General features: G+C 34.5%; 5 protein-coding genes across 5 annotated transcripts; 4 read left to right on the top strand and 1 right to left on the bottom strand.

The window, feature by feature from the left end:
• Window positions 1-6,618: 6,618 nt before the first annotated feature.
• Window positions 6,619-11,786, bottom strand: LOC145556640 (uncharacterized). Its single transcript, XM_081618292.1, has 5 exons — window positions 11,508-11,786; window positions 11,330-11,396; window positions 8,597-8,645; window positions 7,333-7,377; window positions 6,619-6,980 (listed from the first exon to the last, which is right to left on the bottom strand). Exons 1-5 carry the CDS (start codon window positions 11,706-11,708, stop codon window positions 6,914-6,916), a joined length of 429 nt encoding a protein of 142 aa, XP_081474418.1. The 5' UTR covers window positions 11,709-11,786; the 3' UTR covers window positions 6,619-6,913.
• Window positions 11,787-22,671: 10,885 nt separating this feature from the next.
• Window positions 22,672-29,208, top strand: LOC145556639 (protein N-terminal asparagine amidohydrolase-like). The gene is made up of 11 exons (XM_081618290.1): window positions 22,672-22,975; window positions 23,391-23,518; window positions 24,303-24,485; window positions 24,938-25,002; window positions 25,091-25,190; window positions 25,267-25,305; window positions 25,391-25,573; window positions 26,448-26,626; window positions 26,825-26,944; window positions 27,496-27,605; window positions 28,875-29,208. The coding sequence occupies exons 2-11, from the start codon at window positions 23,471-23,473 to the stop codon at window positions 28,892-28,894; spliced, it is 1,047 nt and encodes a 348-aa protein (XP_081474416.1). The 5' UTR covers window positions 22,672-22,975; window positions 23,391-23,470; the 3' UTR covers window positions 28,895-29,208.
• Window positions 29,209-30,336: 1,128 nt separating this feature from the next.
• Window positions 30,337-31,809, top strand: LOC145556638 (ras-related protein Rab2BV-like). Its single transcript, XM_081618289.1, has 2 exons — window positions 30,337-30,619; window positions 30,994-31,809. The coding sequence occupies exons 1-2, from the start codon at window positions 30,455-30,457 to the stop codon at window positions 31,468-31,470; spliced, it is 642 nt and encodes a 213-aa protein (XP_081474415.1). The 5' UTR covers window positions 30,337-30,454; the 3' UTR covers window positions 31,471-31,809.
• Window positions 31,810-35,336: 3,527 nt separating this feature from the next.
• On the top strand, window positions 35,337-35,999 carry LOC145555497 (uncharacterized). The gene has a single exon (XM_081617234.1). It carries the CDS (start codon window positions 35,337-35,339, stop codon window positions 35,997-35,999), a length of 663 nt encoding a protein of 220 aa, XP_081473360.1.
• A 4,539-nt stretch (window positions 36,000-40,538) lies between these two features.
• Window positions 40,539-45,324, top strand: LOC145556637 (protein NRT1/ PTR FAMILY 5.6-like). The gene is made up of 4 exons (XM_081618288.1): window positions 40,539-41,266; window positions 41,543-41,760; window positions 43,678-44,228; window positions 44,341-45,324. Exons 1-4 carry the CDS (start codon window positions 41,080-41,082, stop codon window positions 45,212-45,214), a joined length of 1,830 nt encoding a protein of 609 aa, XP_081474414.1. The 5' UTR covers window positions 40,539-41,079; the 3' UTR covers window positions 45,215-45,324.
• The last annotated feature ends 12,002 nt before the right edge of the window (window positions 45,325-57,326 follow it).

Genomic DNA, 57,326 nt, shown 5'->3' with positions numbered 1-57,326 from the left:
TCCAAAATGTCATACTCATGATTTGATTGAGAAAGATATATATTGAAGAAGCCATAGACGAAAAGGAACAAGATCAAAATCGTCTATTTTAAATGATTAATAAATTGTGTTTATTGTATCCATCTATTTTATGTTATTTATTGATAAGAGTATTAAAAAAAAGTAATATAAATCAACAAAGCTATTTTCAATTAGTAGAATTAAGTTTTAGGTCTTGTTCAATTTCCTTCATTATTTGATATAATGTGAAATTATTGATTAAATTTTTTTAATTAATATGTATTTTGTTTAGTAAGGCTAGATTTTGTCGTGCATTTTTAGAGAGAAGTCATTATCATTATATAACACTCATTTTGAATCTATCATTCACTTATTACAATATGCCCTACTTCATATTTGCCTAAATTGGACAAACCTTACTCAAAACTACTTCTTTTTTCTCCTTTGTTCTTCCACTCCCATAATTTGTCCAAAGAAAAAGGAGTCTTAAAGATATGATTCTACTTGTACATTCAACCGGAGATTAAAGCTTGGAATTGCGGCTGAGTAAGAAGATTTATCGAAATGAAATCAAATCAAATCATATCAAATCAAATAATACTTTCGTTATGCTAAAATATTATAATGAGAATCTTTAATTTTTCCTTTATTTTTCAATTCATGACAAGATTATGATTTTTATTCTTTGAATTTAAAGATGTTAGCTAGACTAGATAAGCATTGAGCAAATAATTTATAAGATAAGGTTTTTTAGTTGAATTGTAATGACAAAAAAGGTTAAAATAGGAAGGAAAAAAAAGAAGCTATGAATTGTTTTTATTTGTCTTGCCTATATTTGGGCAATGCCGACTTTAGCTGTTTAAAAGATAAAGTTGGAAGTTTTGATATGATCAAATACAGTTAAGAGAGGTTAAAGGAAGAAATTGGCCGCCGAATCAAATCAGATTTACGTGTTGATTGTTGAATGGATTTTAATCTCAAATATAATTGAGGTATATACATGTACTCTTAGAACCATTGTTTAAGAATTTTCTCGATTGATACATAAATGTTCCAAAGTTCCCTTTTGATAAGGGAAAGATAAGATATGATATGATGATGCCACCAATAATCTGCTTTTTCATTGAGAATGATTTGTCAATTGAAGAATCATGGATGATGACGAGTGATTAAAGTTAAACCATTATTATTGTGTTTTAAAATTAATTACATATGTAGAGTAATAAGAGTGTATTAAATATTGTATATAAATGCACATTATCAGATGTTTAATTTCTACGTATGTAATGTGCATGACACGTGTTGGTATATACATTACACGTGGCTGATATGTACACATTATTATGACGATATATGTAACACATACCACCTAGCTAGTTACACAATTTATGCGATAGCAAGTGTTGTATATGTACATGTAAACGTAATTTATGTTTAATTAAGTCCACAAACCAACTATGTCAAAAAGCTTAATTAGCTAGCTTCTTAGAGTACCTTTCATTTTTATCTATTGACTCAACCTTTTGTACAAGAAATTTTCTGTTGTAAAGGAATGCTAATTAAATTTTATTAATAGCTCTATTATTATTATTTTTTTTCTTGTTCTATTAAGTTTGGTTGGTTTAATTTATTTGCTTGCACATCAGCTTGCCAGTCATCTACAATCCACTTAGCTTGCTGTAATTGTGAAGTTTGCAACTCCAACAGTAAATAAGTTAATTTGTTAGACAACAATATGCAACACACAACTATATTATCTATACATAAATGGATGTGAAATGAGAAGCATTGTAAAATTGAAACAAAAAATCACTTTATTTTTAATATAAAACATAAAAATTATGTGTAATTATAATAATTCCTCTTTATTGTACTTAGGATCTATTATCAGGTTAGTTTCAGTTCAGTTCTTAATTTTCTTCTCTTAGTTTAGTTCAGATTAGTAAATCAGAACAACATGGCCCTTATTAGATATTGAAAAATAAAAGTCGCTAATTCAGACGTTTCAAATAGGGGATATATAGCAATCTTGTAATATATAGTTTGATCATTGAAGGCGATGTGTTAGAATCAGAATAAGTTAGGGAATCTACTATTATATAGGAATGAATAATACTTTGATTAGAGATGAATCAAGAGCTAGTTTATAAGAATCCAATAGATCAAAGTAATTCAATATACGTAGTGACCAAAAATGTGGAAACATGTGAGATTCTTTATTCAATGTACACGATATAGTTTCTGTATGCTCCATAGAATTAAAAACAATAAAGACCAAAAAGACAAGAGCCATGTGCTCCTTACCTAGTCCATTCTAGATCCTCTGTCTACAATTTCACAATTACTTTTTTTTTTTTTTTTTTTTTTTCACACCCTAGTATATCTTCCTTTTCATTTTGTGTAAATTATAATGCTTCATTCTAATCCATTCCTTAATGTTTCTTCCATTTAACACTAGTATGCTTATTATATCTAATAATGATGAGTTGATCAATATTCACCAAAATATTCAAATAATTAAACTAAAATCTTGATTCTAGGTTAGCTGTTAATCCTGGATTTCTACAATAAAATATTGTTGTTTATTTATACATTTATTAAAAGGCGTTAAAACATTATTGTTGATCGATATACTAGTATAACATATGAATCCCATCTTCATCACTCTTTAAATGTTCGAGATGAGTTGTTGGTGATGTTTTTGGTCTACTAAAATAATTCATCAAATACACGCGTCTTAATATAGTTTTGTATTAATGCACTAAACTTAATTTAACCTAAGATATAAATTATTTCCACCATCGATGACATGTAGAACTAAGCTATTATAATCAGTGAATTAGATAGATCAAAGGTTTATAGCCTGTTGTTTCATGCGCGACTAAACTACATACCTAGCTTTAATTAATTTTGTTATATTATTATATTATACTTGGTATTTCATTTGCCGTATGAATGCAATGCAATGCAATATACATGTGCATGACTGAAATAAGTACAGTAGTTATTGTGTGTGAAGAGAAAGGTCGATGACCGTTATGGAGTTGACAGTGCAACTAACTAGTTAGTTAATACTTTATAGTTGAAGTCTTACTTCAATTATGGGCTTCAGCTTCAGGCACATGGTAGTCTTATATACACTACGTGTATTTTTTTTAGAGTTAATTAAAATGATGCAATTGAAAATCTTACATGATTACAATTTACAAGAATGAAATCAATATATTTGTTGAACACAGATTGATAAGATTAAACAGATTCTTATTAACATAGCTAATTAAATCTTGAAAGAAAAAAAAAAAAAACAATTATACATATATTGAGGTTCTGAGTACATTATCATTGTGGGAGATACCATACACTCAATGTACCTTGTAATCTCCGATCCAATTCAACACCGGATTTTAGTTACTCCGTACTAAGAACAATCAAATTTAAATGACATGAAGTTACGCTCAATGTCATTTATGATACACTACTTGTCATGTTTTGTACATAATTATATTTATAAGTTATGTGACTTTGGGCCTGTTTAGATACGTGGCGGACTAGCGAATGAGATTCGAACCCGTGACCTTTGTGTCACGCTGGCTTCAATACCATGTTAAGATAGAAGAAATAGAGAGAATAGAGTGATGTGTTTGTATTAGCGTATGAGCAGTGTATATATACAAGAGATTAGGGCACAAGAACTAGGCCCGTTAGCTATATAATCTACATACTAAATGTAGGCCCTAACAATACGATTATTTTCAGTTCAGTTCAGTTCAGCTCTAATAAGTTCAGTTCAATTCAGCTCTAATAAGTTCAGTTCAGTTCAGCTTTAATCAATTCAGTTCAGTTCAGCTCTAATAAGTTCAGTTCAGTTCAGCTTTAATAAGTTCAGTTCAACTCTAATAAATTCAAGTCGGTTCAGTTCAGCTCAGTTCATTCAATGAGAACAAACCCTTTGTATATGTGCAGTACATATATACCATTGGTGTAGAATCACCAATTCTACTATAAATTGCAGTTGGACTAGATTGAGAATGAATGAGAACCACTGATGTAAACAAATAAATGGAGAGGATCGATCATATGTAAAGGCAAAACGATGGATCTAGCAACATAGAACGTGGAAAGGTGAGGAAAACTGGAATCTGGAATCTGGAATCTCAGGCGCAAATTAATTAAAGTAATGGAATAGACAAGATTGTATTGGGTGCTCTACTTGTTTGTTCATTACCTAGGTCAAGTGTCAGTCAATTAGTCAAACTGATTTTAACTAATGACCAAATGTGGTTTGTCCCTAAAACGGTTATAACGGTTGATGAAGTAAAAATACTTCAATACCTACACTTTCCTATTTCATATTGCTACCCTTTTATAAATTAAGTTACAAATATATTTTTTCATTATTCTTAATATAATTACCTTAATAAATTCTAACGAAAAGAGATATGTAATCATTACTTTAACCGAGAATATCACATATTCTCCACCCCAGACCACTAAATTTTCTTAATGCAACATTATTTTGAAGATTCTTATAAAAGAGTAAAATGAGACAATTTTAGCGGAATAGAATGATGACTAACAGTTGATGTAGATATCTAAGAATTGTTGCTAGGAATAAGTCGTAGGTAATAAAAGCCCTGAAGTAGGCAACATCTAGCTAGGGTTGCATAGCAACGATATTCTACGATAGACAATAAAAGTTAGTTGTTGACTGTTGTTTGGTTTATGACAAACATGTTCATGTGATATGGCCGGGCACGCAAATAACGGAATTTTATGGGATTCACACATCATCTCATCTTCTTGTAAATCGTTAAAACTTTGATTCCAAATGCATGGGAATGGGAAATTTTAACGTACATCCATTTATTTTTTTTCTTTTTTGTTTTGTTATAAAAGCTAAGTTTGATGATGTGATGGATCACATTTATTGATATTATAGGTTGCTAGTGAAAGGGAATTGTATGCGAGGGATGTCCATCTAATTAGCATCGTTTTGAGGTGAAGTTGATTGTTCATTTAAAAGGAGGCTTAGATAAGTTAATGAGGTTCGGTGTTGCCAGCCACCAACATCATGGATGGATGGTTACGATACCGATTTTGGTGGTTGTTTGTGAGTTAATTATGGTGGTATGTATGGTGTGCTTAAAACCATTGTATATGGTGCATTCAATCAAGAACACTAAAGAGATAGATGCTTTCACAAAGTCACACAATAGCATGCATGCACGTGAAGAGACATGTGTATGGTATGGTGGATATATGTTACGTGCAGTGCCAACCTACACAATGTCTTAAACAATTGAACGTAATAATAGTAGTATCATTAACAATTCAACACTTTGACATTTCATCTTGTTCTAGTGGTTTTTACATATGTACTATCATATTATAAATTATCAAAGTTTGATATTAATATAACTACACGATTAAGGGCATGTTCGGATTAACTGACTGAACTGAACTTATTGAAACTGAGCTGAACTGAATGTTATATGAGAAAAAGAAATTAAGAACTGAATTGAACTGAACTGAATGTTATATGAGAAAAAGAAATTAAGAACTGAATTGAACTGAACTGATTTGAGCTGAATTGTACTGAAAATAATTTGAAGAGAACATGCCTAAGTGTTGTGTTTTTGCCTTTTTGGTCACCGATTAGCATACTATAGTGTTTGAATATTGTACACTTACTATAAACTTTAACAAATACTATGTATACTAGTAATACATGTACATTAGAATTTGGAGGAAAAAAAAAAGCCATAATTAATAAAACTGTTGGGTTGACCTAAAAAGTTGTCAATAATCCTTTTTGGATTGGATTCTGCATGGTAATATTTTTTCAATAGTATTAGTTTGCATGGCAAACCATTTTTCAATTGTAGCGCAACTCGTGTAAGCTTGTAGTATATGACTGACTAGCTATTATGGGAAACACAAACATGAAATAGTGTGAATACAAATGATGGGAATCAGTGGGCAGGGTAAAAGACCCGCATTTTTGTCAGAACTCAGAGAGCCCAAAAATAAAGACCAAACTTTATTAAATATTTTAAACTCTTGTAAACATTGGTAGTCGACATTTTGATAGATCAAGCCTTTGTCTCCAATCTTTCAGATTAGTCCCAACTCCCAACTGCTATGCTACTATGAGCATCCATGCAGTGCTGCAGTTGCAATTGTGTTTTTCATCTGTCTAGAGTGTCTACTTTGTATCGTAGGATCCGGCTAGGACCGAGGTTCGAGATTGCCGGTGAGGTAAACTGACCAAGTGACATCCAAATTGCGAAGCACACAAATCACAAAGGAAAAATACAATATTGAGCATGCAATATAATTTAAGTTCAAAATTTTAGCATAGAAACCAATATATAGAAAAACTATGTTAAGCCTAAGCTAACTCCTGTCTTGAGCTAAGTAAGAGTTGCTGCATTACACATGTGTTACCCCTATACAATTTACTTTCGATTGTCCTTTCATGAGTTTCATCCAACATATGATTGTATGCCCCTACCACAGTACCACTGTCCCATCGTTAACATGTACTTGTAAAAATACACATAATACCTACCCAAAATAAAACACATTCGAATACCAAATAGACCAGTTCACAGAGGATAGAGGAACATAAAGCATTTTCAAGTTATCATTGATAGATTCATCTAATTACAGGCAGTTAAAAGTATAGGTTAGATGTACTTAATCAGATACAAAGTCAACAACCCAAGCATAAACAGCAGGACAGTAGATTTGTAATTGCTCGACTTCAAAAGACAGGGTGATGACTGACGATCTCTATACAGCAACACCAAATTACCTAATTCAATGTTTATATGACAGTTTCAGAATAGTCAAGCAAAATGGTCCAGCTTTAGTGACCTGCATGAGTCATCAGAATGATGAAAAAGGCAGATCATGTGATTCGGAGGAGTCGGCTGGCTGCTGAGTCCAAAGCATCTACATTTCTCTTGAGGATTTTTCTGTAGTGTGATTAAGGATGCCAAATGGCCATAATACCATATAAAGAAGTAAAAAGAAGCAAAGAAGAAGGAAAAAGAGGGGGGGGGGGGGGGGATCCCACAAGAAGTAGTTTTCAGAGAATTAGATACTTCAATTGGGTTTTTTTTTTATTTTTTTATTTTTTTTTTTTATAAAAGGTAAAAAAGTTGGGAGCTAACGCGTTTGACTGTGAATACTCCCTGAACAAAAGACATTCCTCCTCATAGCGAAATAAAAATATAATGTGACTTAGATGCACAACCCTTGGTAAACGTTTTCAAGAAATGAGCCAAAACAGATCATATTAGTGAATGTCCCTAACAGCAAGGATACAAATGAGCTGCTAAATCATCAATGCCTTTCATCTCATCATTTAACCTGCAAGACATACATGAGAAAGAGAAAGAACACATCACAAATCGGTGATCAATCTAATTCTTCAGTAGACCAGGTTACAGCAGAACTAAGCAACTGAAAATTTGCCAAAACCTAATCAGAAATGAGAAGGGAAAGCTACCAGACTGAAATCACAGGCTACTATGTCATGAAAAAGTATCATAAAAGTGCTCGCTTGAACTCCTTAATCACATAAGTGAGGTCGGCTACATGAGCCAACACAAGAACTTCCCACAAGGTCACCTATCCTAGCAGTAGTCTCAATCATTGTAGCTCATGTCATGTGATGTGACAAAGTATTAAACTCGCTGTCATTGGCCTACCGTAATATAAAAGTGACATCTAGAATAAAATTGTACAAGTTTTCTATTCATAACCTAATGCAGCAAGGTCAAACAACGCATTGGGATTGTAAAAATGTGTGCTGCAAGGCCAAACATTATAATCAAGTACGAATCTTCAGGAGTGGTGAGGGGAGGAGGGAGGTACAGCAAGGTCAAACGGCACATCAGGAATCAGAAAGAGCAGCATAAAAGAAAAGGTGTGGACAGCAAGGTCAAAGGGCACATCAACCATAAAAGGTCTATTTTATGGCTATTTCAAAATTTCTGTTGTAGCAGTAGGAAAGAGATTCAAGAGATGATTCTAATCACCAACTTGATATTGTGGGGTCCTGTTAAGTGACATGAATCCTTCATTGGATTACCAAAACCAAACCCACCCATTACTTACCATTTTTTATGCAAGCATGGGTTGCTAATATAATTGTTTAGTTGTTCACAATTGTTGATATGGTTAGCGAGAACAATCATTATTGATGAAAAATCATCTCACTTTCCCCTATATATCCCATACCCCCTTAAGTCCCTCCCCCTTTTTTTGTCTACCCATTTCCCTCTGTTTAATAAAATAAGTTGCATAAATAAGTATTAATATTTATGAATAAAAAACATAAAATTGATTAACATAAACCACCCTTCCCACAACCACCTAGACCTATTTTCAACTCATAACATGAACATGCCCAAACTCCGAATAATAGCACACTAGGACCCCAGGAGCTCCCCAAAAAAGGAAATTGACATTGACTAATATTCTAGAACAACTAGACTCATATCTGCAAAAAGGAAATCAGCCATTGCAGTAGATGCACAGACATGGATTTCAAACAGGAGTTTTAGCCTAGACATAAGATACATACCTGATACATGAGTGTATAAAATGATTCCCTCTTGTTGCTGCATCAATTGCTGCAAAGTGCAGAAAATGACAGTTATAATTGGGTTATATGCAGTCACAACTAAAGATTAAAACTTAAAACCTCTTTTGGTGATTTCCTTTCATGTGTTTTGAAAGAACAGAAGTATAACCAAGGAAAGCATCCCAAATAAATGAGATATAAACATATGGTCTAAGTTACCTCATCTAGATCAAAATGTACATCATCAGCTTTGTATTCTTCATGCATCAGTTTTTACCACAAGCTACAATCTCACAGATGACAACAAACTCCTAAACCATACTCCTTTCTACAATTCTACCACATAATACCATAAACTACAGCACCAAGCCACCCAATAAACTCGTGAGCCCTTTTGGAACTTCTGAGAATTGCAAGCTGTAGTACGTAGCTATTGTGACCCTAAAATTCCTGTGTGTGCAAAGGTTTAGATGCAGAATTTAACTGGTTTAATCAGCATCATTAAACATGGTTTGTAATTTGCAGGTTCTAGATTCTACAGAGAGGATGGAAGAGTTGAGAAAATAGACTAGACAGAGGAGAGGAAATGATCTTTCAATATGTGTTACTGTAACTCTGTCAGGAGAAGGAAAAAAGAAAAAAGAAAAAAAATACTAATATAGAAGTAGTCCTCTATACAACACTTAACAGAAATCTGAGTTAAATCTTGTCTAGCATGGCTGCATGGGTAAGGAATATAGTTTTCAAAACCTACAAAAAAAAAAGGCTTAGGAAAGTGAGCCTCTGGCAATTTCTTTGCAGACCGACAACAAGACCCAAATCAGAGCACAATCCTTTCAATCTAAACCATTCCAGAAGCACAGGGTGTGATGCAAAGAGCCCAGGTATTCGAGTTATGCATATTAGTAGACTGTAAGTATCTAACAAACATATACATCAGCAACGACAGACAAACATTGTCTGTTTGGTATAACAAGGAGTAAATACTGAAAAACTGAGACACCGGGTATGCTATAGATAGAATAAGGGAAGCTTGGCATAACATAGGGTGAGGCCTGCTATAGATCATTATGTAAAGACTCTTTTAGCTTGTATACAGTGGATTAATGCAAGGAATCAATATTTGGGGGAAGGATATATTAGTCATAGTCTATTAGTAGTAACTTGGGGGATAAGCTAGAGATTTGTTAAGAGGGATTTACTATAAATAGACCTCATTAGGAGGAATTAAGAGATATGTTGAATATTGTGAGGTTAGTTATTAGGAGAGAGTGAGCGTCTCGAAAGCTCATATTAGGAAAGCATCCACCTCTCGAAAGTGGAATCATCCATGCTAATTCCTAGCAATTAAATGGGGATAGCCGTATAAGGAGGTATTTTTATGTTTACCTCTTCAGAAAGATTTTTGTGCAGAAAGACATTATTAACCTTAAGTTAGAGCAGATCCCAAACAATCGGATAGAAGATTATGATACAATCTATGCCGGCTCTTTAGATATACACTTCGAAAACTATTTATCCCTTATTCTTTCAAGGTTATAAGTCTTTCTAACAAACCAATCACGCCTATCAGCGTTAGCATTGAATCACTTATTCTAGCTGAAAGTACCGACAAATGGAAGAGAAATAAACATTATATTTTCTTAAATCAGAGAAGGCAAAGTAGTAGGTGTACGAAAAAAGACATATAATGACAGAAAGAGACAAATCAAAGGAAGAATTGTACTAAATTGAGTGGTGCAATTTTCAATACTAAACACCTTATGTGCTTTCTTACCAAAAGAATATCCGAGAAACACACCAAAAACGTATCTCTCCGAGATCAATGAGTTGAGATGTAAAAGAGATATTTTAAACATCTTAGCTTTCTAAAGGTTAGTATTCTGCCTCACAGGATTTCGTAGGGTGTAAAACCATTCAAAATTTCTTGCAAATCTGTCTCTATGAGAATCTTACATTACTAAGCTAAGCTCCAAGACATAAAGTTTGTTGTATAATTGCTTCGGTAGATTAATGTTGTCTACACTCTTACTTGAAATGCTTAAGGCATCCAGTTCAATATAAGACCTAGCAGTCTTGACTGTGCCAGTCAAATTGAGTTTCAACCATTAATTTAAAAAACTAGATGAAAGAGAGGCATTGCCCTAATGGCCCGTTTGGTAGCCAGTATCATACGGCAGTAATGGGAATGAACTTTTAGTGAAATTCGGCAAAGGAAAGTAACATATGATGTCCATGGGAATGTCATTGACTCATTTCATTCCAAAACTTGTGTTTCATAAAATTGCATTCAAATCCATACCACTTCACAAATGGCAATGGATATAATTTATTCCCAGATACGAACTAGGCCGTTAGAGCACGATTCTTTGTATATCACTGTTCTTACAATTTTACAGTACAGATTTATTCCTATTACCTCCAATTATTAATTATTACCGGATACCAAATGGGCCATTTGAGCTAACCAAATATATCCCAATATATAAACCATAACATCAATAACAATTGTATATCTGTGAGTTATTTCAACCCCAAATCTCCTTTTACTTTATGTAGAAATATGTTTGAGTTGTTATCTACCTTGCACAATCGTTGCTAACAATTGATTGGAATTTACAAATTACACAAAACCAATTACATCAATATTACTTCACATGATTGGCAATATAAAGAAAATGAACAATTGATCTTAAAATGAAAGTCCCAGAAAATTTACTGTAGAAAATATACCTGACTCTTGAAGCTTGCCGGCAGCATCACTAAAGCATTGGATATGATCAACAGAAGTGTTGGTAATCTAATCATCAAATCCAAAAACCCCAGAAAAATGAAGTTAATTAAACAAAAACCCAGAATAATTAAAACAAATTTCCAATAAATAGGGGATGATTTTGATCAATGGGTGTACCTCTGAGAGTGCTAATCGGAGAGAAGCGAAGAGAGATGTGTAGCTCTCAGCAATGGCGAGGGAATCTCTCTCAACTACTTCAAGGGCTTTGAAGAGGTCTTCTTGGTTTAAGGTTTTTGAAGCTTCCATGGCTTCTTTATCCTCCGTTGATGAATTATCGATTGAACTCATTGAAGCTTCCTTGGCTTCGTTATCTTCCATGTCTTTTAGTCACAAATTGTTTTTGAAATTTTGGAGTTCTGAATTCTAATAACTTTTTGAGGTGTTTAGGAGGTATGAGATTAGCTGGGATAAGAAAGTGAAATTATAAGGGGTAATGATAAAAATAATGTACTACCTTCGTTACAGGTTAGGTGCAACGATTAGACATATTCTCTCTCTGCTTTATGTCAAATCGTTGCACATAACCTGTAACGGAGGTAGTATTTCATTATTTGGATTCAGGTAAACGGGTCGGATTTAGGTTGGTAAGAGTGGGTCGGGTCAATTCGGATTAATTCCATAACCTATGTGGGGCGGGTTTGGGTTGGGTCATGCTTGAGTCGGGTCACGTCGATTCATACTTCTTATCGGGTTTGGATCGGGTTTTGGTCGGGTTAATAACAGGTAAGGTTACATTCAAGTCGGGTGAACAATATGTCGGGTTTAAATTGGGTTTTCACGGGTTAGGGTAATTCTCGGGTTCGAATCGGGTTCGGTTCAAGTCAATAATTTGCGGGTTAGAATCAGGTCGGGTCATTCTCGGGTTCAGTTTAAGTCAATAATTTGCAGGTTATAATCAGGTCCGGTCATTTTCAAGTCGGGTCATTCTTGGGTTCAAGTCGAATTTGATTCAAGTCAATAATTTGCTGGTTATAATCAGGTTGGGTCATTTAATTTCCAAGTCGGGTCATTCTCGGATTCAAGTCGGGTTATGTTCAAGTCAATAATTTGCAGGTTACAATCAGGTCGGGTCATTTCTAAGTCAAGTCATATTCAGGTTCAACTAACTATAAATAAATAATTATCATTTTTATCAAACTAATTATTTCCTTTGACTATAATATATATATGGCAATATACTAGGGAATTATAGTCTATAATTTAGGAAGATTATTATCTCCTTTGACCATACAACAAATATATACTATATTTAACTCTTCAATTTGAGGATGATGCTCCTTTCTTTTGCTGGCCTATACCGACTTGGTCTCCCAAGCTAGACAAAATGCTTTGATCAACAATAATAACGTGGTCTAAATTGCATTTAATGTGATTTGAAATCGGGTCAGGAATAATTTGGGTTGAATTTAGGTCGGGTCAATAACAAGTCGTGTTAATTTCGAGTCGAGTTAGTAACAGATCGGGTTGAATTTTTGGATCGGGTAAGTAATAGGTCTCGTAAAATTCGGATCGGGTCAATAACAAGTTGGGTTTAATTTGGGTCAGGTCAATAACAAGTCGGGTTGATTTCGGGTCGGGTTTGTAACAGGTTGGGTTAATTTCGGGTCGGGTTGAATTCAGGTCAGGTTAATTAGTAACAAGTCGGGTTAAATTCAGGTTTTGACAGATTAAAACAGGTTTGGGTCAATTTCGATTCAATTCGGGTTCGATGCAAGTTAATTAAATTGACCGTTGTAAACCGGTAAATCGGTGCAAGTTGTAAACCGATAAACTGGTCGTTTAAAGGGAAATTGGATGGTTCCACCCACCCAATTGGACTCCCGGAAGGTAATACGGACCATGAAAAACATTTCGGCAATTTTTATTTCGAGCGAAAAAAAGTAAAAAATTTCCTAAATTAAAGGCTAATGTCCACGTTTTTTGAGAAATTTTAGAGGTTTCGGGGCCTAATGTCGCAAAGTCTTGAGATTGTAGGGAATACATCTGAGAGGTCATATAATTCCGTTTGAAACCATATGTGATCATTATATGTTGTCATAGATGTTCGTGGTTGGCTTGATTTAATGAAATCAGTGCAAGTATTAACCAGTAAATTGGCCTTTTAAAGGTAAATTGGATGGTTACACCCACCCAATTGGACTATCGAAGGGTAATAGGAACTATGGTAAACATTTCGGCAACTTTTATTTCCAGGCTAATAAAAGTTGAAAAATTCCAAAATTGAAGGCTAAGATCCACGCTTTTTCAAATATTTTGGTGGTTTCGAGGCCCGGTGTCGAAAAGCCTTGGAATTTTAGGGGATACATCTCGAGGTCATATAATGTCGTTTGAAACCATACATGATCATTACATGTTGTGATAAATGTTCGTGGTAGGCTTGTGTTGAAGCATAATGGTTTTGATGATGAGGAACTTGAACTAAAAGCAAACTCAACTAATAAAGATTCTCTAGTGTGTGATTAGTCAAGGTGCAGAATAATCTTGGTGATTGAAGAACCATCTGAATCTAAGAAGACATGAAGAAGATCTTTATTGAAGAAGTTAAACAAATCAGAGGAAGAGTTCTCTAACAAGAACTAAGTTCCCTAACAGGAACTTGAAGACTAGCAGTTAAGTTCTTTGGTGGAACTTGATATGCTTGGAGCCCAAGTAATTCATCTGATCAAAGTGCGACGCAGCAATAATAGTTAAGGTTTTATCTTAGAAATTATTGTTAATATGGTAAGTAGGTTAGTGCACGAAATTTATTAGAAACGTGATAAGTTTGCTTGGTAAATAAAATAAATATGGAAAATAATAAAAGATAGATTTTAGGAAAAGATTTTCTAAAAAGATTATTTTCTCTAAAGTCGATTTGTTAAGAAGATAAGTCCTCTTAATAAATATCTTTTTATACTTATTTTCGGAAAAGATTTTATTCCACTTGATTTGCTAAAACCGTGTTTAAAAGATAAGTTAAGTTAACATATTTATCTTTTTAGAAAACCTACTTTCTATACAAGTGTTACTTGTATAAATAGTAGAGAGAAAAATGATTTAGGTTTTTTGTGATTTTATTGATAACTTGTTATTTGGTATGATTTTAGGGTACTTTTGAACCTTGTTTTCGTGATTATTCGACATCAAAGTTCATTATTTATCCTATTTTTATACAAATTTTGCACCATCCATGCTTCACGGGTTGTTTGTGTTTTTGATGTAATGTAGCTATTTTTAGCACTATATATGGACGTGATCAAGCATGAGTGAACAAGGAGAAGGGAAAGCTTGGTTAAAGAGCAATGGAGGAAGAATGATGAGTGCCTTAAAGAGAAATGAAAAGCTTTTGAAAAGTTTTGGAAGGATTTTTGCACTAAGGTCAACTTCAACTGACCATAACTTTTGTTCTACTCAACATTTTGAAGTGATTCAAATTGGATATTAAAGTTCATCTCAAGAGCTTTCCAACGACTGGTCACATGCCTTATTCCGATGAGTAACGAAGAAGTTATGACCTTCTAAAAATAAGCTATTTTGCCAGAAAAGGGTTGCACGTCCGTGCCAATAAGTGGCACGTCCATGCAATGATGCAAGTCACTGCACGTCCGTGCCAAATGAAGCACGTCCGTGCAAGGTCAGGCAGTAGCTACTGTTCGTATTTTAACAGGTCTGCACGTCCATGCAACCTTTGGCGCGTCCGTGCCGACCTGTAGACGAGTCCGACTCTTGTTTTCTCCGTCCTTTTTATTTGGGGGTCATATAAATACTCTTCTTAGCTCATTTTGTACGGGGAGGATCTTCTTAGTGTAGTTTTAGCTTAGGTTAGGTTTTTAGAGAGAGAAACTCTCAATTTCTAGAGAGAGAAAGTGTGAAAAACTTGTTGAAAGCTTGAAATATGAAGAATTGAAGGAAGGAGACTTGAAGATTTGATTATTTCTTGCATTATCAATGAGAATTTCTTACTCTCTCTCTCTTATTTTATTGCTTTAATTACTTATTTTTGTATCTTTTCTAGTTTTATTACTTGTTTATGTTAAATTAGTGTTTGGATTCATGTTCTTAGTAGTTTACTACTTTAGTTTTGCAATTTATAATGTTTTGTGAGTAGTTTATTTACTTGGGATGGTTGAAACCATTGATGAATTCACAAATACTTGTTTGCATGTGTTGATTTAGTTAATGTGGGATGTTAATTAGTTGAGCTTAAGTGGTTTCATTGTTAGTTCTTGTAAGTGGTCATTGCAAGAACTATTTATCTAAGCTTTCTCAACGAAGGATCGAGAGATGAACTTGAGTTAGCTCCCTTATGCTTAATTGACTTGAAATGCCATGAGAATAGGAATTTCCGGTCAAGGGAATGTTTATGTCATCGTGATTATGTTTTAACACTTGTTTTATGCTTTGTAACCACGAGAGTAGGTTGTATTCATAACTCAAGTAATCCCTCTAGCTTGAGAGAGTAGTTGGGTGCCTTAGATGACTTCCCCTAATTTACCCCCAAATTGCTATGTTTTGTATGTTAAATTGTAGCTTGTGAATGACTTAATTGGTGGATACCTTCCCAAGATCCTTTTTTTTATTATTTTTTGTAGTTTTTCTTTATAAATTATAACTCAAAACCCAAAAAGACTTGACTTAGCTTATCACAAATCGATACTTGTTAGTGCTCCCCTTAGTCCTTGTGGGATCGACCCTTACTTACCCTTTCTACCCATTAGAGAGACCAAGTTAGGTTTTTATCTTTGGTAGGCTCGACGACGGCCTATCATTTATGCGTGGAGAAATCACAGTGCTTTAACTGAGTAAGTTTACCAAGCTTTTAACTTATCATATTAGTTTCGGATTTCGTGCATTGCTTACCTATCATAATAGGCGTCTTATATTTGTATTGGTTGGGTTATTTGGGTGAAATTTATAGTTTGTGTTACATACAGTTTTGTGTTAGCTTCTTGGTGAGGCTGTGAGTTTTGTACTGGGTTGGTACAGGTATTTAGTACTTTGGCAGTACGTGTAGTACTTTGGTGGTACGAGTGAATCTAAGTGTGGTGCTTAGATTGGGTAGGATAGGGTCCTATCAAGTAGCAAGTCCAGTGAGGAACTTGTGAAATAAAGGTCTGTGTCTAATAGGTTGTAACTTGGTGTTTGCCCTATTATAGTGAAGTGTTTTGTGTTTGAAATCCCTAAGGTAGGGTCGAGGTTTTACTTCCAGTTAGGCCCTGGAAGGTTTCCTCGTAAAATCTGTGTGTTTTATTAAGTTCCTATACGCATTGTTTATTTATCCGCAAAAAGTAGTCATTAGGAACTCTATACAATTCACCCCCCTCTTGTATTAATCGTCTCAACTAACAACTTGATTTAAGGAAATCGGTGCAAGTTGTATACCGGTAAATTGGTCATTTAAAGGGAAATTGGATGGTTACACCCACCCAATTAGACTCCCGGAGGGTATTAGGGACCATGGTTAACATTTAGACAATTTTTATTTCTAGGCGAAAAAAGTCAAAAAATTCCAAAATTAAAGGCTTAGGCCCTGTTTGATTCACCTTAATTTTGCTGAACTGAAATTATTTTTACTGAACTGAACTTATTTTTACTGAACTGAACTTAATTTTACTGAACTGAAATTATTTATACTGAACTTAAATTACTTTTACTGAACTGAAATTATTTTTACTGATTTTCTATTATAATTCTTGTTTAAGAAAACTGAATTTTACTCAACTGAACTTATTTTTACTGAACTAAATTATTTTTACTGAACTGAAATTAATTTTACTGAACTGAACTTATTTTTACTGAACTGAAATTATTTTTACTTAATATTATTTTTTTAAGGTGAAGAGAACAGGGCCTTAATATCCACGCTTTTTGAGAAATTTTGGAGGTTTCGGGGCCCGGTGTCTAAAAGCCTTGATATTTTAGGAGATACATCTCGGGGTCATATAATGCCGTTTGGAACCATATATGATCACTATATGTTTTATAAATGTTCGCGGCAGACTTGAGTTAATGAAATCTGTGCAAGTTGTAAACCGGTAAATTGGCCTTTTAGAAGCAAATTGGTCCACCCAATTGGACTTCCGGAGGGTATTAGAGACCATCGTAAACATTTCGGTAATTTTTATTTTCAGGCGAAAAAAAAAGTCAAAATACTCCAAAGACTTAAGATCTATGCTTTTTGAGAAATTTTGGAGATTTTGAGGCCCAGTGTCGAAAAGCCTTGAAAATTTAACGGATTTATCTCGGGGTCATATAATGCCGTTTGTAATCATATTTAATCATTATATGTTGTCATAAATGTTCGTGGTAGGCTTCAGTTAATGAAATCGATGCAAGTTGTAAACCGGTAAATTGGCCGTTTTTAAGGAAAATTGGATGGTTCCACCCATCCAATTGGACTTCCGAAGGATATTAGGGACCATGGTAAACATTTCAGCAATTTTTATTTACAGGCGAAAAAAATTTAAAAAATATCAAAATTGAAGGCTAATATCCACGTTTTTTTAGAAATTTTGAAGGTTTCGGGCCCGGTGTCGAAAAGACTTTAGATTTTAGGGAATATATCTCGGTGTCATATAATGTCGTTTGGAACCATTTATGATCATTATATGTTGTCATAAATGTTCGTGGTAGGCTTAAGTTAGTGAAATCAGTGCAAGTTGTAAATCAGTAAATTGGTCGTTTAAACGCAAATTAGATGGTTTCACCCATCAAATTGGATTCCCGAAGGTTATTAGGGATTATGGTAAACATTTCGGCAATTTTTATATTCGGGCGAAAAAAGTAAAAAAATTCCCAAATTGAAGGCATATCCACGTTTTTTTGACAAATTTTAGAGGTTTCGGACCCGATGTCGAAAATCCTTGAGATTTTAGAGAATATGTCTTGGGGTCATATAATACCGTTTGGAACCATATATGATCATTATATGTTGTCATATATGTTCGTGGTAGGCTTGAGTTAATGAAATCGGTGCAAGTTGTAAATTGGTCGTTTAAAAGCAAATTGGATGGTTCCACCCACCCAATTGGACTCCCAGAGGGTATTAGGGACCATGGTAAACATTTCGACAATTTTTATTTCCGGGCGAAAAGGTTGAAAAATTCCAAAATTGAAGTCTAATATCCACGCTTTTTGAGAAATTTTGGAGGTTTCGGGGCTTGGTGTAAAATTTTTTAGAAATTTTAGGTAATATATTTCGGGTTATTTAATGTCGTTTGGAACCATATATGATCATTATTTGTTGTCATAAATGTTCGTTGTAGGCTTGAGTTAATGAAATCGGTGCAAGTTGTAAACTGGTAACTCGGCTGTTTAAAGGCAAATTGGATGGTTGCACCTAACCAGGTGGACTCCCAGAGGGTATTAGGGACCATTTTAAACATTACGACAATTTTTATTTTCGGGCGAAAAAAAGTCAAAAAATTCCAAAATTGAAGTCTAATATCCACGCTTTTTGAGAATTTTTGTAGTTTTAAGGGTCCGGTGTCGAAAAGTCTTGAAATTCTAGGGAATACATCTCGGGGTCATATAATAACCATATATTATCATTATTTGTTGTCATAAATGTTCGTGGTTGTAATACCCCGTATTTTCATACATATTTTATAATTAATTAATTAAGAATTATTTTATAAAAGGGTATTTTAGTAATTTCATTATTTGGGGCCAAAATAATATTTGAATTTTAGCGCCAAATATAAGTATTTAATCATTTGAATAATTAATTATTTTTGGATTTCTAAATTAATAATATAGGTTTAATTATCTTTTTAAGGTCGGTCCATATTTTACTAACTATTTCAAGAGAAATATTTAATATACATTATGTATTTAACTAATTTTGATATTATCTAAAATATTTATTTATTCAATTATTTTATTATTATTGATTGTTATCACTTTAGTTTGTTAATTATTATATTTTAAATTATCCTCTAATTTTCTTCTTCATTATCTCATTTTGTTCCTATCTTTCTTCTCCCAACCATATGTATATCCATTTAAATTTTCTTATCTTTTAACCCAACTATTAATCTAGACTTAATTTGATTCAAGTACATTAACAACCCCAAAAACTTATCACATTTTCTAGTAATCATATCACACCTTAAACTCTATCTTTTCTACACCCTAGCCTATAAATACCCCTTCATACCTTTCACATTCTTCACACCAATTCTCTTCTTTTCTTCTCCTCAATTTTACACAAATCATCCCATTTATCTTTGAATCCAATTTTCGGGCACTTCTGCTCAGTTTTTGGGGTATAGACGTTTCACAAAAAGTTGTTCCTCTCGAAAAGTCCTTGAGGTTAGGATGAAGAATCACCCAATTCCGAGCTATATCAAAGGAGTTATAGCCTTTGCAAGTTCTGTCTATTATTTCCTACGCAAATCCAATTCTTCTCTTTTCCTTGGTTTTTTTTATCTTTTCTTCTTCTCTTCTCTTATTCAATTATTATTATTTTTATTATGGGGGATTTATAAAAATTATTATGAGTAGTTTTAATTATATAAATCATATTTTTATGATGTTTATGAGAAATTAATTAAAAGTTTCATGTACATATAGTTGGTGGTTTTTAATTATTTGTTAACCTTATATTGATTAAAGTTATATTTATTTGTAGGGTGTGTTCGACCAAGATTCTTGAGGTTCTTTTGGTGTGTATAGCTAAGCAAGGATCAAGGTACGTTAGGTGGCTAGATATGAAAGTGATTGGTTTGAATAACATGTTTTATTTGATTTGATTGGTGATTGAATTAAATTGATTTGAATTATGATTTTGAAATAAATCATGTTTGGAGGTATTGATAAAAGTATTTTGGTTTTTAAATCATGTTTTAAATGGTTTGAATTACTTATCGTGTTTAAATAAATGATTTGATTTTTAAAAGGTTTGTTGAATTAAATAAAAGGTTTCTCAAGGAAGAGTTATTGATTTTGGAAAGCTATTAATATGAGATTTTATTCTCAAGTATTTATTTAAAATGTTTTGATTTTGAAAGTATGTGGACTTATCAAAAAGGAGTTTGAATTATATTGGATTTGTTGGATCTTAAAAGAATTTATTGAACCATTGAATTATTATTATTATTAATGCTTTATAAGCAGGTTGGTAATCCCACTATGCAGATTTGGTTTATTGATAAGGCCTTGGACTTTGTATGATCGGGTCTTTCCTCAAGAATAGCCTTGTAATATAAGGAGACTAGCTTGGGGGTGTGCACACTTGGGTGAGGAATTGGATTTAAAGAAAATGGTTCAAAAAGGAATTGGTTTATCAATTATTTTGAATGTTGAATCATTGGAATTGGTTTTGAATCATGAGTTTTGGAATTAGTGGATTATTTATTGGAATCGATTTTAAAAGCATGTTTGCAAATAAATTGAGTTTACATTATCTTGCACTTATCGTACTTAGCATATTTTGCTAATTTGTATTTCCTATTTGTTTTGGTTCGCCCTGTTTACCGTAATGGTAAGCAGTGTTGACTATTTTCAGGTGGAGTCATGAATGAGCATATGGGAGTCTCGGGATTTGCTTCACCTAGTTTAGGAATGTTGGTCTTGTCTTTATTTAGAGTACTCATAACAATGTTACTATTTTCATAAGTATTAATAAAAGAAAGTTGAGTTTCCGCTGCAAGTTTTTGTTATTGAGTTAAGTATTTTGAGTAGCCTTGCGTAATCACGCGGCGGTAATACGCCCAAGTCTATCTCTACGGTATAATTATACGTATTATACTGGTATTTCCGTAGAGGGAGATTTGGGGGTGTTACAGTGGTAGGCTTGAATTAATGAAATCGGTGCAATTTGTAAACCGGTAAATTGGTCTTCTAAAGACAAATTGGATGGTTCCACCCACCCAATTGGACTCCCGGAGGGTATTAGGGATCATGGTAAAAATTTCGGCAATTTTTATATTCGGGCAAAAAATAGTCAAAAAATTCCAAAATTGAAGGCTAATATCCACGCTTTTTAAGAAATTTCGATTTTTTCGGGGCCCAGTGTCAAAAAGCATTGAGATTTTAGGGGATACATTTCGGGGTCATAAAATGGCGTTTGGAACCATATATGATCATTATATGTTATCATAAATGTTCGTGGTAGGCTTAAGTTAATGAAATCGATGCAAGTTGTAAACTGGTAAATTGGTCGGTTAAAGGCAAATTGGATGGTTCCACCCAGCCAATTGGACTCCCGGAGGATATTAGGGACCATGGTAAACATTTCGAAATTTTTTATTTTCGGGTGAAAAAAAATCAATAAATTCCAAAATTGAAAGCTAATATCCACGCTTTTTGAGAAATTTTGGAGGTTTCGGGTAGAGCTGTCAATTCGGGTAAACGGGTCGGGTTTAGGTCGGTAAGAGTGGGTCGGGTCAATTCGGATTAATTCCATAACATATGCGGGTCGAGTTTGGGTTGGGTCATGCTTGAGTCGGGTCACGTCGGGTCATACTTCTTATCGGGTTTGGGTCGGGTTTAGGTCGGGTTAATAACAGGTCGGGTGAATAATAGGTCGAGTCGAGTTTAATTCGAGTTTTCACGGGTTAAAACGGATTAGGGTAATTCTCGGGTTCGAGTCGGGTTCGGTTCAAATCAATAATTTGCGGGTTAGAATAAGGTCGGGTCATTCTCTGGTTTGAGTCGGGTTCGTTTCAAGTCAATAATTTGCGGGTTATAATCTGGTCGAGTCATTTGTGTTATATTTAAGTGACCTTCAGCCTATGCTTAACTCTAGGGTCAAGTAAGAACATCCGTTACACGCTTGGATGGATTTACCTCACCAGTTCTTGAATCTTACATATTCTTAGTTTCTTACTATGCTTTACAATTTGCAAATGAGCTTTATATATATATATATATATATATATATATATATATATATATATATATATTTTAAAGGGTTTACCTTGCTTAAGATTTCATTTCAATTTTGAAAGCTATGTACACCATACATTGAAAATGATCAATACTAGTTACAAAATCTCTAAAATATGACTTTAAAATTAAAATACTACGTAGATTAGTTTACTACGGCTATAATGGTTAAAGAATTTGTCAAATATCAGACTCGCGATCTCACTAACTCTATTAATTGATTACTATACTCTCTTTCCAAGTTCTTTAAATATTCCTTAATTTCACATTTTGCACTATTCAAGTGCTTTAATTTGTCCTTAAAAAAAAGTTTTAATTTGTTATTGAGTGACTTGAGTCATTGATCTTGTTGTAAATTGAAATTCTTGTAAAAACTTGTAAATGTCTAACTATCTTAGTTTAATTGGGTTGACTAAAGTTAGGCTTCAAACGTTCAAACAAAAACCCATGTTTCGTGAAAACGCCAGACTGCCAATTGCTCTTCCGGTGACTCTCAGAATCCCTAAACCATTGACCACGACGTCGCACCACCGGTCCACCACCGTATTCTCGCCGGAATTCAGTCAATTGTAAGCTGCTCTTCTCTTTCTTCCTTTTCCGTTTTTCGTGATCGGCGTCGCTTCGGCTCCCTGACGGTTGACCTAGCATTCTCAACCGCCGGAACCCTATCGACGGTTGTACAATCATCAGTGCGACGCTTTCATTTGCCATTATTGGTGAGCTTGCTTCTCTTTTACTCTCTCCTTTAGCGCTTTCTTAGAAACTAGACTAGTCTAGTCGTAATTGATCAAATTGGGGTAATTTTAGTTACATTCTTTTGATTTTCCTATTTTGATTATGAAAGAGTAGAATTGCTGAATACATTTCGCTCTTAATTTTCATTTATTTGAACTTAACCCAACTTATTTTGATTGTAAATTGAATATGAATGGATTTTTCCTGAAATAAGTGTAAATAGATTGTGCACAACATACTGATAGCCTAAGAGAGGCTTTGATTTTGCTTCTCATTAGGTTTAGACCAGTGAAACGTTTCAATATCCTTTGTAATGGTATTTGATCATGTATCTGACCCCATTTTTGGGATTAAGGCTTTGATTGTTGTCGTAAATGGGATTTGTTCATTTTGCAGGTGCCTCTTGACCCCATACTTTCAGCCTTCATTTCACCTTTATTTGAGTTCTGCTGCAGTTGAGCAGCTATTTAGCAATAATGATATTTGTTGGCGGGGTTTTGTTTGACCGCAATTCCACCAATCAGGTACCTTATGTGTGATGATCTTGCTATAATACATGGTTAGCAAATGTACAATACATCATCATTCTTTTTCGTGTTCAGATGTTAGTGCTTAGAGTGACAAAATGAAAGATAAACTGTTTTACACACGAAAGCATGGTAGGGTGGGGAAGGTTGGGAACTCAGGGTTCTAGAAACATGGATCATTGTCTAGAAAATATCAATTCTACTGCAGAAACTAAATATTTTTGGTAAAATTGATGTGCCTTAATTTTAGAAACTGCTTCATTTTTTTTCTCCTTCATATCTCCTCGTCATTTTGGGGGAAAATAGAGCAGTTATTGATGTTGAGCTATTACTTTTTCTATGTTGGTTTGGGGTATAATAGTTAACTATGTGATACTGTTTCAAAACCATTGTAAATTCACTTGTGAGTGTCCCACATTGGAGAATGAGGAGAGATGATTCTACTTTGTAAAGTAGAGGAGTTACTTCAACTATTACCAATTGGTTTTAGTATGGAACCTCTTTTGGCCTTGTTTGTGAATCAGACTCTCCTCCTCATTGTTCGGGTTGCGCAGACCCATTTCATGTTATCTCAAAATTTAATAGTTATTGTCCTCCACGGAGGTCATTGTTATGCTATTCTACTTATATATTTCTATGGAGATAGTGTCCCATCTTCTAATAGTCTTATGTTTACTTTATCTTTTCCTAAATAATATTATCTGTAATATTCATGTCATTCTATTAGCTAGATTATATGGCTTTTCTCATAGTGTTCTTGAAAATTTCATATATTTGATAGGGAAATTGTGATCTTGTTGCTCTGATGACGCACCCTGTTCTTGTCTCTGCTTCACTCTCTTTCAAAGCAATCCCCGAGAAGAAGTTTTCGACTTCTGATACATCTTCAGATGAACTCACGAAGAGCAAGCATGTTTATTTGTTTCAAAGAGAATATGCTACAGTGGACCCTATGCTTGTGGATGTAGGTTAACATAATACTTTACTTTGAGTCAGATATTTAAACATGTATTTATAAAATTAATTCAGTTTTTGCTCTTTTTCCTTTTTCTTCTTCTTTATGCGACTATGAATGGGTATTTTCATGTAAATTGCATTTGTTATTAGATAGCATAATTTTACTGGATCTAGATAACTGGGATTAGTAAAGTGGTATCATAAAAATTGTGAAGAGGCTTAAGACTCTAAATGGGTTGCTTATGAAGGAAATGTCGTATTAGTTTGCAACTGTGTAGACTTCCCTATGGAAATAGAGCTGTAAAGGTGGTAGTGATGGCCATTTATATCATTTTATGTAAAACTCTCAATTATGCTTTATTAACGCTAGTACATCCATCTATGGTTTTCCATTGTCTGCTAACTCTGCTTAACTTAAATTTATTATGTTTCGTTGCTTTATTTTATCTTCAACAAAAGTTTATTGGCACGGACGAAGCGACTACTTGTGTGGGCATTGTAATTAGGAACCGGAACAATGGAATGTAAGTTCCATTGGTTTAAGGTTCAGCTAACACGGAATTCTCTTAGATAGCTAGATTCTGTTTATCTTATTTACTTGGCCCTCTTCAGGACTTCAGTTGCTCACTTGGATTCTCCAGAGATTGTAGACCTTGGCCTGTCTCAAATGCTGTCAAAATTAGGAGATTGTGGACATGATACTGAGCTGGATGTAAGTTTAGTGTTTAGTTTACCTTTATGTATTCTAACTTACACAAGTTTTGACAGTTTTAAGGCACATTTTGCAGGTGCATCTTATTGGAGGGTTTGAAGATAACATAGATAAAGTCTGAGTAACTTCTTAACTCTTTTGTTGTTTTCTCTCTATCCAGCTCAAAAATGATTATATTTTTGTAATTTTTTTTAATGCAGCATACTGAACAAACTGGAGACAGTTCAGAGCAGAAGGACCATTCTTTTCCCCTGTGTGCAAAAATTATTGAAGCCTTGGGAAAGAGTGTGGTAAAGTTTCATATCCAAACTCTATTTGTTCTTGGCCACAATACCAGAAAAGATACTGCCGGGAATGCACTTCCGATATTCAGCGGTGTGCTGGTGAGCAATGAGACTTTAAATTGTTTTGGTTTATCCTCTATATATTTCATGATTGCATCACAAATTCCGAATTGCAAATCAAATTTAAATTACCACTAGTGCAAAATTTAGAGATGTACTTCCTCTTTTTCAATATAGTTGCAACGTTGTGTTGTTGTGACTTTTTCACTTTGTCTAAACACAACTTTGAGTCTTTGACTATAAGTTTTTGTATATATTTTGAAAATACACGTTAAAACTAATCCAACAATATTTTACATATTAGTATTAAAATTGTATATATAAGTAAAAAACTGTAATCAAAGTTGATAAATGAATAGTGTAGTAAGTTAAAAAAAATGCATGTAATGTGAAATGGAGGCAAAATGTACCTAATACCTATGTACTCTGTATTAAGGAGTTAATATTATTTTGAAAATTTGTGTTTTGAGAATCTAATATTTTAATTTAGTAAGGCATGGATTTGCAAATTTATGTTTAGCTTTGCAAACCAGAATATTGGTACCTAAAATTCTTAATTAGGCTTCACAGGCTATTAAAATCTAATTAAAGCTCCAAGTGTGATGAGGTTTCATATCCAACCTTTATTTGTCCTTAGCCACAATACTAACAAGGAATGCACTTCGATAATTGGCGGCATCCTGGTGAGCAATGAACCTTCACATTGATTTGGTTCATCCGCTGGTGAGCAATTAGCCACTACTCATGAAGTCATGATTTTGTGCTATGTGTCCCACGATAGAATATCAATTCCTATCGGTATCCATATTGCCTGCTTTCAATATGATTAAGTAGGTTGGATGTACCTCAAAATAGCTTAAATAATATGCATTTAGAATGCTTTGTTTTGATCTCATAATCTATTTCATTTCAGGTAGAAACTAGAACAGGAAATATCATCCCAGCCACATTTGACCAGACCACAAGATGCCCAGATGAAATTGTTAGGAGAATCCGCATCTCTGGTTCTTTTATGGACGCTCGTTGGAGAAATAAGTTACTTGAGACATATGACACTCAAACTGACCGGTTCATAATTGCCCCATGCACTTGGTAAAAGTTTTTTGTTGCTATTCTATCTGCTAGTGGCCATCCAAGATTTTCCTTAAGATTAAGATTACTTATATGCCTTAAAGTTATTATGGCTTCTTATATGTAGGTTTATTGTCTATTAGTATATTTAATGCTCTCAATTCTTTTTAGGCTCATTGCTGTTTTCTGATGTGGATCATGTGATTACGACTGTTGCAGGAGTTCACGCCTTGTACGTATGGCTTTTTTCCTACAGCAGTTACCTGATTCAGAAGTTCTTCGTACTTGTTCTACTTCACCTTTTGCTGAGGCCCCAGATTTTGTGCATAATCAAAGAAGGTTTGAGTTGTCTAGACACGTGTCATCAGCAGTTTCTTTTAAATTTCACATTTGTATGTGCTTTCTCACTCCCTTTCTGTCAATGATCACTGATCAGCAGATGAAAAGGTGATAATGTGATACGAACGGTGCTTGAATATGTAAAACAGATGGCAGATGCATTGCTGTAGTCTAGTAGAGTTGAATTTTTGGCTATCTAGAGATGGGATTATCTCTTGGAAGTAGAAAATTGATCCGATATTTTTGTTCTACTGGTGTTCATAAATCATCACTCTTCCTTTTCTTGCTCTTACTGATATTTTTGACGTAGACTTTCGGCCTCTCTCGTGGTCAACCTGTTTTAGTAAAGTTTATTTACAAATTACATCTTAATTTCCTTGGTGAAAAATTTCTCCTATTACTCTATTGTTGAATCTTCATTGGGTTTTGGTTAGTATTATACAGTCATCTAGATCAGTTAAGCTTAAGCATGCCTGAACTTCTGTCTAAGCTCTTAATTCTACTGTTTGATGTTCCAATATTTATTTCAACTCCCTTTGTGTTACCATCAGGCAGTGGGATTATTTGATTCAACATCCAAATTGGAAGGAAACTTTTCAAATGGGAGAACCACGCGTATTTACAAGGAGTACTAGTGGAGGATGGATAATGTTTGAGCAAGGTAGTGATTTTCTTCCTCATCTACTTCAGTTCCCCCCCCCCCCCCCCCTCCACCCCAATTTAATTTTTTTTTTTATTTTTTTTTTTTTTATTTTTTTTTTTAGGATGAAAGTCTGCTATTATGCTGAAAAGGCATCTCATTTGAGTTAGGATTTATGTGTGTGTGTGTGTGTTTTCCTTTCTTCCCTATATGTGTTTGCAATTGGAAGAAATCAAGAAATTAGATGCATATGATTAGTATTCATGAAATGTAGTGTTGTTTTTCTGTGCTCTGGTTTGTATTTATAGCATACTCCAACAGTCCAATTTACTCCTTGATAACTTTCCAGTCCAATAGTCCAATTGTTGAGCAGCAGACCAAGTTAGATTTGTCTGTGATAGAATATATAAACTGATCTTAGGCTTCAACCATCAACTTAAGATTTTGGCTGAGTTGGTTTTCTATGGAACTAGGAGTTAGCGTGACATTAAGGTCACGGGTTCAAATCTCATCAACCCCTCCTTTCAACGTGTTGGGTATGGAGAGTTGCATCCACATTATAAGCCCAATGGGTGTGAGGGAGCTTGATATAATTTTGTTAGTGATTATGATGTGAAATAATTTTGTTGCAATTTTCATGTCAGATGAATGACTGTTGGGTGCTTATCCAGACTTTATAGGATTTTCAGCTAAACTAGATGTCTAATGAGAGGGTTAGTCATTGAGCATTAATTTTCTCATTTACATCAAATACTGGGATCAACTCTTGTTCGGACTCTATTACCTAAATTTTCTAGTTTGATGTCTTTGATTGTAATATCGTAGCTTTGTCTTAAATGTCTGCAATCTTAGCCTCTTAGTTAATGTAACTTGGATATCTAGTAAAGCTTGCTTCTATTTGAACAAGTCCTAAGAGATAATGTCTAGCATTACATGATGCTATCTGTCTTGATGGCAGAGCCTTTTTCCCTTGCTTTACTGTTTAAGATATGAAGTATTTAGTTTTGTTGAGTAGTCTCTTCTATGGCTCTATCTATAATTGAGTGGTAAATTTCAACATCTTCCCATTCTGTTGGTCTCCTAGATATGCTTTTGCACATCAGCATTATTTTCTGATGTTTTTGTCTAGTTTCCGCCACTGTATGTTCATCTGCTAAATAATTTTCTCATGTCCGATTTTAGTTTTTATTGGTTAACTCGTGTTTCTGGTATAAAATCTTCTCAATATCTAAAGCATATTTCTATTTCCTTTGATGCGATGTTGAAGTGATTTTTTATGCAATATTTCAGCACACGTGGCAGCCGACTAATGTTTTCGATCTGTGCTAACATAGATTGTCTTTGACAAGTTGAGCGATTATATTCCAACATTGTTGATTTGACTCATTTGACAACGTTGTGGCTCTTGAAGTTTGCCTGCCTTTTTCTGTATCGAATGCTGCACACTGTGAGTGAGTGAGGACTTTTACAAATAAATCCAATACGATGTCTGTCCATTTAAACTTTTAAACCAACTATGTGTAAAGTTAGCATACCATCGTATGATCATAAATATATGTGGGTAAAGTTTTTTACAAGTACTGTAGTACACTGTTAGGAAAATATTGTACTGTTGAGATGCTTCATTTCTTTTTCTCAATTTGCAACACTTCTAGTTTTGCACCTTAATTTTATTTTATTTTTTATAATTTTTTTAAGAAAATTTTACTTTTGAAGAGCCTATTATGTACACCCGGGTGTATTGTACACTTGGGGTCTTTTGCTTATTCAATCAACAAATGCCTAAAAATATTATTTGCTCATTTGTTGATTAAATGAGCAAAGACCCCGGGTGTAAATACACCCGGGTGTATATAACAAATTCTACTACTTTTGAACGATTTACATATAGTACTACTATAGTAGTAAAGTACTATTACTACTTCTTTTGTGTTTTATTATTTTTTTTTTTTAAAAAAAAAAGCAGACACACACACACATATGTGTAAAATCTTAATGATTCATTTAATGTATATTTACACGACATCAACATTGATAATACTACATCCGTTTCTGTAAGTTCGACTCACTTATTCATGTAGACAAAATAAAATAAGTTTGACCGCAGTTTATGACTTATATAATAGAAAAAAAAAAAAAGCATGTGAAATCTTATTAAAATCATCTTATTATAAAATTTTCAAATATGAACTTTTTGTAATTTTTACTTATATATAGCCAAAGATATTCACGGTTAAAGATATTTTATAATGTTACCAGTTGAATTTATTATATATTGACAAGTATAAAAAAAATAAAATAAATTGTAATAACTATATAAAAATGAAGGACTCTGTATTATAATTATTTTTCAGTATTTTAGGTTTGAAGATATATTATTTGTCAAACTTGGAGGGTGTAGATTCAAATTTTCATGTTTTTTTTTTTTTTAATGTATATTCATATAGTTAAGAAAATATTGAAGAATGTATTAGTTTAACTTATCAAAATAACTAGCATGTTACAAGGACTAAATGACTAATTAGTCAATATATATATACCTTCCTTATCTTTCATGCTAGGAATAAATAGATTGTCTAATTTCTTTTGCCGCCAACAATGCTCTCATATGATCCCTTAATTCATTTGCCAATTTATTCACTTCATTGTAATTTTCTTTTTTATTGAGTGATTTATGTGCAAATCATTTCTTCAACCCTCAAAATTTTAAGGCTCCTAAATTAGATAAGTTCAAAAAAACGTTATGAGTTGTATAAGTGTTATTTACCCTCCATTTTATTCTTCTTTTTCTCCAAAGAAAATATCTTAAACATGTATATTTGATCAAATAGATATATTGTTTTATTGAAAGTTACTTATTTTTATAATCAATGGCTTATAAAGTTGATCATGAATATGATTATCTATTCAAGATTGTCTTGATTGGAGATTCAGGTGTTGGTAAATCCAATATTCTGTCAAGATTTACCAGAAATGAGTTTTGCTTGGAATCCAAGTCAACAATTGGAGTTGAATTTGCTACAAGAACGTTACAGGTGAGTTTATCAAATGTTTCACGCAATATTTTATGTAATCAAATCATTTATCTTTTCGTCAATTTATGTACTACCTCCGTTACAGGTTATGTGCAACGATTAGACATTTTTCCTCTCTACTTTATGTCAAATCGTTGCGCATAACCTGTAACGGAGGTAGTATAAGTATATCGTTATTGCATGCCATATATATCGGTGTATGGGTATATAAGGGATATTACGTTTAAGGGTATATCAGTATATGAAATACCTTTAAACTATGCGTGTACTTATTGTCATATAATGTTAATCACGGTTTGTACATAAAAATCTAGACAATTAAAATAAAACTACCCTGTGTAAAATTGAAGGTATAATTACTAGTGTAAGTGCAGATAGAAGGCAAAGTGGTGAAAGCACAAATATGGGACACAGCAGGGCAAGAAAGGTACAGAGCCATAACAAGTGCATACTACAGGGGAGCTGTAGGAGCCCTGTTAGTGTACGACTTAACCAAGAAGCAAAGCTTCGACAACGTTAACCGGTGGCTTCATGAGCTACGTGACCACGCAGATTCCAACATCGTCATAATGTTAGTTGGCAACAAGTCCGATCTTAAGCATCTGAGGGGGGTTTCCGAGCAGGAAGGGCAGTTCTTAGCCGAGAGGGAAGAACTCGTTTTCCTCGAAACATCTGCCTTAGACTCAACCAATGTTGAGAAGGCTTTTCAAACAATTCTCTTAGATATTTACCAAGTTATTAGCAAGAAATCTTTAGCTGCTCAACAAGCTTCTGGTTCTTTACCTCAAGGCACCAACATTAATGTTGGGGTTAATAATAATTTTAACAAGAAACCATGTTGTTCCAATTGATACATATTTTTTTTTTTTTCACTTACTTTTTCTGTTATTTTTTTCTCTCTTATGATGTAATTTTATTTTTCAGGAGGGTGTTGAGTGAAAATTGTTGTAAGGGAAGGAATTGAAAGGAACTTTATTAGTACCACTAAGACATAGTAGTGTTGCTTGATAGTGATAACTTGTACAAGAATACATAACCAATTTGTTGCTTGAATTTGTTGTAAGCTACAAATTAAAGTATTTGCTGTGCTATTCCCTTTGTCTTTTATATTTTCTCGTTTTCTATTCATGTGATCAAACTTAATTTTTTTTTTTTACATATTTTGTTATTTATATATAAGAAAAACATTTATCATATACTACGTAGGATAATTTGTTATATCTTCATAAGATTGACTTTCTATATTTTTTAACAATTCAAAAATAAAGTTTTTGATAGAATACATAACCGATTATGGAATTCAACGAACTACCAACTTAAGTTTTTAGTTGAGATGATCTAACGTGTCAAGAAGTCATTAGTTCAAATCTCATCCCCTCTTTTTGAGTGGAATCAAACTACACAAAATGCAAATGAGATGATTTGTAAAGACAAAGCGAGTAAACTTTAAAATAAAGTAGGGAATAAAAAATATGAATACTCTACAGTTCACCATACGCAATTTTTTATATGTAGTTGGCCACACCGTGTGGCCGGCGTTACTTGTAAAAGGTTACTCGTTTGGTCAGGGGTTATTTGTAGGGGGTTACTTGTAAGGGGTGTTACTCATTTGGTCAGGGGTTACTTGTAGGGGGCAATTCGTTTGGTCAGGGGTTACTTGTAGGAGTTACTTATTCTGGGGTTATTTGTTTGGTCAGGAGTTACTTGTTTAGTCAAGGGAAAATTATAGGGATTACTTAATTAGGTGTTATTTACTCAAGGGTTACTCGGTCCATCAGGGGTTACTCTCACACGGAAATCGTGCTAAGCAACTGAGTAGTAACCCCTGAATAAGTAACTCATACAAGTAACGCCTACAAATAACCCCTGAATAAGTAACTCATACAAGTAACACCGTACCCTACAAATAACTCCTGGATAAGAGTAACCCATGAATAAATAACCCTTACATGCTAATAACCCCTGCACTTTGAAAAGTTGCTGTTTTGGATAATAACCACAAGTAGAAACTGTGAGCATGGGCTATCTAGGCCCCTCGAATCAATCTTACAGTAGTATTCCTAGCAGAAACCTATCTAGCCGTTGGTAACTCGCATATTCACAAAAACAATCTGTTTCATCGAATCCATTTTGGAGACAACGCGGTTCAATTGTTACACCATTAATATTCTGAGGGTTTTATTTATTTATTTTTTTCAGGTAAAGAAATGAAATTCCTTAGAATTTTTAGTACGATGATTTTAAACCAACGTAACTTAAGGATTTTATAAGAAGGTAGAAATTGTAATATTAGAATAATTAAGCATTAAATCACAAATTAAATAAGAGTTTTTTTTTTTTTTTTGGTTCATAATGTTCAAGATACAATTAATGTACAGTAGCATGTTGATACACTACTTGAACTTTAACTTAAACTTACCTTGAATGATTTTAGCATTATTGTACGTACAGTATGTAGCATGTTCAAACCTATTTTATTCCATATTATTGGCCTTATAGTATAATAACTTCTTTTAGAAACGAACAAACAATTATATTGTGTGACCACATTATGTCACTGTGAGTGGAGGAAAAAGCGATGAAGATCGATGAATTCCCAAAGATGCCATTAAACTGATCGAATAAAGCTATCTTGGCATGCTTTTCAGTAACATATAAGCTAATTTACTTTTCGTTTCAACTTATAAACTTATACCATGTTAAAGAACCAACCCAACCAAAAGCTTAAACTAATAGTTGTGGCCCAGCAATATGTTTTATACTCTATCAAAATTGACCCTGTTCTTTTATAAACTTATACCATATTAAAGGATCAACTCAACCAAAAGGTTAAGCTAATGGGCGAGATCCAGCAATATGTTTTGTACTCTATCAAAATTGACTTGTTCTTTTTGAGAATAATTGGTAATTTTTATTTTGACCTAGCTTCTACGTAAATCACATCTAAAATATTTTGAACAACATATCTTGTTTATACCTTTTTAACCAAATAAAATTTTAGCTTCTTTCAAATTTTAGTTACCATTGCAACACTACTTGAAATTTTGGCATTTGATTGATGCTGATGTCTCTACATGTTAGCAATGACGTAAATATGTTTTTGTAAAACTTCTTTTGGCATGGTATATAGAATGACTTTCCCATGTTAACTATTGTGTATGTCGTGGCTCATGCTCTAATGTATTTACTCATTATCTAATTATCCTAACTAAATATGTCGTAGTACTTTAATTATTTGTCCGTCAATATTAATTTTCACATTACTATTTGAAATAATACTATCGACATGACCCATTGTCATAGTTTTGTGATCATATTCCTTGAGATCAGAATAATAAATTAGCTTCTTTGGATTAACACGAATCCATTCAAGGGTAGGTTAATTAATATACATACTAGCTTAGCTTAGTACCACAAATAAGAAATAATTTAGTATCACTAGTGGTTTAGAAATATTCAACTGCCAGACCCCTCATTCCATTTGATTCAGAATTCATGATCACATCTCAATTAAGTAGTGATCACCATTAACTAGGAGTAATAATTATTTGCCTATCTTTACAAAAAAAAATCATTAATTCTCCAATTAGCAACCAATAATTTATCAATTTGGTATAATGCTTAGTACACGATCGACATAACGTATCTAATTTTCAACCGCATAATATGGATTAAAAACGGGTTTAGACAGAATATATCATCTTGTTTAATTGTAAAAAGTAAAGCTAAAAAAGCATCTAGAAAAGCATGATATATAAATAGTTATAACCATATAATATGGGTAGAATATATGCTGATTTCTGGAATACTAAAGCAAACGGTACAAAAGGGTTTATATAGGAGGTTAAATGTTACACATGCAAATTAAAGCAAAATGAAGGAATATGTTTTTTTTTTTTTTTTTTTTTTTTCCTTTTGACAGTAGGATTTACAAGAATTTATATTGAAATTCAAAGTAAATAAAAATAAATAAAGTAATAAAGACCAATGATTGGATAATGCATGGAATCATATATATATATATATATATATACATATTGGATTATATGTGACATTAGCAAATTATTCTAATTCTTGCTTATCAAATCAAGGATAATTTAGAAGAGGATTAAGGTTAGGATATGCAAAAGGACTTAATAAGTTTATACGGGGAGCAGTAGATTATATTACATTTTAACGTTTAGGAGGATTTGATAAATACATCTATTGTTTCTTTTTTAGGGGGGGGGGGGGGGGGTTGTGTGTTAGAAAGGCATAAAGAGTGATCGACATGAATGAGATTTGTTATTAGGTCATAATAGATATGATGAAATAGAGAGTAGGAATCAAGCCTTAATATTGTTTGTCTGCTAGTGTTGCAGGACAGTTTTTCCTCTTTTGTCTTTTGTTGCATGAGCTGTAAGTTTTCTAGTGGTTGTTCACTAGGGTTGTGTAGTAGGGTGTCATATATAAGGCACAGAAATTATTGTAGCAGTCATTCAGAAACAATCACACAAAAATGACTAAATGAAAAGATCCTGCTCTTATCATATTTGCTGATGCTGCTATTCTTTTTTTGCTAAAAATCGTGCCTTTATGTTTCTCATCATGGTATCAGAGCAACAGGTCAGTAAATTAACAGCATTCATATAGAAAAGTTTAAAGTTTTATTCTTTAATGTTTAAAACTGTAGATTCGTAGGAGAAACATATAAAGGTGATATCTTTATTATTAAAATATGTCGACTGTAATAGAGACCAACAACCCTCTGTATTTGCACCCCTCTGATGGAAGCAATTCTATCAGCATAGAAAAGCTAGAAGGAGCAAGTAATTACAGGTCTTGGAAAAGATCAATGGAAATCAGTTTAGGATCCAAAAGGAAGTATGGTTTTGTGACTGGAACTGTAGGAAGAGATCTGAGTGATCGAATAAAACAAGAAGCATGGGATACTTGTAATAATATGATAATAGCCTGGATATTGGGAAATGTATCAGATTCTATTAAGAAGTCTATCATGTTTATTAGCAACTGCTCTCAGATCTGGAGACAGCTTGAGCAAAGATATGCTATTGCAAATGGTTCAAGGAAGTATCAATTGAGCAAAGAAATATATGAAACAAAGCAGTCAGGTAAAAGTGTGACTGACTACTACACAGATTTAAAGATTCTGTGGGAGGAGCTAGAGAGCATGACAAGTCTACCCCCCATTACCACCACTAATGCAGAAATTACTGCATTTCTCACTGCACTGAATCAACATCAGGATGAGCAGAAGATGTTTCAGTTCTTGAATGGATTGGATGAAAGTTACAGTCAACAGAGAAGTCATTTACTCATGCAAACACCTTTGCCTAGTGTTGATTCGGCATGTAACACTCTGTATCAGGAGGAGAATTAGAGAACAGTGTTGAAAAATGTGAAAGAAGAAGCAGAACCCCTGGCAATGTTCAGCAAAGGAAGCAATGAAGCAATGATAGGAGAAGTATCTTGCACACACTGTGGCAAGATTGGTCATCTCAGGGAGAAGTGCTGGTATCTAAAGGGATTTCCAAATGGACATCCAAAAGCTCAAAAGTAATCTAGAGTGAGCTACACCAAAGGTGGCTTCACTGGTGGATACAGAGGTGGAAGAGGAAATACAGGAGGAGGTAGAGCAGGAAGAGGTGGAAGAACTGCTGCGAATGTGCAAACAGAAACAAGTAGTACAAGCAGTAACTCATCTTCTCTGCCATTTAATGCAAGTCAACTAGAGCAACTGGTAAAAATGTGGCCAAGTATGGGAAAATCTGCTGGAACAGGACAGGAAGAAGACAATCTTGACTTCACATATGCAGGGATGGTGAGCTGTCATTTTGCCAATGCAGCAAGTACAGCTTGGATCATTGATTCAGGAGCATCAGATCATATGACAGGCAACTTGAAAGTGCTTGAAAATGCTGAGAAATGCAGAAGTGAAGAAAAAATTAATCTCCCAACAGGTCACACATCTGGAATCACTCACAAAGGATGTGTGAGCCTAAAGAATGGGATAAAACTCAAAGAAGTCTTGTATGTACCTGTTTTCAAGCATAGTCTGTTGTCTGTACAGAAGTTGGTGGAGAATGAGTCATGCATAGTAGACTTTCATGCTCAGTACTGTGTGATACAAGACAAGAAAAGTGGAGAAATTAGAGGGATAGGTAAGGCTGAGAATGGTCTGTACTATCTCATAAATGAATCAATGAAGACTGTGATTGAGAAACTTGGTGAACTGAAGAAACTTGATAAGAAAGTGGCATTAAACTCAACAGTGACCCTCCTAGGGACTGTGAGAAATGTGAACAAGTTGAGTGAACCAACTCTCTGGCACCAGAGGTTAGGTCATGCACCCATGACAAAAATTAGAAAGATTGAAGATTTGAAAGGGATTGAGAAGAGATGTGAGGATGTGTGTCTGACATGTCCAGTTGCCAAGTTCACAAAGTTGCCCTATACACTGAGCAACTCTAGAGCAAAACAAGTTTTTGAGCTGATTCACATAGATATCTGGGGAGCATATAAAGTGCCAACTAGATTCAATCAGAGGTACTTTCTGACAATAGTGGATGACTTCTCCAGGGTTACATGGATAAAATTGCTGAAAGAAAAATCTCAAGCATTCAGTGTTATAGAAGAATTTGTCCATATGAGTAAAACTCAGTATGGAAAGAAAGTAAAAAACATAAGATCTGACAATGCACTGGAATTTGATGATGAGAGTTGCAAGAAGCTGTTCTGGAGATTGGGAATTGTGCATCAGACAAGTTGTGTGGACAGACCACAACAAAATGGAAGAGTTGAAAGGAAACACAGGAATATCTTGGAGATGGCAAGAGCTCTAAGAGTACAAGCTGGAATCCCATTGCAGTATTGGGGTGACAGTGTGCAGACAGCTGTTTACATCATCAATAGACTTCCCACACCACTCTTGAACCACAAGAGTCCCTATGAGGTACTCACTGAAACTAAACCTTTTTACAGTCATATGAAAGTATTTGGATGTTTGGCTATGGCTAGTAATCCGAGTAGAAATGCAGACAAGTTTAGCATGAGGGGTGTACCATGTGTGTTTTTAGGGTATTTTCTGAATCAAAAGGGATACAGACTGTTAAACTTGACTGAAAACAAAATTTTTGTGAGTAGAGATGTAAAATTTCATGAATCCATTTGTCCTTACAAACTTTTTCACCCTCATAGTAAAACTCAGTCAAAAATTATAGACAATACTGGAATTTGTATTGATAATAAGGGAATAGTAGATGATGAGAGAACTACATTGGAGGGAAATGAAAATTTAGATCATGTAGAGGAGGAAGAAACTGAGGAAAATATTGCTCAACATGATGATCAGAATGATGATAGGGAAGGAATGAGAAGAAGCACTAGACCACATGTGCCCCCCAAATGGCACAAAGACTATGTTGTAGGAAAAATCTCAACCAATTTATCTGTTAAAACTGTCCCAGAAAAAATACAAACCATTGCTAATATCCCAACCAGCAATACCTTTTCTGTCTTGATGTCTGAAGTCATAAAAACCTCTGAGCCAAAATCTTTCAAACAAGTTGTGAAGAAACAGGAGTGGGTTAATGCAATGAATGAGGAATTAGAAGCCTTGGAGAACAATAACACTTGGGAAATAACTGATCTTCCTGAAGGAAAAAGGGTTATAGGTTGTAAATGGCTGTACAAAACCAAATACAAGCCAAATGGAGAGAAAGAGATAGACAAGTCAAGACTTGTCATTCTAGGGAACAAGCAAGTGTATGGTGTTGACTATGACCAAAAATTTGCACCTGTGGCAAAAATGACCACTGTAAGGTCACTGCTTGCTGTTGCTGCTCTAGAAGAGTGGATTGTGCATCAAATGGATGTTAAAAATGCATTTTTACATGGTGAATTGCAGCGAATCCTGTGCATCATGAGAAAACAAAACATGTTGACATTGACTGTCATTTTATTCGAGACAAGTTCAGTGAAGGGATCATAGCTCCTACCTATGTTCACAGCTCTCAACAACTTGCAGATATGTTTACTAAGATTCTCTCTGTTGAACAAATGAATCAACTAATGACCAAGCTTGGAGTTCAGTCTCAGTCTTCACTCTTAGCTTGAGGGGGAGTGATGAAATAGAGAGTAGGAATCAAGCCTTAATATTGTTTGTCTGCTAGTGCTGCAGGACAATTTTTCCTCTTTTGTCTTTTGTTGCATGAGCTGTAAGTTTTCTAGTGGTTGTTCACTAGGGTTGTGTAGTAGGGTGTCATATATAAGGCACAGAAATTATTGTAGCAGTCATTCAGAAACAATCACACAAAAATGACTAAATGAAAAGATCCTGCTCTTATCATATTTGCTGATGCTGCTATTCTTTTTTTGCTAAAAATCGTGCCTTTATGTTTCTCATCAAGATACAACCTTATAAGATATAAACAAAGTTGGTATCAACGACATGTCGACATTTGATAGGTTCTTAATAATACGTAGTGCATGCTAGATGCAATTATTTCTACATATACATACCGTACACCTACACCCATATGTATCAAAGAAAAATGTACATTCAAAACAACACTCTTTTATTAAGAGGGCAAAGTTATACTTTGTACTTTTTTTTTTTTTGAAGAAAGTTATACTTTGTACTTCTACTTCCTCCTTTTTTTTTTTTTTTTTTTTTTTTTTTTTTTTTTTAGTTTAATACAAAGTATATTTTCACTTGCAATTTTGGAATTGAATTATCATTGAAAACTCTCTTAAAATGGCAAGATATAAATATATATTACATTCTAAATCAGGAAATTAAAGTGCATACAACATGTACTTCATATACAACATATTTACTATTTAGCCACTTTTTTTTTTTTTGGAGGAAACTTTTAGCCACTTCATAATAGATGTGTGAATGTACTTAGCCACTTAAAAGTCAACTTATTTATGTAATATTATAAGGCCAATAAGGGGTCATGAAACATGTTATATATTATTCACTCCTAATTTCAAGACCTACACTTAATATTGTGGATTTGTGGTTGCAATCATGTATAAAATTTCCACTAAAACTTGTTAATGGTCAATATATATATATCAAATCTTCGTTGACGTTTACTTATCATGTTATCAAGCAACCAAGTTTGACCTCACATTTGCAATTTGCTGCGCACCACCACCCCAAGGCCCCAACCTCTACGGCTCCACCTTAAGAACCAATTCAATTTTTTAAAATTAAAATGTGTTTTTTATTTTAAATTTATTATTAATAATTTATTATAAAGGTAACTAATGCTCTCACTATGAGTTTATGACTATGGTACACTCCGATCGATCCATTGAATATAGTCACGTTATATAATACTTGCTTATCTACCAATTGCGGGTGTGATGAGTCAACTTATATTATGAGGTATAGCATTGTTATATTAGATGCAAGAAATACCAATTGGTTATTGGAGTAGTGGTGATTGAGATTGGACTTGGTAGGGAGAATTCGTATTCGATCCCACGCAACAACAATTGGAAGGGGACTGGAACCTAACCACTCAGAATTGATCTCCAAATTCGGATTAGCCCACAGGGTGAACCGGATACGTGGAACATAATTTTTTTTTTTTTTTTTTTTTTTTTTTTTTTTTTTTTTTTTTAAAAAGTAAATAGATGCAAGTAATTAAAGATTAAAGAAATCAATAAACAAGAATAATGATTTAACGTTTTCTCTAAAACAATGAATTAGTTATATATCAACGGACAGGTGAGGGGAGAGTTTTCCAGATTTGGTAGGTTAACCCTAAAGGAGTTTATATAGTCCCCCCCACCCCCCCTGGGAGAGTTTTCCAGATTTGGTAGGTTAACCCTAAAGGAGTTTATATAGTCCCCCCACCCCCCCCCCCCCCCCCCCAAAAAAAAAAAAAAAAAAAAGACCTAAATAGACCCTAACACCAAAAATTATAGCCCACATAACAGATACCGTAATAAGTTTTGGGAGTATTGCCCCAAAACCCCCCTTGGTGGGCATGTTGTGCCCTTGAGCTTGTCCCAAACGACATTTCATCCATCAAGGGTACGGTGTCATGTTATTTTGTTGAATGAAATACGGATTATTATTTAAGAAACGAGTAATAAATCGGTGTATATGGCTGGCTGTTTTCTAAAGTAGTTGGAGAATAGCATAAATTATTACGTCTTTTTGAGAGCATATTTTAAACTCTTTGCATCCTCCCAACTTCGAATTTGCGCAAAGATGAGTGGAGGGTACTATACATACACACTGTACAGTATTCATCAATTGATTGCACCGTGCACTATCTTTGTTAACTTAGTAAAAAAAAATTAAACACCACTATAAGTGACAACTTAGACCTTAGGATTACGACATTTTTCATACAATAAATACCATGCCATAGTCACTCTTACCCTCCTAGATTTAATAACGTCCTTCCAATATTATTTGCGATCATTTTATAACGATAATGCAAAAAATACAAAAAGAAATGGGTGAATTAAGTACTCCTGAAATCCCATTAAAGAAATTCCAAGTAGAAGAAGAAGATGAAGATGTCACGAAATCACAAGTTCTTGATTCGTCGTATGATTACAAAGGAAGGATTCCTCGTCGAGCTTCCACTGGCTCATGGAAAGCCTCCTTCTTCATCATAGGTAATCTCTTAACTTTTTTGATGTTATACATTATTATACTAAGCTAGTTATTTAATTTTTATTATCAGCAAAATCTTATACTACGTACGTTAAGTTGTATGAGGCGAACTTCTTTTAATAACGTACGACTAGACTAGATGACGTCTCATTAGCTTCTTATGATAAAAAATTGAAGATATTGTCAGTTTGACTCATTTAAGATTATTTGCTGATATAGCTCAACAAAATTTTGATATCGGTTGACATGATAACATATATATATATTTATTTATGTAGCCATTGAGTTTAGTGAGAGATTGAGCTACTTTGGAATAGCAACAAATTTGATAACATACATGACAAAAGTGATGCACCAAGACTTGAAAACGGCGGCGAGTAGTGTGAATTTATGGTCAGGAGTAACAACAGTGATGCCTCTTTTTGGTGGGTTTCTTGCGGATGCTTACACTGGCCGCTACTTCATGATTCTCTTCTCTGCTATTATCTATGTCTTGGCAAGTCTTTTCTCTCTCCTCCCTAACTCTTTAATACGGAGTAATAATAATTTTTTAATTGCTTTTGCTTTATATTTGAATTTTAATTTTAAAGGAAAATGATAAATGCAGGACAACATACTACCTCCGCTCCAAATTACTCGCAACTTTGGGATATTATTTGTGAAGTATAAATTTTTTTCAAAGTTGCGAGTAATTTGGACCGGAGGTTGTATAACATATTTGCATATTAGAAAGGAAATAGTTAAGAGTTATTTAGCAATAATGTTGATCAATGGATGCTTTTGTCATATATTCTCTAATATGTATTCCCTTTATTTTATTTGTTCAAATCTTGTAAGAATAATGATGACTCTCCATAAAACATAATCAACTGAAATCTTGTCTTATTTATTTCAATAAATGCTATAAAAATATCGAATGTTTATAAATTTTTCTATTACACAATTAAAGACATTATTAGTAAAAAAAATATGAATGCATTGACAAACATGCACAATCAAATTAGAACGACAAAAATGAAGGAATTATTATTTATAGGAAATTTATTTAATATAATGGTTATATACAACCCTATATGTAATGCATAACCGAATTTTAAGACAAGACATATCCGATTGACTCTTTAGAGCATAGCCAATGGATATTAGCCCCAATTATATGTAATACAAAGACTAATACTTTCTTTACCAAGTACATACTTTTTTCACCAAAAAAATAAGTACATCACTTTTTGAGAAATAAGTGTTATAGTTGAATTTCTATACTTTTTTTGCTGGTAGGTTATTCATAAATTTACGCAATAAATTAGCCTTTTCATAAATTAGCCTTTTCGTTTAACATGTCAATCAATAAGGAAAGTAAAAGTGATGAAGTCATACTTAGCTTTATAACAACCTTAAAGAAAGAGACATGCAACAACTATGAATAAGATTACATGTTTGTATGCAAGTCACAAAACTCCTATCTTGAAGAGTATTAATCACAAATAGTGTCAATTTTTGCACATTCACCACTATTGGTTATTTTGGAATTTACCTAGGCTAGCAAGTTGTAGTGCCTAACATTTTCTAGAAGAATTTTCTTTTTAAAAGTTATAACTAATACTTTATCCATTTCTTTTTAGTTAACACGTTTATTTAGTCATGTTTGTCAATGCACAAAGTCAATCGTTAATATCTTTAATTACCGATAAACAAAAATTATAAAAAGTTGATATTTTGAAAATATACATTGTGACGAATCTAAAACATCCTACATACTTGACTATAATTTTCTTCATATAAAAATCACAAAACATAGTAAAAGGGAGGTGTGTGAATAGTGCTAAAGTCAAAACGTGTCAACTAATAAAAAACGAAGGTAGTACAAATTTTAAGCAAAAAGTAAATTAATTTAAATTGTTGAGCAGAGGATGTTTGTTTCATTCAATTATTAATCTTATCTAAGAGGTTTAACTTTTTAAAAATATAATCTTATTAGTTTAATACTACTAATTTTTAATAATTTTTTAGTAAAAAGTATGCATTTAGTCAACTTTATAAATTAATACTCCATGTTAAAAACCATATACTCCATATTAAATAAGTTTAGAAAAATCAAGTACGGAGTAAAATTTAATTTCTTTGTATTTGTAAATCAAGGTTTGAGTGAAAGAGCCTTTTCGTTCAAACATTGACTTTGGGCCCTACATATTGATCAAATGCAAAAAGTAGCATTGACATTATTCAGACCCCCAAAAGGGGTGATCGAACCAACATAATTGGGCTTTTTGGCCCACCAATATACCATTGGATAGTTGAAAAAACTACATGGTCAATTTAATTCGTAACTTAGATTGTACACCCAGGTGCACAATTAGTTATGATTAAGTTTTTTGTTGACAATTTAAACTAATTTCTTACCTCTTTTGTTCAGGGCTTAGGACTTTTTACCATGACACAATATGTTCCAAGTCTTAAACCTTGTGGCAAAACCCCAAATACATGTGATCATGCTAGCAAGGTACACGAGGTAGTCTTCTTCATAGCGGCCTACCTCGTGGCGCTAGCAACGGGTGGTCATAAACCGTGCTTGGAGAGTTTCGGGGCAGACCAATTCGATGACAATCATTCAGAAGAACGGAAGCAAAAGATGTCATTTTTCAACTGGTGGAACGTTGCACTTTGTAGTGGCCTTTTCTTTGGTGTAACTTTGATTGTGTACTTGCAAGACAATTTTGGTTGGGGTGTTGGATTTTTTATACAAACAATAACTATGGGAGTTTCTGTCTTGATATTTGTTCTTGGAAGGCCATTTTATCGTTACAGGAGTGCCCGTGGTAGCCCCTTAACCCCGTTGTTGCACGTCTTTGTCGCTGCTATTGCAAAGCGAAATCTTCATTGTCCTTCGGATTCTTCCATGTTATATGAGGTTTACAATACAGAGAAACTCCAAGGACGACATTTAAGTCACACAAATAGGCTCAGGTAAATACATGATTCAGGGGAATTATTCGCGCTAGTTGTGTGTATCATACTCATTTGATTTAATTATTTTTTGTAAACATTCCAAAGGATTGATAATATGTTTGTATTGCAGATTTCTTGACAAAGCTGCTATAATAGAAGATGGTGAATATAATGGAGCAACGAGGAAAAACCAAAGTCCGTGGAGGCTAGCAACCGTGACACAAGTAGAGGAACTAAAGCTCATAATAAACATAATTCCTATTTGGCTAAATTGTTTGGTGTTTGGCATAGGCATTGCACAAGGGTCTACATTCTTCATCAAGCAAGGAAGCGCGATGGATAGGAGAGTGTTCAAACACTTTGAAATCCCACCGGCTTCAGTGTACACCCTAACGGCTCTAGGAATGATTGCCTCAGTTTCCTTCTACGACAAGGTCCTCCTACCATACTTAAGGAGAGCCACGGGCAATGAGAGAGGCATCAACATCCTTACAAGAATCGGTATTGGTATGGTCATTTTAATCATATCAATGATGATTTCGGCCTTAGTGGAAAGGAAAAGGCTAAGGATAGCATTGCAAGGGAAAATGATGAACGTATTTTGGCTAGCACCACAATTCTTGCTAATTGGTATAGGGGACGGGTTTTCCCTAGTAGGAATGCAAGAGTATTTCTATGACCAAGTTCCTGACTCGATGAGGAGCTTAGGGTTGGCGTTTTACCTTAGTGTTATCGGTGTAGGGAGCTTTCTTAGTACATTTTTAATAAACATTGTGGACTACGTGACAGAGTTGAAAGGCGGTAAGGGATGGATAGGCAAGGATTTGAACCATAGTCGTCTTGATTATTTTTACTGGCTATTGATGATCATGGTTGTGTTGAACATGTGTGTTTTCGTGTTTTTGGCCAAGAATTATAAGTACAAAAATGTTCACAGAAGTACGGCTGTAAGTGATTCTTGTAATGGTGAGAAGACAGAGGAGATGCATATGGCCAGTGTTTAAAAAGATTTGTAAACTATATTGCTTACAGTGAAATTCTTGTACTCTGATAATTAGAATCATAAGAAAATATAATGTAGTAACTAATTTAAGTATATGAAGTATGAAATAGAATTTTATGCTCTCCATATTGCTATACAAATGTAGTAATTGCTCCTTGGTTAACCTTATTTTCACTAATTCTAGTTAAATTATTTCTAGAGCTGTCAAAAGTTGATCCGACCCGAAATACCGACTCAAACCCGATTATTAATTGACCCATCTAAACCCGAAAAAATGGTGACCCAAACCCGACCTAAACCAATCGTAGACCCGAGTTGACCCGAGTATGTGAGTCCCGAACCAGAACATGAACTGACTTGGAGATGACCCGACCCGAATGTAACCGATAAATTATTGACCTGAACCGAACCCGACTTGAACCGAAATTGACCCAAACCCATTTTAACCCGTCAAAACCCGAATTTAACGCGACTTGTTACTAACCTGGCCTGAATTCAACCCGACCTGTTCCTAACCCGACCCGAATTTAACCCAACATGTTACAAACCCGACCCGAAATCAACCCAACTTGTTATTGACCTGACCCAAATTCAACCTGACTTGTTATTGACCCGACCAGAATTTTACCAGACCTATTACTAACCAGACCCAAAAATTCAACCCGATCTGTTACTAACCCGACTCGAAATCAACACGACTTATTATTGACCCGACCTAAATTCAACCCAAATTGTTCCTGACCCGATTTCAAATCACCTTAAATGCAATTTAGACCACCTTATTATTGTTGATAAAGCATTCTGTCTAGGGAGACCAAGTCAGTCGTCCAGGCCAGCAAAAGAAAGGAGCATCATCCTCAAATTTAAGAGTTAAATATAGTATATATTTGTTGTATGGTCAAAGAAGATAATTATCTTCCTAAATAGACTATAGTTCCCTATTATATTGCCATATATATATTATAGTCAAAGGAAATAATTAGCTTGATAAAAATGATAATAATCTGTTTATAGTTAGTTGAACCCGAATATGACCTGACTTGGAAATGATCGGACCTGATTGTGACCTGCAAAATATTGACTTGAACATAACCCGACTTGAATCCGAGAATGACTCGACTTGGAAATAACCCAACCTGATTATAACCTGCAAATTATTAACTTGAACCGAACCCGACTTGAACTCAAGAAAAACTCGACTTGAAAATGACCCGACCTAATTATAACCTGCAAATTATTGAGTTGAACCAAACCCGACTCAAACCCGAGAATGACCCATCCTGATTCTAACCCGCAAATTATTGACCAAAACCGAAACCAACTCGAACCCGAGAATTACCCTAACCCGTTTTAACCCGAATTAAACCCGACCTATTGTTCACCCGACCTGAATGTAACCCGACCTGTTATTAACCCGACCTAAACTCAACCCAAACCTGATAATAAGTATGACCCGATGTGACCCAACTAAAGCATGACCCAACCCAAACCTGACCTGCATAGGTTATGAAATTAATCCGAATTAAACCGACCCGAGTTGACCCGACCCACTCTTGCCGACCCAAACTTGACCCGTTTACCCGAATTGACAGCTCTACACGAAACCTCCAAAATTTCTCAAACAGCGTGGATATTAGCCTTCAATCTTGGAATTTTTTGACCTTTTTTTTTCACCCGGAAATAAAAATTGCCAAAATTTTTACCATAATCCCTAATACCCTCCGAGCGTCCAATTGGGTGGGTGAAACTATCCAATTTGCCTTTAAACGACCAATTTACTGGTTTACAAGTTGCACCGATTTCATTAATTAAATCCTACCACGAACATTTATGACAACAAATAATGATCATATATGGTTCCAAACGACTTTATATGACCCCGAGATGTATTCCCTAGAATTTCAAGACTTTTCGACACCAGGCCCTGAAGACTCTAAAAATTCTCAAAAAGCGTGGATATAGCCTTCAATATTTGAATATTTTGACTACTTTTTTTTCGCCCGAAAATAAAAAATAACGAAAGGTTTACCATGGTCTCTAATAACCTCCGGGAGTCCAATTGGGTGAGTAGAACTAGGGGTAAGCATAGGACGGGTACCCGTACTAACGGTTCGGGTATCCGTACTAACGGTTCGGGTACCCGATAACAAAAATTCCTAAAAGTGATATCCATAACCCGAACCGATAAGTTCGGGTACCCGGATTTTCGGATCTGTTATCGGGTACCCAATAAGATATCTAATAATGATAATTAAACTTAATTATGTAGTTATTATGATATAATTTACAACTAATTAAAAACGATATCATATGATTTTGACCAAATTAATAATAATATTACTAATCATTGATATTATAAGGTAATTATAAAGTAAAGTAAGAGTTTAGATTTTTAAAAAGTAGATTTAAGTAGGGAAAAAAGCAAAAAAAAAAAAAAAAATGCTAATCAGAATGGATCGGGTAACCGTTAATTTTAAAATGATACCCAATAACCATACCCGATAAAAAATTATCGGAACGGGTACTCGAATCATTATGGTTATCGGATCAGATACCCTAATTTTCGGAACGGTTACGGATCGATTTTTCGGGTTTTCGGTTTTTTGGGTAGTTTTGCTCAGCCCTAGGTGGAACCATCCAATTTGCCTTTAAACGACCAATTTACCGGTTTACAACTTTGTCAATTTCATTAACTCAAGCCTACCACAAACATTTATGACAACGTATAATGATCATATATGGTTCCATATGACATTGTATGGCCCCGAGATGTATCCCCTAAAATCTAAAGACTTTTCGACACCGGGCCCCGAAATCTCTAAAATTTCTCAAAAAACGTGGATATTAGTCTTCAATTTTGGAATTTTTTGACATTTGTGCGCCCGGGAATAAAATTGCCAAAATGTTTACCATGGTCCATAATACCCTCCGGTATTCCAATTGGGTGGGTGGAACCATCCAATTTGCCTTTAAACGGTCAATTTACATATTTACAACTTGTATCGATTTCATTAATTCAAGCCTACCACGAACATTTTTGACACCATATAATGATCATATATGGTTCTAAACTGCATTATATGACCCTGAGATGTATCCCCTAAAATTTCAAGTCTTTTCGACACCAGACCCTGAAACCTCCAAAATTTCTCAAAAAGCGTGGATATTAATCTTCAATTTTGGATTTTTTTTTACTTTTTTCGCCCGGAAATAAAAATCGCCAAAATGTTTACCATGGTCCCTAATACCCTCCGGGGGTCCAATTGGGTGGGTGGAACCATCCAATTTGCCTTTAAACGACCAATTTACCGGTTTACATTTTGCACCGATTTTATTAACTCAAGCCTTCCACGAACATTTATCACAACAAATAATGATCATATATGGTTCCAAACGGCATTATATGACCCAGAGATATATCCCCTAGAATTTCAAGACTTTTCGACACCGGCCCTGTAAGCTCCAATATTTCTCACAAAATGTGGATATTAGTCTTTAATTTTGGGATTTTTTGGACTTTTTTCGTCCGAAAATAAAAATTGCCGAAATGTTTACTACGGTCTCTAATACCCTATGGGAGTTCAATTGGGTAGATAGAACCATCTAATTTTCCTTTAAATGGCCTATTTATTACCGGTTTATAACTTGCCCCGATTTTATTAAATCAAGCCTACCACTAACATTTAACACAACAAGTAACAATCGTATATGGTTCCAAACGTAATCATATGACCTAGAGATATATCCCCTAGAATTTCAAGACTTTTCGACACCGGGCCCTGAAACCTCCAAAATTTCTCAAAAAGTGTGGATAATAGCCTTCAATTTTTTATTTTTTCGACTTTTTTTTCCAGGAAATTAAAATTTCTGAAATGTTTACCATGGTCTTTAATACCCTTCGGTTGTCCAATTGGGTGGGTGGAACCATCCAATTTGTCTTTAAACGACCTATTTATTACCGGTTTATAACTTGCACCGATTTCATTAACTCAAGCCTACCACGAACATTTATGACAACAAATAATGATCATATATGGTTCCAAATGGCATCATATAACCCTGAGATGTATCCCCTAGAATTTCAAGATTTTTCTACACCGTGCCCCTTAACCTCAAAATTTTCTCAAAAAGCGTGGATATTAGTCTTCAATTTTAGAGTTTTTTTGACTTTTTTTGCCTGAAAATAAAAATTGTCGAAATGTTTACCATTGTCCCTAATATCCTCTGGGTGTCCAATTAGGTTGGTGGAACCATCCAATTTGTCTTTAAACGACCAATTTACAGATTTACAACTTGCACCGATTTCATTAATTCAAGTCTACCACGAACATTTTTGACAACATATAATGATCATATATGGTTCAAAACTGCATTATATGATCCCGAGATGTATCCCCTAAAATTTCAAGTCCTTTCGACACCAGACCTTGTAACCTCCAAAATTTCTCAAAAAGCGTGGATATTAACTTTCAATTTTTGAATTTTTTGACCATTTTCGCCCATATTTAAAAACTGCCGAAATGTTTACCATGGTCTCTAATATCCTCCGGGAGTCCAATGGGGTGGGTGGAACCATCCAATTTGCCTTTAAACGACCAATTTACCAGTTTACATTTTGCACCGATTTTTATTAACTCAAGCCTTCCACGAACATTTATCACAAAAAATAATGATCATATATGGTTCCAAACGGCATTATATGACCCAGAGATATATCCCCCAGAGATATATCCCCTAGAATTTCAAGACTTTTCGACACCGACCGTGAAACCTCCAATATTTCTCAAAAAGTGTGGATATTTTAGTCTTTAATTTTGGATTTTTTTGACTTTTTATCGTCCAAAAATAAAAATTGCCGAAATGTTTACCACGGTCTCTAATGCCCTCCAGGAGTCAAATTGGGTGGGTAGAACCATCTGATTTTCCTTTAAATGGCCTATTTATTAGCGGTTTATAACTTGCCCGATGTTATTAAATCAAGCCTACCACGAACATTTAACACAACAAGTAACAATCGTATATGGTTCCAAACGACATCATATGACCTAGAGATATGTCCCCTAGAATTTTAAGACTTTTCGGCACCGGGCCCTGAAACCTCCAAAATTTCCCAAAAAGTGTGGATATAGCCTACAATTTTTATTTTTTCGACTTTTTTTTGCCCGGAAATAAAATTTTCCGAAATGTTTACCATGGTCTTTCATACCCTCCGGTTGTCCATTTGGGTGGGTGAAACCATCCAATTTGCCTTTAAACGACCTATTTATTACCGGTTTATAACTTGCTCCGATTTCATTAACTCAAGCCGACCACGAACATTTATGACAACAAATAATGATCATATATGGTTCCAAATGGCATCATATGACCCTAAGATGTATTCCCTAGAATTTCAAGACTTTTTGACACCGTGCCCCTTAACCTCAAAATTTTCTCAAAAAGCGTGGATATTAGTCTTCAATTTTAGAGTTTTTTGACTTTTTTTGCCTGAAAATAAAAATTGTCGAAATGTTTACCATTGTCCCTAATATCCTCCGGGAGTCCAATTAGGTTGGTGCAACCATCCAATTTGCCTTTAAACGGCCAATTTACAGATTTACAACTTGCACCGATTTCATTAATTCAAGCCTACCACGAACATTTTTAACAACATATAATGATCATATATGCTTCCAAACTGCATTATATGACCCCGAGATGTATCCCCTAAAATTTCAAGTCTTTTCGACACCAGACCCTGAAACCTCCAAAATTTCTCAAAAAGCGTGGATATTAACCTTCAATTTTGGAATTTTTTTTACTTTTTTCGCCCGGAAATAAAAATCGCCGAAATGTTTACCATGGTCCCTAATACCCTCCGGGAGTCCAATTGGGTGGATGGAACCATCCAATTTGCCTTTAAACGACCAATTTACCGGTTTACATTTTGCACCGATTTTATTAACTCAAGCCTTCCACGAACATTTATCACAACAAATAATGATCATATATGGATCCAAACGGCATTATATGACCCTGAGATATATCCCCCATAATTTCAAGACTTTTCGACACCGGCCCTGTAACCTCCAATATTTCTCACAAAATGTGGATATTAGTCTTTAATTTTGGGATTTTTTGGACTTTTTTTCGTCCGAAAATAAAAACTGCCGAAATGTTTACCACGGTCTCTAATACCCTCTGGGAGTTTAATTGGGTGGGTAGAACCATCTAATTTTCCTTTAAATGGCCTATTTATTACCGGTTTATAAATTGCCCCTATTTTATTAAATCAAGCCTACCACTAACATTTAACACAACAAGTAACAATCGTATATGGTTCCAAACGGCATCATATGACCTAGAGATATACCCCCAAAATTTCAAGACTTTTCGACACCGGGCCTTGAAACCTCCAAAATTTCTCAAAAAGTGTGGATATTAGCCTTCAATTTTTTATTTTTTCGACTTTTTTTTGCCAGGAAATAAAAATTTCTGAAATTTTTACAATGGTCTTTAATACCCTCCGGTTGTCCAATTGGGTGGGTGGAACCATCCAATTTGCCTTTAAACGACCTATTTATTACCGGTTTATAACTTGCACCGATTTCATTAACTTAAGCCTACCACGAACATTTATGACAACAAATAATAATCATATATGGTTAGTTCCAAATGGCATCATATGACCCTGAGATGTATCCCCTATAATTTCAAGACTTTTCGACACCGGGCCCCTTAACCTCAAAAATTTCTTAAAAAGCGTGGATATTAGTCTTCAATTTTAGAGTTTTTTGTCTTTATTTTGCCCAGAAATAAAATTTGCCGAAATATTTACCATGGTCCCTAATATCCTCCGGGAGTCCAATTGGGTTGGTGGAACCATCCAATTTGCCTTTAAACGGTCAATTTACAGATTTACAACTTGCACCGATTTCATTAATTCAAGTAGGGGTGAAAGTTCGGTGTTCGGTTTGGTTTTTGGCCCAAACCGAAACCGAACCACCTTAATTCGGTTTCTTGATTTTAGAAACCACACCGCACCACTTTACTTTAGAAACCGAACCAAACCGAACCATATTTATTTCGGTTTTAGAATAAAAAACCGAACCAAACCGATTTTTAAGCAAACTAAAATTCCCACAAATTGAACATGCAGTAGCAGAGAAATTAAGCAAACTAAAATTCCCACAAATTAATTCCCACAAATTAGTACAAACTAAAATTCCCACAAATTAATTCCCACAAATTAGCACAAACTAAAATCGCAATTCACAAATTAAAATCGCAGTAGCAATGATTTAAGCAAGTTAAAATCGCAAGTTAAAATCGCAAATTAAAATCGCAATTCACAATTGAACATGCAGTAGCAACGATTTAAGCAAGTAGCAACGATTAGTATTTAGTAGGAGAAGACAGGAGAAAGCAAGTAAGTAGAGCAACGATTAGCACTTTAGCAGAGCAAGTAGTAGAGCAAATTAAAATCGCAAATTGAATTCGCAAATTGCATAGTGCATACCTTAATTAGTAGGAGAAGACAGGAGAGAGAGAAGCAGGTGGACCTAAACATGGGCACGGGCCGTGCCCGTGCCGCCACGGGCCGTGCCCGTGCCGCCACGGGCCGTGCCTGGCCGTGCCGGGGTGGGGGCCGTGTCGTGCCGTGCCGTGCCTGAATTTGGCACACCCCAGCCCACGGCACGGCACGGCCCACGTGCCTTGCGGGCCGTGCCGTGCCGGGCCGCGGGCCAAACCGTGCCAGCCTTTTTTTTTTTTTTTTTTAATAAATGAAAAAAAAAAACGAATTAAACAATATACATTTTTTTTAGTACAACTTAATATATGTGATTAATTTATGTTTATGTTAAATGTTAATATATTTAGTTTTCATTTTTTGAACAACTTTATTTTTAATTTAGGTTATATAAATTATTTATCTAATTAATAATTATGTTTAAGTTTATTTAAACAAATAAAAACAATTTTATTAATTTAGCAAAAAACAACAATGCATATAATAAAAAAAAATACGAGTGCGATAATCCGAAAACACAAAAAATTGAAGAATAACTTATTTTATTATATGACGGTAGCCGGTACGAATGTACGATAATTCAATAATACAAAATAAGTAATGATAATTAAAAATCGTACAATAGTGTATGAATATTGAATAACTTCATTTATTATACGGAATACGAAGTTCGATAATACAAAAAGAATACAATAGTGTATAATGTAAATATGTAATCATGTAATTAATATTGGTCGTCTTCGTCTTCACCTTCGTCTTCATCTTCGTCTTCGTCTTCGTCTTCTAGAGGTTCAAGTTCATCCGCCAATTGAGTTGATTGAGAAGTATGAGAACTAAAAGAAGTCGACGTTCCTTCATCGTCGTCGTTTTGTGCATAAGTACGATCTTGAGAACGAGTTTCGGCATCTTACCAATCCTTGAAGCAAACACACATTTCAAGTGTTTCGGGTTTTAGTCTTGTTCTTCTATCGTCTAAAACTCGTCCCGACGCACTAAAAGCTCTTTCGGAGGCAACGGAGGAGACTTGGATTGCAAAAATATCACGAGCCATTGCCGACAAAATTGGATGTTTCACGGTTTGTGATTTCCACCAATCGAGGATGTCGAGGCCAAACTTCTCTTCATCGTCCATGCCTTTCATGAATTCGTAACTTAAGTACATTTGCAACTCCGAAACATCGCTTTGTGTTCTCTTACTTGATGATGATTCCGTACCTGAAAACTTGGACATCATGTTAGCAGCTTGTGCAAATAAACCTTTGGCCCGTTTACTTACATTTTTGGATGTTTGAGAAGGGGAAAATCGAGACACGGTTCCATATTTACTTTCATAAACTCTATATAAAGAAAAAAAATCATTTGTCACCTTACTTTTAAAAGCTTCAACATCATCTTCAAAATTCATGTTACTATAATAAATATCAATTAATAAAAAGGTGCCATCATATTTTTGCCTAGGATCTAAAATAGAAGCAAAAATATAAATCATAGGAATATCGGTGTAATATTTACGCCATTTTTCCTCCATGGATGGAAGATATCCACGATAAACATGTTGAGATCGGTGTTCCGCAAAAAGTTATGCAAGTAAACATGCATTACTAAGAAAAGAATGAGAACAAGGATTATATACAGAAGAAAAACAATGTGTCATACCATATAGTAATTGTAAAAACTGCATATATTTTTCACAATTAACCCAATCATCTTCTAGTAAAGCATTTTGTGGAAATTTCATATTATAAAAAAGTGTTAAATGAACCTTGTACTCGATTGCCCGACTCAACATTTCATAGGTGGAGTTCCACCTAGTTGGACAATCCGGTGCTATTTTTATGGTTTTTATCCGTTGTTGCCTGCAAAAACCTTTCCATTCTTGATATCTCATGTTAGAGCTATTAATAGACATAATAGCATTCCTTATTTTGTGATAAAATGGACCAATTGCTTGTGTTCCATCCTTCACACACAAGTTAAGAACATGACAAATGCATCTAACATGAAGTGCATCTCCATCTAATATAACATCGGTCAATTGGTTTTTGACCAAATTCGCACTATATGTCATAGAAGTTGCATTATTGAAAGTCATTGACATGATTTTATCCCTAAGACTATATGCATCAATGGCTTCCATTAAATGATGTGAAATGTTAAGACTGGTATGAGGGTATTCAAGCATTTTGAAATGAATGATGCGTTTTTGTAACATCCACTCATTATCTAACCAATGACAAGTAACACATAAATAGTGGAGTCCGTAACCACCATCCCATGCATCGGCGGTTAAAGAAACTCTACTAGGAAGATTAGCTAATTCATTTACTAATTTCAATTTGTACTCTAGATAACTCTTCATGGCAGCAGATCGAACGGTTTTTCGGGAGATTTTTTTGTGTTTTGGTTGTAGTGCTCGGTTAATATAGTTGTTGAAGGCATCATTTTCGGCGAAAAGAAAAGGTTGTTCCGCATGTACAATCATTCTCCCAAGTTCATCCCTATCTCTCTCGTAATTGTAAATGAAGCCTTGTGGATGGAATTGAGAAATTTTGGGTTGGGTTGGATCACTAGATGGTCCACCACATTTTTTTGTATGTCTATTAAGGTGTCCCGTCCCTCCCTTGGTATCGGCCGAGAAAATTTTACCACAAGTCCGACACTTGGCCTTTTGTCCATTTTTACTTAATTGATAATGTGACCAAACTTCACTCTTTCTTTTGGTTTGAGCAAAATCCTCTTCGGTACACCACTCTAATATGTTAGGATTTTGGGTGTTGGGCATTTGGGTGGATGGTTCACTCGACCCGGAGGCTTGTGTTTGGCTACCTTGGGAAGGAGGAGGAAAAGGAAATTCATGTTGTTGAAATTGGCTTTGTTGAAATTGGGTCCAAGGAGCCATATCATCCATTTGTTCTTGCCCTCCCGTGTTTTGGGGATGAAAGAAAGGGGTGGAAGTGTTTGGAAAGGGCATGTTAGGGGAGGGAAAGGGCATGTTAGGGGGGGCATAGGCATTGAAGTGTTTGGATTTGGTGATTCCCTACGTTTTGACTTGGCTTTTCTAGAGGAGGAGGAAGCGTTCGGGTTTGATGCCATGATTAATTAATAATAATAACAATAAAAGTAACAATAACAATAACAATAATAATACAAATAACAATAACAATAACAAAGTAACAATAACAATAATAATAACAATTCACAACAATAATAATAACAATAACAATAAGAATTAGTAAGTAGTTTTTATATAAATTAAATTTTTAAAAATAATTATAATAATAGTAGAATACTTGGATCAATGAGATCCCAGGTAGGAGAGGTTAGGAGCGACGTTGTCTAGAGCCCAAGTCCCGCCTTAGACAGATTTCAACAATCCAAATAACCCACAATTAAAATAGAAAGTAGTTTTTATATAATTAAGTAGTTCCAACTTCCAAGAATAATAATAATAAGATTAACAACTAACAATAACAAATTAAAATAAAGTTAAGTTAGATCTTACAATGACGCTTCAATGCTTTCCCAAATTTATAATTTCCCGAACTTATAATTTTCCGAATTTATAATTTCCCGAATGTAAATATAAATATATTTTTTTTTTGGTAGTATACTAATAAAGGTAATAATAGTAAAAATGTAAAATTTATAAGAGAGTAGGAATTTTTTTTTTTTTTTTTTTTTTCACAAAAGAGAGCAAGATTGTAGGATTTGTAGGAATTTGAGAATTGAGAATTTGGGAGTAAGAAAATTAGAGAATAAGAGAGAAGAGATGAGTTGATGAATTGTGAAAATTTTGGAGGAAAATATGAGGTATTTATAGGGAATTTGGGTGGGAAAAGGGGTGGAAAACTAGCCGTTTATAGCTGTTGGAAAACGGCCAGTTTTCCAACGGTAATTTGGCACGGGTCGTGCCTTGCGGGCTCGTGCCGTGCCGTGCCCGGCCGTGCCACGTGCCGTGCCGCCGAGTCGTGCCAGCGTGCCGGCCCACGTGCCGGCCACCGTGCCGCCCGGCGTGCCACGTGCCGTGCCCGTGTCAAATCCCACAAATTTGTTCACGGCACGGCCCACAGCCCACAGGTGGGCCGCCGTGCCGGAGTCGTGCCGGGCCCGTGCCGCCCGCGTGCCGGCACGGCCCGTGCCCATGTTTAGGTGGACCGTTGACGGTGGTCGCCTGGTGCCCTGGTGTACTGGACGGTGATCGGAGACTCAGAGGAGACAATCAGACAGGAGAGGGGACGAAAGAGCGGAGAAAGGCTGAGAAGATTAGAGGAATTAGGGTTTTTTATTTTTCATTATATACCTAGGGTATTTATTTTTGGGCCAGGCAGGGGTTTTGTAGGATTGGGCTTATAATTCGGTTTGGTTCGGTTTTGTTCGGTTTTTCAATTTCCCGAACCGAAACCGAACCGAAAACCGGAAATTTTTTTATTTTTGACACCGAAACCGAACCACCCTCCCAAAAAACCGAACCACATTCATTATTCGGTTCGGTTTTTCGGTTCGGTTCGGTTTTACACCGATTCACTTTCACCCCTAAATTCAAGCCTACCACGAACATTTTTGACAACATATAATGATCATATATGGTTCCAAACTGCATTAT

Source organism: Chenopodium album, chromosome 8 (genome assembly GCF_948465745.1).
Source record: "Chenopodium album chromosome 8, dcCheAlbu1.1, whole genome shotgun sequence".
NCBI lineage: Eukaryota > Viridiplantae > Streptophyta > Magnoliopsida > Caryophyllales > Amaranthaceae > Chenopodium > Chenopodium album.
This window is presented reverse-complemented; position numbering and strand designations above follow the sequence as displayed.

Coding starts and splice junctions, on each gene's coding strand:
- LOC145556638 (XM_081618289.1), top strand. CDS start 30,455: ATGGCTTATAAAGTTGATCATGAATATGATTATCTATTCAAGATTGTC. Junction 30,620..30,993: donor TTGCTACAAGAACGTTACAG/GTGAGTTTATCA, acceptor GTGTAAGTGCAG/ATAGAAGGCAAAGTGGTGAA.
- LOC145555497 (XM_081617234.1), top strand. CDS start 35,337: ATGTCGACTGTAATAGAGACCAACAACCCTCTGTATTTGCACCCCTCT.
- LOC145556640 (XM_081618292.1), bottom strand. CDS start 11,708: ATGGAAGATAACGAAGCCAAGGAAGCTTCAATGAGTTCAATCGATAAT. Junction 11,397..11,507: donor TCCGATTAGCACTCTCAGAG/GTACACCCATTG, acceptor TTTGATGATTAG/ATTACCAACACTTCTGTTGA. Junction 8,646..11,329: donor CGGCAAGCTTCAAGAGTCAG/GTATATTTTCTA, acceptor TGCACTTTGCAG/CAATTGATGCAGCAACAAGA.
- LOC145556637 (XM_081618288.1), top strand. CDS start 41,080: ATGCAAAAAATACAAAAAGAAATGGGTGAATTAAGTACTCCTGAAATC. Junction 41,267..41,542: donor AGCCTCCTTCTTCATCATAG/GTAATCTCTTAA, acceptor TTATTTATGTAG/CCATTGAGTTTAGTGAGAGA. Junction 41,761..43,677: donor CTGCTATTATCTATGTCTTG/GCAAGTCTTTTC, acceptor TCTTTTGTTCAG/GGCTTAGGACTTTTTACCAT.
- LOC145556639 (XM_081618290.1), top strand. CDS start 23,471: ATGATATTTGTTGGCGGGGTTTTGTTTGACCGCAATTCCACCAATCAG. Junction 23,519..24,302: donor ACCGCAATTCCACCAATCAG/GTACCTTATGTG, acceptor TATATTTGATAG/GGAAATTGTGATCTTGTTGC. Junction 26,945..27,495: donor TTTGTGCATAATCAAAGAAG/GTTTGAGTTGTC, acceptor TGTTACCATCAG/GCAGTGGGATTATTTGATTC.